Source organism: Plectropomus leopardus, chromosome 3 (assembly GCF_026936395.1).
Source record: "Plectropomus leopardus strain MGB_pleo_1.0 chromosome 3, ASM2693639v1, whole genome shotgun sequence".
NCBI classification, from domain to species: Eukaryota; Metazoa; Chordata; class Actinopteri; order Perciformes; family Serranidae; genus Plectropomus; species Plectropomus leopardus.
In genome coordinates, this window is record NC_142178.1 from 2941193 (window position 1) to 3013281 (window position 72089).

The window sequence follows — 72089 nt, forward strand, 5'->3', positions numbered from 1 at the left end:
ATTTTTCTTTGGTTGCCTTGCATGCTTATTTGGGTTTATTAGTTTTGGTGATTTCACGATTATTTCTGATTATCTTTATTTGTTTTGGGTTATTTGACAGTTTTCTTTTGCTTGCATGTGTTGGGTTTTGTTAATTTATGTGTGGTTCATTAATTTAACCCTGATGTAAAACCTAATTTAGTTATTTGCCTTTCTTTTTGTGTATTTTGTGGGGTTTTGTTTAGGGGTGAGTGCGTGCGTGGTGTGTGTGTATAACGATTTTAATGAACTGTGTTAAGTAAAATAATATATTGTTAAATAAAATTAACTTCATTTTTTTTTACGCTGGACCTGGCCTCAAGCTTTCATCAGTGAATGAACTTGTGTGCTTTAACTACTGTGGAAAGGGTTAGTACAATTCTCCAGGTGAAATGCCTGGGGTGGCGTTGTCGGTAACTGATAATTAATTTGTCAAATACTAATTCCTCCAATAGCGGTTTGGGTGTGGTTGGCCTGATCAAAATTCTTTTTAAGAGAATTATTAAACTTTCTCCATTATTCAACCTGTCACAGTTCCTGCCACTCTGCCAGTACTTTTCCACTCACCCTCTCTACCTGCTAGCCACGCCCACCTCCTCTGCCAGCTCGACTCACTCACCTCTCAGCTGCAGCTCATCAGCAATCAGTTCCATATATAAGCCTCTTCAGCACACACACTCGTCGCCAGATTGTTCGACCGCATTATGCAAGACTTTCCAGCGTTCTTCTGCCTGAACTCACGAAGCCGACTCTGCCTGACCCTGACCTGACCTGTCTCGTCTGATCCCCGGTAAACCTACCTGCCTTCTGTCCCCGACCACGAGTTCTGCTTCAGCGTTTCTGGAAGTGATCTGCTCTACTGGTAACGACTCCTCTGCCTGGCCCCGACGATTCTCCTGCCTGATCCCCGTCGGTACTGCTGCATTCACGGACTGCTCAGCTGGCTACGAAATCTCCACCTGTCCCCGACCACTCTTCCGCTCTCTCCTCGACGGTACCTCGACGGCGTTTGCAGTAAGCTTCGTCTCTTCCCACCGTCCATTCCTCAGAGACTGTGTTTGGGCGCTCCGCTCGAAGAACGAACATTATTCAGTACTGCTTCACTTTGCTTCGTGCTTTGCCTGTGTTTGTTTAAATAAACGTTGTTATCAACTAATCCTGTTTGCCGGTGTACTGCATCTGGGTCCACACCACACCTGTTACGCAACCTAACACCCCCGCCCCCTATGTCGCCACATTTTGGCGTTGTCGGCAGGATCAACTGTTGGAAGGCAGAGACGTGTGGTCCAGTTTCTTTTTTTTTTTTTTCTTTTTTTTTGCGTGTTCCTCTTAATGGTTCGCCAGGGTACATACTTGATGTAGAGGTGTAGAGGTGTGTTGTGAATATTTTTCAGCAGCAAAACAGCAGCTTGGCCTTTCATGGTCTGCAGAGTCCAGTGAGAATCCAGTTTGTTTTTTTGTTTTTGTTTTTTTTGTGTGTCCTGTACCATTCATTGTCAGTCTATTGCCCTAGTTTGACTGCGGCGTTAAGCTATGGAAGGAGAGCTGCAAGAGTTGAGGGAGTTGGTGGCGCAGTTAAGGGCAGACAATGAGAGGCTGCGGCAGGAACAGGCTGCGGCCGTGCCTGGCCCTAGTACCACACCTTCCACTTCTTCTGTGCCACCTATGGCCCCCCTTACTGCTAGTAATCCCATAGCAGACCGGCTGGTTTTTGTGCCAAGGGACAGAAAGTGTCCTATGTTTAGGGGGAAATCCGGTATAGGGTTGACTGAGTGGCTTGAGGAGGTTCAAGCCTGCATGAAGGCGCGTCACTTGTCTGCATCTGATCAGGCATTTTTCTTGTTTGACCATCTTGAGGGTGAGGCTCGAGAAGAGATTAAATATCGCTCTAATGTGGAAAGGGAGGACCCAGCTAAAATCATTTCAGTGTTACAGGAACTGTATGGGTGTTCCCAGTCTTATGTAGCCTTACAGGAGGCATTCTTTTCCCGACGGCAACAAGAAGGGGAGACATTGCATGAGTTCTCCCTTGCGTTAATGGGATTGATGGCGTCGGTGAAGGAACGTGCACCTCGCGGGATGACAAATGCGGATGTTTTGCTGTGTGACCAATTTGTTGAGCATGTTTTGGATGGTGCTTTGCATCGTGAGCTGAAACAGTTAGTGCGGAGGCAGCCTGCTGCTACTTTGCTTGACGTTCGGGGTGAGGCGATCAGGTGGGAACGCGAGGGTTTACCCGGGGGCGGGAGGGGTCGAAGTCATTCTGTCCCTTCCGCTTTTGGTCTCCAGTACGGAGTACAGAGTGGCTCTTGGGGAGCAGCCACCCCACCTCAGGCGCTGGAACTCGCAGAGATGAGAGAGATGCTGAGACTGCAGCAAGAACAGCTGCACCAACTTACTCAGAGCATTTCTGCATTGCAGAACTCTCATCTATGCCGCCCTTCATGTCGTCGTGGTCCCATTATATGCCAGCGCTGCCAGCAGCCAGGTCACTATGCAAGTGAATGTGATGGAGTGCGGGTTCCTTCTCGCGCACAGTCTTCTCTGCCTGCTCGTCAGCATTCCAACAGGCAGTCTCACCAGGCCCAGGAGTCGGAAAACTAGCACCCGCCGGACTGCAGAGCCACAGTTCGGGGGGGGGTAGCTACTGGCTCGGAGGAAGTTCTTGGGTTGATGTCTTGTCCCCATGTGATGGTGAGCATGGGTGGGGCTCAGGTTCCTTGCTTGGTAGACACTGGCTCCATGGTGTCTACAGTCACAGAGAGCTTTTTCCTTCAGCATTTCCAGTCTTGGGGGCATGAGAAGCTCCGATCCTGTAACTGGCTGGAGCTCAGAGCCGCCAATGGGTTGGCCATCCCCTACGTTGGCTACCTGGAGCTAGATGTTGAGCTCTGTGGTACTTCATTGCCGCAGTGTGGTGTCTTGGTGGTCAAGGATCCGCCTGGAGATGTGTCTTCTCAGGTCCCTGGCATCTTGGGGATGAATCTCATTCGCAGATGTTATCGGGTGCTCTTTGGTCAACATGGGCAGGTTTTGTGCTATATTGGAGGCACCACAGTCAGTCACAAAGGCACTGCAGAAGTGCCAGCAGGCCAGCGAGCCAACCTCTCAGTGTGCAGCAGGTCAGGTCAAGGTTCGGGGTAAGAAGACGTGCCGTATCCCTGGTGGTACGATGAAAATCATCGCAGCAACATGCTCAGAGCAGTACTCAGGTATTAGTGTGTTGTTCGAGCCCTCCGAGTCTGGCCTACCTGCTGGATTGCTCGCTTCGCCTGCTTTGGTTCGGGTGGTATGAGGCACCGCGTACGTCCCGATAGTAAATGTTGGCTCCACTAGTGTTTTGTTGTACCCTCGCACCGTTGTGGGCACCTTGGACGAGGTACGGGTTGTCAGCATGCCTGCAGGTGTCATAGGGAGGCCAACTGGTGTCGCTACTATGGCTTCCCAGGCTGCGTTTGAAGTCTTGCCAGATCAGATTGGGACTGTGGACTTGTCAGCCTTGTCGGCCAAAGACCAGAGTAAGGTGCAATCCCTTCTTACACAGTACGCCTCTGTCTTTTCTTCTCACGAGGGAGACTTGGGGTGCACCCACCTGATCAGCCATGACATTCCTCTCTTAGACGATGTGCCTGTTAGGCAATGCTATAGGCGCATCCCACCATCTGAGTATGAGCTGGTTAAGGAGCATATCAACCAACTGCTTGAAGCTCAGGTCATCAGGGAGAGTAGCAGCCCTTATGGTTCCCCGATTGTGCTCGTGAAAAAGAAGGACGGCAGTCTACGCATGTGCGTGGACTACCGGCAGCTTAACAGTAAAACTAGGAAGGATGCCTTTCCCCTTCCACGCATCAAGGAATCTTTGGACGCCCTGACAGGGGCCCGCTGGTTTTCTACCCTTGACTTGGCCAGTGGGTACAACCAAGTCCCGGTCACAGAAGCCGACAGGCCCAAAACCGCCTTTTGCACTCCGTTCGGCCTCTTTGAATGGAACCGTATGCCCTTCGGGCTTTGCAACGCCCCTAGCACTTTTCAGAGGCTGATGCAGCGACGGTGACCAACAATGTCAGTCCTTGCTCCTTTACCTGGATGACATCGTGGTCTTCTCCTCCACCGTGGAACAACACCTGGAGAGGTTAGAGGTCGTGCTCGGGCGGTTGAAGGAGCAAGGCCTTAAGGCCAAGCTCAGCAAATGTGCATTTTTCCAGCGGGAGGTGCGGTACTTGGGCCATGTTGTGTCTGACCAGGGGGTCTCCACGGATCCAAGCAAGGTAGAGGTGGTTGCCAACTGGCAGCCCCCCACCACCATTTCTGAACTGTGCTCCTTTCTTGGGTTCGCCAGCTATTACCGCCGCTTTGTGGAGGGTTTTGCCAAGTTGGCAGCCCCTCTACACCAGCTGGTGGCAGAACTGGCCAATCGGAAGTCTAAAGGGGCAGAGCGAGCAGTAACAGAGAATTGGTCAGAAGAGTGTCACCATAATTTCGAAGCCTTGAAGGCCAAACTCACTACTGCTCCTGTGCTCGCCTACGCCGACTTCTCCTTACCATTCATCTTGGAGATTGATGCCAGCCATGGTGGCCTTGGGGCTGTACTCTCGCAGGAACAGAATGGGAAGGTCAGGCCCATAGCTTATGCTAGCAGAGGGTTGAGGCCCTCAGAGCGTAACATGTCAAACTACAGCTCCATGAAACTGGAGTTCTTGGCTCTCAAGTGGGCTATGTCAGAGAAGTTTCGGGAGTACTTGCTGGGTCACAAATGCATCGTCTACACCAACAATAACCCGCTCAGTCACTTGTCTTCTGCAAAGCTTGGCGCCATCGAGCAGCGTTGGGCAGCCCAACTGGCAGCATTTGAATTTGAGGGGAGGGAAATGTAAGATTAACATTAACATGGGTATTGTTGCGTGTTGCTAACTTTATCCAGTATCCTAAATTAGCATATTAGCCTATTAGCCTCTCTGTTAACGTACCGTGAATCTACTAATTAAGCGGGGAATAATCCGGTAACATGCTTTAATACACCTTCTAATTGCATACATATACGATTATAATATAAATCGGATTTATTTATGTCTTACCCTTTAAAAGGTGGATCCCCATCGGCTGTACAGCATCAACTCTGTTGTGCAGCAAGTGCCTGATGGCTACTTCTGGGAACTATTGAGGGCTTCCATGATCCACCATTGTTGTAAAAAAACACAGTCCATTGGAGCAAACGGAGATGATGATTCAAAGCCCATTCTATTCTGTTTGTTACATGTTGGTACAACTGTTGCTCAGCAAAGATGGGAAATACAATCAAAATGTTTCATTCAAACTCTTTTTTTGCATCTCTGTGGTTTACTCTGCTGTTATTACTCATTTTTTTGTGCTCATGGTTTCAGTAAAATTAACTAAATGATTGAATTCTAGAGTATCTTACTCAAGTTAACCATGTGTGTTGCATGTCCATACTGACAAAAGGTTTAACAATGATGTTTGTATGAGTTATCTAAGCAGTTAAATAACCATATTTCTAGCAGGTAGCTAACTTCTATAAAAATTAGCTCTATGATAACCAGGCCTCTAGTTGAGACAGGCCTTTATTTGTGTGTTTATTTGTGTAGCCACACCAGGCTAGCAAAAGAAACTGGGTGTGTCAATGGTACCAGGCTTAAATATGAATTTTTATGGTAGTATGCAATTGTCCAGGCAGCCATCTCATGGAAATGTTCACTCTGCTGGCTCTTATTGCTGCAGGGACCAAGGAATTTTACTTAAATAAATATGATTTAAAACATGCTGAAACTGTAATCCCAACAGACCAAAGAGCAGTTTCATTTAGAGGATGGTGATGTGAAACACCAATGATGAATTCTTTAATCCCCAATATTGAGCAATAAAGCCTGTTATGTGCTTCTTGTACCATTGTTTTTTTTGTCCAGCCATTGTATTCCAGTATTACTGCCTGCATTCTTTCAGCCACTCGCCCACCATTAACCAGTAAATTATTTGTTGAAAGGCTCACATGCTGCATGAACCACTCAGATGAATAAAACAGAACAGAAATTGTAATTTGGTTTCAGCCTTTATTCTGACAGAAGATCACCCCATGGGGATTTACATTAATCGATTACAAAGTAGGACCTTGCCAAGTGGCAAGAGAGAACAGCCTTCACGAAAGTTCAGTATACAAACAACACTGTTAATGAAAATCAACATGCATAAGTATAAAACCAAATACATATCAGGGGAAACAATAGAGAACCTCACTACCTATTAATATTATAAAACTAACAACTGTCCAGTACTTTCATAGATAATACATGAAAACCCCACATGGAAAATAAAATATTTTACTTTCAAAAGTGATGAAATGCACAGATGATAATATGCATGTATATGCTCCATTATTAAGGCGTCGCCATGCTTCACTATATTGTGGACGGCTTGCTGAAGTTTTCAGGCAGGAGTGTTAATTTTAAATGGCTATGACTTTAACTCAGCAGTATGCAACATGTTTTTCCTGTGATTCAGAGTCACTGTTGACACACATGAACTGCCGCCCAGTGATTTAGCTATGTGTGAAGGTGAAATTTAATGTTCTGCAAAATTGAAGGTGATTTTATTTCACTTGAAACGTTGCTAAGAAAAAGACTTTCGTTTTTTCTTCAAGAGCTCACAACGCATAGTGATTTAGCTTTGATAAAAAATAAAAAGTGTAAATATACAAATCATAATTAGACTGTACAGTATACAAGAGAATAACACAGTTAGAAATCACAATCACCATAAAAAGATGCTTTTTGTCCTGAATGCGTTTTGTTTGGAGAACAGTTTGTTCTGTGCAATCACTCTTTGGAAAGTGACATTCGTACAGTATGCTTTGGATAGAAGCCAGAATCTTGGGTAAAGTTTCGTATACTCAAAGCCAACATTACCACTCCATGAGGTATTCGAACAGTGACGAGAGTATACACCCCTTTTATGTTGACCAGCACATCACCGCTGGCAGCCGAGTGAAACCAGCTTCCAGTGATAGTGACAGCAACAATATGGTAGAGGAAGGCTTTCTAAACTGTCACTCAGTAGCAGGAATCTCTTTGCACATCAGACTACTATGTAGGCTCAGTAAAACAAAACATACATTAAAAAACACAAGGGTCATTGAACAGTCTGCTCTCTAGCAATCATTCAGTGGAGCCAAATCTGTGCTGTTGTGAATCTTAAATGTATATTCTCAGGACCTTAGCTGCAAACACTTCCACCACCTCAGAGGAAAAAATGATCCCACTGTAAACTACAGCTTTGCATACAGTATATAACAAAAACTAAACGATACAGTGCAAGGTCACTGAAAGGCACGTCTCTCACATGGACGGACAGAGAAGAAAGACTTGGAGGAGGAATGGGTGAGGAGGAGGAAAATGAGGGGTAGCATATTTCTCTCCATGCAGTTGTAAAAAAAAAGTGCTACATTCACTTATTCATCATGTGAGTAAATTGCAGGTGAGGGGAATGAGCTTAAATATCTGTGGCATAATGGGAGATCAAGCTCTGCAGTTTTGTCTCTCCCTGCTGCTATTCCAGCCCATTCTCACACCAAAGTCATCAAATACTGCCACTTTTGCAGTGATTTTGGCAGAAGATCCCGACGCCAACTTTTGTGGCTGTATGAAGCTAAGAATGCAGCTGGACAGAACCATTTGCGGTGTTATTATGCACCGCCGCGCAGCCCCATGGCACCACGCCATAGCAGCATGATATGTTGAAGGGATCGTCAGTTGAAAACATGGCCAGACAGAACCTGTTGCATCCACATGATATGCTGCTGGATGTGTCAGGTCGAAATGCTGCTGGTAACAACGTAATATAAGTGTCACAAAGGTCCCTATAATACGTGCTGGGGAGGTGGGGGATGGATCCAACAAACCCTGGATTTTCATGTGGGAGTCCTGTGTTCACTTCCCGTCTGAATTTGTTGTTTTTTTTCTGCATCTTACCACATGCCCTTTTTTCCTTAAACCTAACCGTCCCCACCTTTGTTGCATAATCCTATGCACATGCTTTTGTTGACATTCCGGTGTTGGCAGCAGCATCCCGTAAGGTCAACAGCAGACGCAGAAGGATACTTAGAGTGTAATATGTAGACGCGGCAGTCCACTGCAAAGCGGCATTATGTGACGACTTGAGATGAGAACGTGTTGGCTATATACCACAAGACGGCATATTAAATAGTGATTAGAACAAAACTGTTGAGCATTCAAAAAAACTTAAATAGTGTTTGCGTCAGTTCCACCCAAGTGTTTTTGTTTTCTTTTTTCGATATTGCTTGCATAACAAAGCTGTTAGCATTGCAGTGCAACCCAAGTCAGAGCAGTCGGATGGAGAGGGACACTTAAGTCATCTGTATCGGGTTGATATAAAGAAAAACTTGCTTATGTGTACGGAGTAGTATCTGAGAGATGGAGGTAAATGTTGCCATGTGAAAATTTACATGTAACCATAAATCTTCACATCTTAGATATATTAACACAACTCTGATTGTCTCTTTTTGCACACAGATTAACATTTACAAAATATCAGAATCCTTTTCAGGAGTGTGGACTGCTGCAAGACACAAGTTTCTGAGAATGCACAGCTAAGCACTTCAGATAGTCACATTGATGTCTCGGCAATAGTTGTGCGTTTAAGTGTATAAGTTTTGATGGTAAAAATTGTTGATCAAATATTGACTAGCAAGAAGGGAGTCGCAGGTGCTTCCAAGCCAATCCTAGGACAGCAAATCAACTAGGGAAAGGAAGAGATCCAATCACTTTCGTATAAACTGTTCAGTAATAAAAATGTCTTTCACAAGTGTGCCGTGAAACAGTGCGCAGTGTGCATAAGTTCTTTGGATAGAATTTCTTTGTTCAGGTCTGTCATGCTTCACAGAGCACAGAGGTTACTGAGAGAGAGGCTATATGCACTTGCATCCAGTACAGCGTAGTGAGGACATGTTTTCTGGTGGCCACACCCGGAGCTGATAAATGATTGTGCAGTAAAAGGACAAAGTGGATGGCTTGCTGTATTCCTTTTTTTCTGAGAGTTCTTACGAAAAGCAAAATCTAATAAATTATTACCATTTTGATGTGAGTTGTAAACTGTTTTCTCATCATTCTTTTGGATTCATTGATCCTTTGGGATGATGTCTTGTGTGCGTGTCTTTTGTGTTGCCACAGTGCAATGGTCTTAAGGAGGTGAATTGGGTCTATTGAAAAGGCATCTCTTGGGTGGTATCTCAATTCATCAAAATGTGGTACAAATATATTTATATAAATCTGTACAAATTTACAAATTTGTTTTTGGTGAGAGTTGTCAGTTGAAGAAGAAGTATAAACCATTATAGAGAATGTTTAATTGCAGTTTCTTTTATCCAAATTTAAACTGCTTGCCGGCTGAACTTGTCTCTGGGTTCTTTGTGTGGACTGCTTCCATTTCAGTGATGTATGACCATATGTAATGCATGTAACTATCTCCCCTATATGCTATGCTGGCTAATGGCTGGTTTGCCAGGGAGCCTATCTGTAATGTATTCTCTTAAGAAAAGGTTGAGGCAACTGATGAAGTCGGGTGCCAGAGAGCTCAAATCGCACTCTGCTAATTAATATGTCTTTAGCACAAATACACTGTGATACTGCACAGCATCTGTACAAAATGTCCAGCCTTTGCCGCTGTTCCTGCTTAGCAGACCAACATGTCTGCCTCCACCCGGTGCCCATCTTCTCTCCCTCCTCGGCTCTCTCGCCTCTTCAGCAGCTAGTGGTGTCCAGTAGCTGCTTGGCCGCGGAGGCTTCCTCGTTACCAGAGTTGGTCCTCTTGTTGTCCATGGCTCTGGCTGTTGGTTTCTCCTTACGCTTGATCTTGAACACATCCCACCTCTCGGACAGCAGACCCTTGTTGAAAATGATGGATGTTAGCCAGGAGACGATCAGGATGGATAGGAGCGAGATCACCATAATGGCAGTGCGGAAGGGGAAGAACTGGGTGAGCTTTCCTTCGGCGTCCAGCCGGCAGCCTGGGAAGTGGATGGCGGGTGGTAGGCCGATGAGAGGCTCGCCGCTCAGGACTCGCATAATGATTCCCATTAGGAAGCCCACGATGGCTCCGTACCCGTTAGACACCTTGAAGAAGAGGACGCAAACCAGCTGAGGGAACATGATGGTGTAGGACATGTCCACACCCACAAGCCAGAAGACCAGGACGCTGCTGTCCAAGAAAGTGAGGGCAGTGCCGGCCAGACCCACCACCACCACCGAGATACGGATCACCCACTGCATCTCACGGTCTGACGCCTGAAGGAGGGAAGATAATGACAACCAATGAGTTTGACATTCCACCCTGTTATAGTAAGGATCTAAAGACCATCTCATGGGCCAAGAGATCCCCTCATGAAGACACAGTAGCCATGAGTTATAGCCCTACAAGAGCCCGACAGTTAACTGGCTTATTATATGGAGTATTCCTTGTGGGTGTAATATTAAAATAGTTCATTGTTAAAAGACAGCAATCATCATAAGGAGGCTGCAATGTGACACAGTGAGCACACTGTACAGTGTGTACTGTATGCCCACAAACTATGCCCAGTATTTACAGGACTGTACAGTCAATAGCTACTTTGTTGCTGCCTCCAGCCTATGTTGTGAGTACAGTATGGTGGCAGAGCCTCTGCGCTGTAACTGCATTTCATCAAAGGAGATTCAGTATGGCACACATTAGGGGTTGAATTTAAAAAATGAATAATGATAGGAGCAATTTGAGTTTTGATGTTGAATTTAAGAAAGTTTAACAGAGGACTATCCTGCCTACCAAAGCTAAAACGCAGTATGTGCAAATTTGGTTAAAGACTGGAATCTGACATTTTGACATATTTTTGAAATATTAACATGCCCTACATAAAGATCTCCAACATTTTATAAATTTAATTTATAATACCTCATAAATATCTAAATATCCTAAAAAGTAAGATACCCAGATAAATTAGTCCTGCTAAAAGGTAACTAGCCTAGCTTAGCAGCAGGTTTTTCTTACATCTGTTCATATGTTTTCCCTTGTCGCCATTTCTGTTTTCCTTTTTAAGCTAATGTTTTTTTTTTTCGAAGTTGAGCGTATTATTTATGTTAATGAAGTAGCAACTTTTATTATGTATCTTCTACGGGATGTTTTGCATTGTTCATTTTATCTTTTGATTTTGTGTGTGTTTTTACTTCTCACATATATTAGATAGTGATAATGGTTGGATCAGAATAAAAGGCATCAAATTAAGATTTGATTGAGTGGTTTGGCAAACAGCGCTCAAATTTAAAACCCTTTTTGGTTAAGGACACACCACTGATATCTTGGTCTAAGACTCTCACCTGCTTTCTGATTATGTTCTTGTAGATATTTGAGGAAAACAATGAGGCGGAGGACAGAAGAGCTGAGTCCATGGAGGACATGACAGCAGCAGCTACAGCTCCGATGCCAATGACAGAGATGTAGGTTGGTGTGAGGTACTGCAGTGAGATGGGAAGTATGGAGCCCGCCTGGCCACGCTCATATGGGGTGAGCGGGCCATAGCTGGTTGAGTTCCAGTCTGGGAGGAAGGACAGATGATTATTTCTAAGACGAAAGGGAATGTCTGCAAGACCGATACATGAATCAAAGGAAGAAAAAGGGGTTACTTCTGCTAACAGGACCTTAAATCAGTGAAATGATGAGAAAAGTGTATAAATTCTTATAGTTTGAAATGGAAAAGTCAAAGGCCAATGCAAGGCAAAAGGCTAATGAAAGCTTAGGTACGAATTTTCCAGAGCTTTAAGTTATGTGTACCTGTAGACGCAGCCACAGCTCCAACCAGAATGGAGGGGATACCGAGCACCAGGCAGAAGGCTGAAGAGGCGAAGCAGGTCACTTGAGCCTGGGTGTAAGATGATGCAGACAGGATTCTTTGGTAGAACGCCTGGTAGGCCAAACCTCCCAGAGCCTGGCACAAACACACAGTTCAGACATGATGACAGGAATCAGTTTGTACAGCAGCACAGGACAAGAGTGATCAATCCTCTGATGACTTTGCTGTTGTTATGTATGGCTGTTTGCTCATCTGATGAAAAAAGTCTGCTCAATTGAACTGCTGAGGTCAATTTAAAGTTTTGTATGTACTGCATAAGCTTTGTATTAGATGACATTCAGTGCTCTGTGTGTGTGTGTGTGTGTGCCATCTTTTGCTTCACTCACCAGCAGCATAAAGTCATCAAACCACTTGCCAGCCTCATCGAGCTCCACCGTGCCGACCCAGGGAGCCTGGAAGGTCTGGTTGTAGGCCGTCAGTGAGATGTCCACAGAGTGAGGGTTGGTCAACAGGAAAGGAACACACACCCACTGTATACACAAACACAAGGACACAACTAATGTAATTATGGGCCCAGTGGGGGGAGTTTTCAGTTTGTCACTGCAAAGGAATCTGAAACCAGAGCTGGGGATAAATGGTTTCTGAGTGTTGCACAGCGCTCTTCTGTCACGTCATGGTTAAGCGTACACTGAGCTCTTTGATCCAAAATAATCAGTATTTTGTTGACAAAGTAATCACACCAGGTCTACTTAGTTGCTGGTCAGGAGCTTTTTAATCTCATCACATCATCAGCTTATTTAATTAGATCAGTTTGCATGGAATTTGAGTGGAATTTAAAGTTCAGCTTTTAAGTCAACAAGGGGGATAAGATAAAATATATAAAGTGCAAAAATGGAAGTAAAAAAAGTAAAAAAATTGAACATTGAACATCCAAAATTGCGAAAACTGCTGCTAATGATGATTGTATGAAATGACCAAAAGCTTCATAACGACTTTGGGAATAAGATCCCCATGCTAAAAGTAATTTTTCGCATTTGCATGAAATGCAGCTGGGCATCATCATCTGAGAACGCTACTCAATAGCACTGTTCAAAGTGCTTTTGTACGCTGCTATATGGCCAGATGACTGGATGCAGAAGCATGAAGGCCCCTGTAGAGCATGAAGGTCGCTGTAGAGCATGAAGGTCCCTGTAGAGCATGATGGTCCCTGTATAGGGCAGGGGGACGGGAGAGGTGAAGGGTGGATCCAACAAACCCCCGACTTTCATTTGAATGTGATGGGTTTTTTTCTTCAGCTAATCATGTGCCCTTGTTGCCTCAACCTAACCATCTGTGCCAGCATGTGCTTTCGTTGATGTGCCAGTGTTGGTTGCTATGTGCCTAAACATATCATGATGTCAACAAATGCACATGGTGGGATGACGCTGCATGTTGTTAACAGCATCCTGGAACATCAACAGCAGTAGAAGGAAACCTAGAGTGTAATATGCAGACGCAGAGGTCCACTGCAAAGTGGAAATATGTGACGAATGGGATGAGAACGTGTTGGTTTAAAGGTTTGCCACCAAAGAATGAGTAAGCGGCAGCTAAGAGGTGGAGAGAGACAGCGGGGATTCAAAACGGTTGAGAACAACTGGACTAACATGCTCTCGGCTGGCTGCGGGATTAGCAGTTAGCTTAATTGCTAACTGATTCTGTCTGCCTCTGCTCAGTTTGTTGTCAGATTGTGAGCATGTTAAAGAGCTGTAAAGGTTTGCCTGAGATACAGATTATGGGCTGTAAATTACGCTGTATATTGGTGTTAGAGTCTGCACATTCAAATGCAGACATGCATTATCTATATATTGTCATGATCTATTGTTTTTAAAACCGCCGAGTGGAATGAGTGGCTAAAGGGTTTTAATATTTAGTCACGCAAAAGCACTCTAAAGCATTTGTTTTAGAAGTAGGTAACGCAGTAAGGTAACACATTAGTTAGAGTAGAGTTTGTACAACCTTCATCATATGTCTCAGTTTACTCACATTCAAATAGAACACTGAACAGTGAACAAGTGAACCAGTTTCTGTTTTGGGGTTTTCATGGAGCACGGTTTAGGTAATATATCAACACCAAGTTGTACAACAAAGAGAATGATGTAGCCTCCTAATGCTACAGTCAGTTAGCATAGATGTTAGCAATCAGAAATGCATCACAAAGTCCTGGATCACTGACTAATTATCCTTACCACAACAAAACCCCAAAACATGAACAGAATGAGACTCTGATGAACGATGAAGACTTTGCATTTCTTTCTCCCTACTCTGAGATCGTGAGGCTTTTCATTTTTTGTCATGGACCTGTGACACGTAGCCCAAACACTCACTTTCGCTGATGGATCTTTGTTTTAAAACATAAATACAATTAAAGTTCAAAGTTAAAAGTTAAAATACTTATTTTTTGTCACTCTGTTGAGCTGTCAAGGTTAGCTGACATGTACAGCTAACTTCATAGCATGCTAATGTTATTTTGCTTACCTTCGTAGTTGTCAATGTAGCTTCATATATACAGTTTAAATCCTTTTTCTCTCTTGCTCCTCGGAGCAGAGCTTGAGGCTTGTACGAGCCAATGAACATCATTTACAGTGACTTTTGGCAAAGTTTGTAGGCATCTACATGCCCACATTCGCAAAAGCAGAAAAAGAATCATGCCATCTTGTGCAATGAGCCAAAAAGGTTACCCACCAGACTGACAAAGATGAGGATGAGCTGGATGACGTCTGTGTAGGCCACAGAGTAAAGCCCCCCCAGCAGTGTGTAGATTATGGCCACCACTGAGGAGATGATGATGGAGTAGACGTAGGACAAGTCCAGGATCACGCTCATAGTTCCACCTGGAACAACAGGGCAGAACAATGAGCACTGGAGGACTGACAGAGACACAAATTCTTACAGCAAGTTGTCTAATGTAGTGCTGTTGGTTGCTACAGATGCATGCTTGTTGAATTAAGTGTTTGATTAGGTTCTCAGTCTCTCTTTTGCTTTAAAAGAGTTCCTTCTCACACAGACACACACTCTTCCATCCACTCTTATGTACTTATTTTCAAGATTTATTATGAAGCTAGGCATAAGCATTATCTTGGTACTGTGTCTAAATGCAAAAAAACACAAACAAATTAACTTTTTACCAACAGAATGCAAAACATTACGTTTATAGTCATTTAGGTCATGACTTAAGTTACAATTAAGCGTGGGTGGCTTTGGTTTAAAGCTTTTATAAAGCATCCAAGAGCTTAGATAAAGCAACAAGCCAACATAAAAGTAATGATGATAAAATTATGTCAAACTGCACAGAAACACATAACAGAAGCAGCCTATTGATTGTGACTCCAAATTAAGCCTTTCACCCTCTTGGATGAATTATCACCCAAATACTGATAATTCTTAAACAAAATCAAGCAGAAGGTAAAAAGGAGTGTCTTCAAAAAATGAAAAAAAAGAGTAAATGTGAACAAGTGAACAATAAAGAAAAAAATACATCTTGTTACTCAAACAAGGCAAGCAAAACGTCACTACCTTCACCGTCTCTTCTCCCACATTGCCAGGGTCCCCCCAGCCGCAGCCTGTAGCCACACCACAACAATGCCCTTAAACAGAGAAGTGTCAGATCGGCACCATCGATCGCCACTCACCACCCCGCTGACCCCTCACCCCCCACTTACACCACCCCATCTTTGCACCGTCTTGGCGATGCATGCTTGAACTACTCAGTTTGTCCTTTCACCCCATGTGTTTGACAGTTTTGAAATCTGATCTGATCGGTCATCATGGACACTTTCTATCACCATATTTTTTCCAGCTGCATTATCATATTATCTGAACTACTTTGTCTCTTTACTTTACAGTACGTGATTGCAAGATGAGAAAGTAGGTTGAGAATGTAAGTAGAAAAGTAGATAGAAAGGTTTTTGCCACCTGTTCACACATGCATTTTGTTTGACCCCTAGAGCCCTAAACACAGATACATTTCAAATGCACATACATGAATAAATGGTCAGGAACACACATATATGACCACAATAACAAAGTTGACTTTGCATAATGAGCCCAAAACATCAAGAAGTTACCATGAACTTTTCCTCTCTTTGAATTTAAGTAGTATTTACCAGTTTAATGTGATTTTTTTAAACGTTCAGTTTCTTTGTGCGCTTTGTGTATTGCGTCGTTTTATATGTGCACTGTAAAAAAAGAAACTGCTTGAACTTAAAAATTGTAGTGTCCATGCTGCCTTAAAATTTTGAATTTTAAGTTGACTCAATTTGAGACGACATGTTTAAGCAATTTTGTAATGATTCAAAACAAATGAACTTTACTAGTCAAATACAAGTGAGATTTTAGCACAACTGAATTATAATTCATTTAATTAATATGTGATTTGACTATAAAAGCTGATTTGTTTTTAATCATTGCAGTTTACCTCAACTTGATTTTTTTTAAAATAAGTTAACTTAAAATTTTAAGGCATCCAGGATTTTTTTTTTCTTTTTGAGTTAATACATTATTTTTTTACAGTGTGGTGTAAAAAGAAACTACTTATTCTAACTTAAAAAAAAGCCAGGGTCCAGGCTGCCTTAAAATTTTAGGTTGAGTGAATTTGAGAAGGTAAATTAAGGTTATATTGTTGTGAATCAACTCTTCCTCTTGAATTCAGTCAATGTAAAAAATTTAAGGCAGCCCAGAGACTTTTTTAAACTGAAAACAAATAGATTATTTTTACAGTGTAATAACTGAAATGTATTCGACTCCGGCCACAAATGCTCAGTCAAGATCCCTTCTGTTTGTCTGAAATCAATCTCAACTACTCTATACTTGATCTGTATTTGACTGGATACACCTCTAGATTACATAAGGCACCCAATCCCTGATCTGTTGTGTGCTGAGCTGTGCTGTTCCCCTGCAGGCCAAATTTAGGAAGAGGAAAGGCGGAATGAGATTTAGGGCCTCTGGGATGTCACAGGCAGCACCAGGGATGGACGGAGGGAAAGAGCTGCCTTAATACCGCCCCCCACCCCACCATGTTGTTTTTAGATCCATGTCCCTCTTCCAAAATTCATGCTGTACATGCATGCGCACACACACACACACACCCTTTGCAGCCTCCTGTCTCTGATTCCTCCCCAGCAGAAATTTGACCGTGACTGTGAGCTGTTGATACTGCACAGCTAACTGACAGCACATGGGAGGTGTGTTATAAAAGTTAAATCCTCTCTGGCACTAAACCACCACACACACACACACACACACTCAAGCAGACCATGAAGCTCAGTTTATACTACACATACACACACATAAACAGTTTCCCAGCAACAGCTCTAATGGGTCAAATGCTCAGCGCTCTCTTGTCAAGTGTCAAGTGTTTATGTGTGTGTGTGTACGTGTTATGCCAAGTGCACATTGGGGGTGAGCGCATAACGGGAAACAACGACAGGAGGTTTTACTGAGGAGTGAGGGGTCCCCTGATTCTATATTGGTTTAATGGGTTTGGACAAAAACGTCCCAGGAACATTCCTGCCTCCCTACCAGTCCTTTTGTGGAGCCTCAGCACAGTGGCAGAGCCACCTGGGTGACTCAAACACTGTCAAATGCATTTCACTGTTTCTCTTTTAGTCTTTTGGCATCTTTTAACACACAGACATGAAATAATAATTGAGTATGTAACATTTAGCCTCTGTCAGTCAGTCAGAGCCCTGGCACAAATAATGGAAAAAGGTCTCTCATGACACAACAATCTGGTTTGAATAATTGATCACCTTTCACAATCAACAGGCTGCTCGATGTTTAACCCCCTTTTCAAATAACACTGGAAAAGAAAACAATGTTAAAAACACACACAGGAAAACATTATAAACACCCACCCACACACACACACACACACACACACACACACAAACACTTTCTCTCACGCATATTTACATGCACACTTCTATTCACTATCAAAGCGCATAAACTCACACACACTCTCGCACACATGCACACACATGCTTACATGATCTCTCACAGATTTAAAAAACAACAATTAAAACAACATGCAGTGGCTTCTATAGAAATAACAGTAACATTACATAAACAATGCTTATTTTAACTCAAGGAGCCAATTTAATCCTCAAATGAATCATCTTGTCATCCAAGCATTTTTGATCATAATCCCTATAATATGAATAATCCACTGCTGTGGGTGACGGACTCTCATAATGCTCAGATTAACAATTATGGTTTTATTTCATTTCAGCAAGACAACAACAGCATGAGTTTACAACACCTGAGTGGAAACTGAGTAACAGATATTTAATACGCCTGTGTGCTTGGTATTGTAAATTGCAATGTAGCCCTACAAATAAAGCTTTTTTTCTTGCAGCCAGGCATGGTACAGCTCAGCTTGTTAAGCGCTGTTAAGTTTTCACGTTAGCCACGCCACCTTGTGATACAGTTGCTACGCCTGTCAAGCTTTCCTCACATGGCACATGCAATTTACAGTGTTTAATCAACAGATTTGCAACTTACGATTCGTGATAATTTTTAAAACAATTTGTCCTTGATGTCAGACAGAGGCAGACAAACGCAGACTTCTTTTTTATAGGCGGCAATTCTCTGCTTTGTCATCTAAAAATTACGAATGTCGCGTGAAGATACTAATTTTATCTTATTTTAAACTGAAAGTCTGGAGGGTCTTAATAAATCCAAAAGTACAAATAAATTCATCACTGGCTTCATATATAATATCAAGACTGTGGCTTAAGCAGCATGTTGCAAGTGAACGGTAAGACAGACAACATGGATATAAAAAAGTAGAGTTGTTCACATATTTCAGTCTAGAACTAGTGAGTCCTGATATCATGATTGTCATGATTCTAACAACAGAATATTTATAAAGATGGACGACATGACAGCTCCCCAAAAGTGAAGCCAAAACATCTTCATCACCCCCCTGGGTGCTGGTTGCAGTATAAGTCATAAATAAACCCTCCCCCCTTTATGTTAGCAGATGGGACATGGGCCAAACTAAAAAAAAATTAAACCATACATGGTTATTGCCATTTAAGATAGTTCTTATCACCCTGATGTTTGTTCAAATGTTAGTTTTTAATTTTAAGTTTTAATTTGTTATTTGATGCTATAAAAAAAGGGAATTGATGTAATGACTGACAGCTGTGTGTGCCAATAGCTGTGCTTGAAATCAGTGGTGCTGCTCGCGATTGATCAGGACCAGTGAATGGGCAGGAACACACTATCGCTACTGCAGAGTCTGGCTCCAGGTGACATCACCAGTACAAAATGGCAACATAACACAAGCCGATATTTGGGCGTCATTTTTTGTATTTTCAGTACGTTTTAACTGCGTTACAGGAAGAAAGACTTCTGGCACTAACTGGTTGGTCTACCAAATATAACTCTTTTCTGGGCTAGCATAGCTGAAGTAGATGTGGACTCCCTCTAATCTAATAAAGAGCTTCTTACATTACCATCAACTCTGGTACTGTGGGACCGACTTCCACACAGCGCCAGTTGTAAACTTGGCTTTTTCTAAGGGTAACCTCAAATTAATGTTAGTTACTGATGTGCTCTTGGCTTCAGATGTAATCAGTTGGTAGATGTGATTAGTTGCTGCAGTAATGACATAGTAATATGGTAGTTAGCTGGACATGCTAACAATAGTAGGTCATTGCACACTGTTCAATCAATTTTTTCACTCTTGTGTTTTTGTTTTTGGAAGGCAATAAAAAAGACCCTGTTAACTCTTTATGTACAGAGTACATGTCTTATGCTGCCTTCGTGTGTTCCTCGGAAATGTCATACTTCCCAGTTGTGCAGTAATTATGATTATTACTTGCATTCAAGTGCTCTGTTCAGAAAAAAGCAACATCGACACTATTGGTAAAAAGGTCGTTTTTCGTGGCTGATGTTTTACCAAAAGCAAGTAGCACAGAGCTCTGAAGAACAAAGCACATACAATGTGCATTGGTAGCCTATGTAGTTGACATTTTAATTCATTTATGAGCTTCGATAACGTTATAATTACCTAATATTTGCTTAGCTGGCTAGCTTTATGTTCCTGTTGTCTCCGTAAATAAGGGCTTAAAGTGTGGCAGAGGTGATTGCAATGAAAACTGGCTGCTCACATGCTACAGCTAATAGATGCATATACTAAAATGTGCAACTACTAAAAGTGAATGATAGCTACTAGGAATAAAATAACTAAATATATAATTTTTTACCGTCAATTGTTGATGCTGTTTCCATGCTTTCTGCTATTTCTGCTGCCCTGAAACATCACACAAACATCACAGCTTGGCAAAACGGGCATCATTGAAATTTTTCCAGTTTCCCACTCATGATTCCGACTCTTGAGGGCCATTCTTGTGCTCGTAATTCATAAACACAATATTTTGGAGGAGCATCTGAAGGCAGCATTACTACTACAAACATTGATTAGACATTTGTAGAAACCTAAAGTTTGACGGGTAAGCCGTACCTAATTAGGTTTGCTAAGCTATAATTGGACAATTGCTGTTTGCCTTCTGTAGTTATTTTCACTTATCTCATGTTGTTTTTATGTCTGTTTTTAGCATCATGCATACTTCTTATGTAACTTTATCTCCTGAACTGAAGCATCTAAATATAGCGTGGGTTCCAAATAACAGAAACACCTGACAATAAAATGTAACCCACTGAAATGGCTCAGTGATAAAAAAAAGTTTGTGAAATCGGTTTGAATGTGTACATTTAAAAAGCTATAGTTTGTGGTGGTGATTTTATAATGTTGTTTGGTTTAGTTTGCCAAGCCTAAAAAGATGTTCCTTTTGACTTTTTTTAACCTGCAGCAAGTCGCAAAAAGGCACCAAGCAGCAACACCCAGCTGTGTTTCTACTCTACTGTTGGTGCACATTGTGTACCCAAACCTGTGATGCCTGCATGATTGCATAAGTGTGTGTGCACAGATTCTAGTGCCAGACAGTTTTACAGTGTGAAGAAACTTACCCAGGCTAACGAGTGTGCGTGCAACCCACAGGACATCAGCTACCAGTGCGGGAAAGATCAGCGCACTGGCCATAATGTTCCCATACTTCTGTTGGAATGGGTCCATCATTGTCACATACTTGTTCTCTCTCATGGGCTTGGCAAAGAAAAACCCACCTGGAGCAGGAGGGAAGGGATTAGCATAAAATAATAATCTGTCTCTGGAAATGATGAAGACAAACATAGCTATATTTCTGTCATTTTAAGACCCGAATGCAAGAAAAAGGAAGAAGAGGAAGGGGGTGAGTGGGAGAGTTAAAGAACAAGTGTGTGTGAACAATAGGAGAAACAAGTGTTCCCTCCAGATAACACGATAAACACCTTGGCTTGAACCCATGGGTCCACTTGGACAACAATGGGGGATGTTATATTTCCTGATCAGGGACTTTGGAGTTTCCAGTTCCCATTACTCTCCCACTGCATCAGCCATTGTGACAATGGGGCCAGAGTGCTGATGATTTCACCTGTTGCAAATGTTTACAGAGTTTGTAACTCTGAGTGGGCAATCTTAGTCTCTGGGTGAACTCTCTCTTTGCACCTGTTGCCTCGAGTCACAATCCTGACCTGATTTGTCAGGGTCCTATTTTTAACAAGAGCGACACTTTTATTGGTTCGTGGAGTCAGATGGGAGTTGGGGGTCAGGGAGCTACATTATTGGTCAACAGCAAATCAGCTCCAGCCAGTGAAGTCTGCAAAGTTCATTTTGATATTGGATTTTATTAACCATATGTAGAAACTCTGGGAAACTTAATTCTAGAGGTTTTCTGAATTGGCCGATCGGCTATTTTGATGAATTAGGATAAAAATATTGATATGCTTGTTGCTAAAATACTAATACATCAGATTACATTGTTGCTAAGCTAGTACCAGAGTCATTATCCCATTGACTTTCCATAGGGATGCATTTAATTCTAAATGTTAACAGTAATGATTTTAACACATTCTCATCCCAACTTGTCAAATATCAAATATCACCACTTGGTCAGTGGACTTTCTCATCTACATAAATGTGCAAGCTGTCCTGTGTTTTTTGCTGATGCTCCAGGACAGTGTGTCAGTTTACATCTATTACATACATTGTGTCTTTTTAAAATACACTTTCATTTTTACAGGAATTTTACAGTTCCTGCTCATAGATTCATACTTTTTTTTTTTTAACAAAATAAACTTACACTATCAGTAAAACAGTATTTACATTTATTTCTTTGTGCAACACAAGTATGTGGTTAGAATTAGAGAAAAAATATCATGGTTTGGCTGAAGATTCATACGGGAAGCAAACAGTGGGCTCCTAGGTGATAGTCTGGGGTTTGTTGCACCCGTCCACCGCCTCACCCATCTGCGCCATAGGCACTTTCCAGCTCCATGTATTAGGTTGTCACTGGCAGTGTTTCAAACTGACACTGTCCGGTGGCGTATCATACTTCCGCCACACCTTCTGTATGGCCAAGTGGTATGTGATAAGTTCGTAATGAGAACGGGCTGATCTCCCAAACCTGACCTCACAAACATTGTAACAATGTTACTGGCTTGTGTAGCAAGTTACTGGTGCTAGCCAGTATTCACCTTTGACTGGTCATGTCCAAAGTCCGGGCCTGGGCACAAACTGTGGCCCTCAGACCAACTTTAAATGACTCTCGCTTGTCTTTCAAAATATACTAAATGATTAAAAAAATATTGGTTAATCAAGCAAGATCACTTTTCATTTCTTTTCTTTCACCTCATGATGACAGGACAATCATACAGTTTGTAGACATGCATCAAGTAGGACTTGCGTAGGCAAAACTTATGTGTTTTCATCAATCGACAGAAAAAAAAGCATTCTAATGATCATCTAACGGTAGACGTTTCCTGCTGGGTAGCAGACATGAACACTGCAAAGAAGCATGAAGTTGGCAGTGAGAAGGGATGGAAAGTTTAAATCTGTTTCACCTAAAGAGAAAACAGTTATGTTTATGCCATTTGTATGCGATTAAAAATAAATAATCAAATAAACTTGTGTTATTGCCTTTATTTCTGTTATGGTCTCTCTTTTGTATTGGACACCTCTGCCATTAAGCCTACTTCTGCTGGGCTGCATTAGGTTCATGTCTACCTTCTCATTTGCTCCCATTTAAATACTCAGTCCTGCAACATGAGAATAACATGCACCACTAAATGGATGTCAGCAGCACAGTTGTGTCCAGAAGAAGAAGAGAAGCTGCAAACAGTAGTGGAGATTCAGGTCAAAGAAGTCAGGGTTTATATGTCAGGGCTGAAAGCTCTGGGGTATGTGGGGCTACTCACCCAAGAAGAAGGTCAGGACATATGGCACGGGCATGAGAGCCCACACTGCGCCAAGTGTTGGGTTATAAGTTGCCTCAGCTATACCGAGGATGAAGCCTCCTCCCACCCATGTAGCTGTAGACAGACAAACACACATGTTAAAAGGGGAAAGATGATGCAAGCACCACACAAGCTTGTGTATTCCACTGACTTGGATAATGCATGCATCATGCATAACAAAACAACCACTATATTTTGACACACCATCACGAGATCTCAGTTACAGTATTACTCGTGACTTTTTCAAAACTTATCTAATCTCATAAACACATCAGTTCGGGTTCAGTTTGTACGACTTGTCTAGAACTTAGACTGCACTGACTACTTTTTTTTTGTAAAGCGACCTTGAGTTCAAGAAAGGGGCTATTTAAATCCAATGTATTATTATTATTATTATTATTATTATTATTACTTTACCAGTAAGGGTGAAGATGCCAACTAGCAAGTTGATGTTGCGTCCGGCCAGTAACGTTATCTCCATGCCATCCCCTGAACACTTCTTCTCCTCCCTCTTGGAGCGCATGGAGGCCCAGATGCCTGTGCCCAAGATCAGCAGGTAGAACGCCGCCATCACCACCAGCCCTGGAACATTGAGAGCCATCCTGATCTACTTCTGTGTGCCTTTTCTGTAAAGAGACAGAATGAAGAAACATGACAAGTTGCTAACAGCTACAAAAATAAATGCTGTTTGCAATGCTAATTTAAATCACAGACAAACAACTCAAAATGCACAAACAATACAAAACATTTTCCATTTACTGTTTACTGTAAAAAAGTATTGGAGGGTATGGGGAGCAGGGGGAGGCAAGTTTGCACAAATTGTCATCTAAAATGATTCTTTCAGACAAAAAAAGTACATTCATTGTGTGCAGAAAGCTATAAGCGCAAATGATAAACAACAATGAATAGAGGACAGGAGCTTGTATTCAAATGCAGAGTGGAGGGTGAATGAGGTGGAAGAGCAACTCTGTGTCTTCTCAAAGAAAGACAGTGAACAAAGAAAAGGCTGCAGTGGAAAGGAAAAAAGAAAGGTGCAGGAATGTCGCGAATGACCTAGCTCTGCTTGCTTGGAGGATGGGGGGGCGGGGTTGAGAGGAAGAGCTTAAGTTTGAAAAAAAAGGCAAGGGTATAAGATATAGAAGGGTGAAGAGTCTGAGAGGCGAAAGGGGTCTCACCATAACAGTTGGCTGCACTGACAAAGATGGCGGACAGATGTTGTCCCCCTTCTTCAGTGGCTGGGTGGCCCAAACATCGGGAAATGAACACAACTCAGAGCCAAGTTAGTGTGTACACATGTGTGTCTATGTGTGAGGGTACTGTAACTGTTAGACAAAGCCTTTGCATCTATAAAGAAAATCTGTCATCTTTAACTGCTATCTGGCATGCACTTCTCTGCACATTGGCATGTTGACTGTACTGTCAGTATGTTTACATGACATCAGAAAACGTCTAATTATTGTGTTGGTCTGACAAAAAAACCCCGAACTTTTAAAATGCATGTAAACATGTTAGTTTGACGAAGTTGAATTTCTTGAAGTTGGACCAGCATGCCTCGGTTTGGGGTCGATTTACTCCCGTGTAAATGCCTTAACCACTATGGAACTGGTGTAGGCGTTCTGCGCATGCTTCGTAGTCCCCCATGCTGGGCTTTGACCCGGAAGTCAAACAGCATAAATACGTAGAAAAATGGTGAGGAAAAAAAGAAGAAGGGAGAAAAACAAAATAAGGATGTAGAAGTAAAGTGTACAAAGTGTACCACTCTGAAAGATTATCCTTGTTTTCACCGACATGCAACCTGTTTGCTGCTTGCTAACTTGTTTGATGTGACATCATAGGAGGTCAACAGGGAGAAGGTCTGATAGCAATTAGCTGAAAGGGTGCATATCACCACCTGTCGAAGTCAGACATACTTCTGTCAATAAATGGATTCTCCCCTGGTGCTTGTACACTGGGATAAGGACAGTAGTCCAATTAAATGGCATGATCAAGCTAGAACTGTAGTTTCAATTAACTGTGCATGGAAACCTCCTGAGTATTAACTGTGATAATGCAGTCCAGGAACAGCGAAGGAGTCAGATTATATCTAAAATACACCACAGTAGGGCAGTTTCTTAGAAAACCCTTTCTCTTTATTATAAACAGAAAGTCACATACACAGCCATTATTTTCATGGTGAAAAACAAGACATAGACCCGCCCACTGTAGTGAAAAACATTTGCTATCCAAAAAAGGATTTGGCTGGAATCAGATCTGGAGGAGGAAAAAATGCATACTATATCCACTTGGGATAATAGGGAGAGGGAAAAAAGGAAATACTTGTGAAAGGAATGAAGCGAAAATATGGGTAGGAGGCAGACATATGTGTGTGTGTGTGCGTGTGTGTGTGTTGTATGAGGGCATGGAAGGAATGGATGAGGAGGTGAGGGGATGGCCGGCTCTGCGCCAAAGTCAACACAAGCCTGAAAAGCGTATATTCTCGTGGCCTGTGTGTGTTTCTGTTATACTGTTATACAAATGTGATTCTGATTCAGATTCTGGACCTGGTGTAGATTACAATCAACCCTTTCAAAGTGCAAACAAACAAGAAGTCTGAGACTGCACCCATGCTTACTCCACTAAATGCTTCTACCAGACAGGCTGGGAACATCGAGCCAGCAGTTCTCAGAAAAAGACATTCACTACGCTGTGTGATACACGACTGGCAGTGCAGTTATGTGGGCGGCTTGCCAACCCTCAAATCACTAGTATAACTTTGGAGCAAAACTAATGTTTTGAAATAAGACTTGTAACATTTTTATTGGGCTTTATGCAACCGTATGGTTGGCAGAATTCCCTATGGGCTGCTACTATTATTTTGTCCTCTTGTAAAACAAAGGGAAAAGAAAGACTTGTTGAAGAATGTTGCATCTGAAGAACAGTGCCTAACTGATGAAGTAGGTTTGATCCAAAATCTAAAACAAAAAAATACAAAATAAATAAATGTTGCCAAACACAGAAGAGAAATAGCAGCTACTGTGGTCACTCTCTCCAAATGGATCTATATAGTCCTGGAGGATCCCTCCTCAGAGCATGGTTTGGAACATCTTGCAATAAATAGATCAGATCCTTTATACTGGACAATATGTTTCACAGTTAATATAACTGATGTGTTAGTGTAGTGTTTATTTATTTTTAAACACTATAATGCTTTTTGTAAAATAATGAAAATAACTATAAAAAAAAGATGAAAACATTGTAATCTGTAATCCTGCAATAAAACAACACAACTGCAGAATTGGTGAAAATGCAATAATCAAACAAACATGTCAAAACTCAAACGTGTGCAGGTGTGTTCCTGGAGCTCTACAGCAATGCCAGCATTCATTTTTTAAATGATGCCAGCATTCATTTTTGAATGATTAAGCTCAACTTGCAATTGTTCCGAAATTACTTTTGTGAATTCAATATATTACTCTTGGGACCTATTTGTGACTTGGTCCCTCCTCTGCTTCCTGTTGCTGCTGGAGATAAGGTTGATGAGATCAGCAACTCTAAACCACACATTTAACGTACTATTTGGCTAAAGCTGTGAGCTACAAAAGGCTAAACTGCTCTGCAGCTCTACAGAGGAGGGCAAGAGTTTTCATTTGATGCTATCATTTAATTAATTATGAGGTAAAAAGTAAATTTGTAAAGTGGACTTATTGACTTAAATGAGAGAATTTTATTCTGTAATTGTGCTCCTCCTTAGTATGCCTCACTGTGCGCTCAGTTATTGAGCAGGATTTTCACAGTCCAGACTATTTTAGTGAGCCCCCTCTACTCTTTGTAACAGTATGCTAGATATTTCACAGTGTGGCGAGACGCCTGGAGTTCCTCTATAAGGATGTACTGTATATGCACGCCTATTGACCTACTTTAGAGATGTTCGCAAGTGAACGTTTTAGACCAGAAATTTGTGAACAAATGTTCAACAATGTTCTTCTGAAATCTCCAGTATTAGATCATTACTCTGTGCATGAATTCAACTTGTGCAGTTGGTCACTGAATAGTCTACAGTTCATGGAAAGCTACATGTCCTTAAATGTCTTGAAAGGTTGCCTCTCACTGCCTGCGAATACACTTTGGAGTCAGAGGTTACAAGTCAGGACAACTGTGGCCAGCCACAAACTATAAATCTAGGGACATAATAATCCGTTACCAGGAAAGCAAAAGGGTCTATCACATAGACAGCAGTTGGTGGACGGGGTCTGAAGTAGTGCTTTACTTTCATGTTCCACTGTGCTCACAATCCAATGATGACTTTTTTGATATTAAAGGCAAAAATTCAAATGTTAGCCCATGAAATAACTCCCTGTCAGTGTTTGACAAAGAAGCAAGAGTTGCTCTTAATGGGAGGGTCATTTATTTATATCAGAGACATACACACATTGCCACATTGACATAGACACAACCAACACCTGCATTAATATGAATAAACTGAGAATCTTTGCTCTTGAGGTTACACACAATCATCCCCCACCCCCACCCTTCACACAAAGCACTGCTCAACTAAGTCATTCTTTCAGGAAATGTCACTTACTCAGCACCTGGCAACTTTTCATCACTCATTCTGCAGGCGTTAAGTGTGACAACAATGCAGGCACATTGATATATTGAAAACACGTACAAAGGTAGGGCCAACCTTTCTGAACATACGATACACTTTTGTATTTCATTTGCATCTTGTGCATTTTTTGTAAGACAACAGCAGCTACAATCATTTTCACAACTGATCATGAATTTTTCCGTGTACATTTATACAAGTTGCGGTGGAGAAGGTCTTTGTGGTGCAAAACCGAAAAAAAAAAAAATCCCCGTCAGAAAACCCATTCAACATGCACACCACAAAGTTAAAAAGAAAAATCCCATTCATGTGATAAGTCAACTACATTCCCCCTATGTTTTACATTTTCTTTCATGAGCTTCTTACAGGATGTACATACAATTAGAAGCCTGTATGAAGCCTGTGTGACGAAAAACAAAAGTAACTAAATGTAACTGATGCTTTCTTTGTGTGTTTTTTGTTTTCATTCTGTAAAACAGGCAGTCACATCTAGATGATGATAAACTCAAGGAAATGTATTTTAATATCTATGGGTGCTTTGAGAACTACTTGTGGGGCTAATAAAGGACTCCATCGAGCACCCCTCAAGACTGCCAATAAAAGCCAATCACACTATCAAAAAAGTGCGTCTTGTTTTTGAGTAGTTTAGAATTCTCAACAAGCAAACCTGGGTTATAGGGTTAAAAAAATAAGTCTGTCTCTATTTTAGTGGCATATCGGGGGTTGATTATGCCTTTCCTGTGCATCTGTGACTTAAAACTTGCATTACAACTGCGGGATTTTCACCTCACTTAACCCCTTGAAACTGATTGGCTTCATCTTCTCAAAAATCATGAAAGTGAGACAATGAGCAGCTTCACAAGAAATTTCCCAGATGATCAAGAATAAGTCAAATGTTACAAGCGTCTTTGAGTATTGTGAAAAGCGCTCTATAAATAATATATATTATTAACATTATTATTGGGAAAATTACCCAGAGGGAAAAAAAACTGGTAAAAGAAAGGAAATTGCATGAAAAAAGTCACAAACATGAAAGCTGAATTAATTTAAAAATATATATTTCTAATAGAATAGTTATTTCCTAAAATATTTTTCTCTCCCTCCGTCTCTTTTCTGTCTTTTTTTTTAAACTAATTTTGGCTGTGGCATAATGAAGTGCACCGCATAGTTCTGCTTAGGAATACGGAATTGTTGAGAGAATGTAATGCCAAATGAAAGGGCTGTGTGGCTGCGAGGCAAAGCGGTGAAAATACTCTCAATGCTCTTTTCAGAAGCCTTTTTAAAACATTTTCTTGTCCACCCCCCTGTACAGTAGTGTCATGTTGAACTTTGGGGTGCAAGCCCCTTCTGTTTTTGCAAACCGGGAGCGCGTCGACAGCCATCCTCTGTATATAATACACTGACTATACATGAGTATCTCATGCAGCCCCACTTAAAAAAAATCTATCTAAAAACTTTAAGCAAATCTCTTTCACCTGAGTCTAAAGTATTATTTAGAACATTTTTTCCCCACAGCACAACAGTACTGAAATGAATGTTCATAGTAGTTCTGCTGCAGGTTTGACAGCAGAGGTGATATTTGTCTGGGACTGAACATAACCTTTGTCAGAGCTCGGCTGAGTGAAAGCAGGTACAGGATTGATTTCAGTCTGATTTGAGTATCTTTAGACCTGAGTGCTCTTTCTGTCTAAATATTCCATGTGGTATTCTCTTTCACACAGGTGCAGAAGTGTGTCTTGGCACAGCTACAGCACTCTTTCTACAAATACCACCCCCACATGCACCTCCTCTTCTCCCTGCCTCTCAGTACTTTTCCGTTCCGATCGCCTCTTCTGACAACTGGGTGTTTGCCGCCTCCCTCTTCTCCTCCTCCACCCCCTGCAATTTTGCAATGTGGAGTATGTTTATAGATGTTATCATCTATTATTAGTGGGTAGCACTTAGCTGAATGGCAACTTTCACTACAACTTTACATGTGTTTGTGCACACATGCTATCAGACTCCAGGCGGATGTGAAGCACTAGTGAAACGTGACCTCACTACACTCTGGTGTTTTACAGAAAAAGGAAGAAAGTGAGAGGACCAACAGAGATCGACCTCCCTTCTTCCCTTCCTTTGTTAAAAACCCCTCCCCTTAATATGGTCATTTGACTTTCACGTCCCGTAACAGTTTAGAGATGAGTTCTCCGGGAAAACATCCAAGCTTGATTTAGAACATTTCTGGGAAATCCTCTAATAAGGCTTACCAAGCAGAGCAAGACAACTGCAAAGAAGAGATAGCGGCCACTGTAAACAGCACATTTAATGACTGCTGCTCCGAGGGGTTTGAAAGACACTCAGTAAACAAGAATATTAAATATTAGCTTTAAAAGTGAAAAAATGTCCTATAGATTCAAAGTCTCACTCACTACCTTCAGCATCTGTTCATTTATTGTATGCTGATGTCTCAGTCAGTCAACATTCTGATGATTTTTGATTGATTTTTTCTTTGGAAGTCACAAGTGGTGAAATAGTGCACCTTGAAACGAAGAAAGGCTTTCACTATTTCAGAGCCATCAGGGCGCATCAAAGGTCTGACTGGCAACAAAAGGGTCTGTCAAAAGTACATGTTGGGGGTAACCACAGTGACGGAGCAGAAGCTAGAGCTAATCTCTTAGTTTTAGTAGCTCACTTTGTTAGCTCACTGGGGGCGCTGTGACGAGTGTCAGGGTGAGGGCGGGTCAATCAACTCTCTGGGTTGATGACTTTAATTGAAAATGACAGTGGTGATCGGAGCAGAATTTCTTTTCTCGAGATTGTTTTGCGTAGTCCTGCTATACTGTGTCGTGATTGGCTAGAGCTCGTCAGATGCTGTTATGGTTAGGACGATTAGATCTGGGTTAAGTTTAGTCCTGGCCAATCACAGCACAAGGCGGGACTTAGCAGAACAATCTTGGGAAAAAAATAATTGTAATAAAGGGTGGAGAGAAGGAAATTTGAGGTGACAGTGAGGTAGTCAGATGAAAAGTTTTGTTCCACATAGTGAGGACTGCCAGGAAATTAGCGATTTTTTTTTTTTTTTGGACAACCAGATAATTACAACTTTTCAAAAAAATAAGTCATCTACAATGACACAAAATAAATGACATCAATCACTCACTGCACTCTAAACACTCACGCTGGAACTTCATTTAGTTTAAACTCAAGTCTCAGGATGAATATTACTTTCTAACAAATTAACACATCAAAACAAGTACAATTTTATTCAATCAAAGATAATTTCATTAGTCAAAGTCAATCTGATAGTAGCTATAGTGCAGTATGCCGTATACACTCCAGCGTGAGCATTGTCACAGCCTCCGCTACTTCACAGACCAAGTGCAGTGGAAAGTTACAGCTTATCAAAAGCATTGATAGAGAGGATACAGAAAACAAAGATAGGCAGCTGAAGTCACAGCAGACAAACCACAATATCATTTTTGGCTGCTAAGCAGTGCCACTCAGTGCTATTTCGGGGACTGGCATGCACCCTCACTTAGTGTGTCCTAACTTGACTGAGCTTAAAGTCTTTCTCAAAGATAAATAAACCACACACACACACACACACGCACACGAAAACAATATTGCACTTTTAAGTAAATGATGCAAAGTTAAAAAAAAAACCCATGTACATAAAATAATCTACATGAGGAGAGAAAAATTAACACAGAGGACAAAAGAGAGCATAATTCAATGATTGGATACATACCTTGGGTTAACAGTACGAGTCAGTTCTTAGTGATGATGTGAAGATTATTCTTACACGACAGAGAACAGGTCAGGTAATAACGTTGGAGAATGTTCCCCACAACACTCATCCACAGTGTTGGGGAGTGAAAGAAACTGCCAAAAGATGGACGGCAACACAAACAATTAAGAGGTGCTTTTCAGTCTCTTAAAGTCAAAAAGCCACAAAAGTCTATTTTAAAAAAAAGAGTTTGGGACAAAGTGAAGTGAAGAGGGAGAGGAGTCCAAACTCAGAGCACATGAAACAGGTTCAATGAGGAAGGATGGAACTCTCTAGAATCAGCACTCAGCCTTCCCCTGGTTTTAAACCTCACAGGGTGGGAGGGTCAGAGAGGATACAAAGCAGAGAGAAGCTGCCACTACTGCCACCTGATTGGTGACTGCATCAGTGCTCCCGTCTGCAACCAATTAGCTGAGTTGAGAATGTGGGGCAGACCCGGCCCTCATTTTAGCTTTAGGTCCACATGAGGATGACTTTGACTGCAGGGTGGCACTGGTACCTCAAGCAGCTCATGAGCAGCGTATTAACAACTCCCCCTTTCTCTGTTTGACTCTGTCTCTCTCAATCTCCAGCACCTTACATTTCTTTTCCCCTTTTGACTCTCTTTGATGTCCTCAAATTGTGTCCTTTTGTGCTGCTTCTCTCATCAAACTCTATTCTGTTTTTTCCATCTATTATCGGAAATGACCTCTTTTTCTCTCACCTAGCTGCTGTGTTTCACTGTACTTTACAGCCTGTGTGACAGATACCACCAGGTTCCTCACACACTTGCAACACACAGAGAAAAACAACTCCTTCTCCAGTCTGCCCTCGTTTTTTTTCTTCAGTTTTATTAGAGTGTAGTCTTGTGTGAGTGTGGGCGTGCCTCCTTGCCCAGGACTTACACAAAGCTTTGCTTGTTCTGTCCATATGGTTTAGTGTATCAACCATTTAGTAAATCACATGGGAAGGGGCAAGAGACAGAAAGTGTGTGGCAGCAGTAAAAGAGGAAACAGGCATGAATTTGGTCAAAAATAAAAGTGTTGTGCTCTTGTGTTCAGAGGAGCTCGCTTCTCGAGATATAATGAATTGATCAAAGTCTGCCTTGATTCACAGACTGCCGTCTTTGTTGGATCCAGTCACTCAGCTATTTGTCACACACTGTCTAAAAGCCAAACATTTTCAGACAGTTTTCACATATTCTCACAGCGGTGGGGAAAGACGCAGCCATGCCACATTCAACAAGCCTGACATAAGTGTGAATTCCTGCCTCTTTCTATAGTAACAGAGCAACACACTATGGGCATCATTCAGCTGTCAACCTTCACAATAAACACAGAAAAACGTGTAAACCACCATAACACAAAAAAATAGTTATTTATTAAATTCTACTGGTGCCAATCAAACAAAAACACATTTATACAGGCATTTTTTAAAAGCTGATTAAGAACATGAGATCAAATACCAGCATCCTGTTTTTGTACAGACAATGAAAAGAAAGGCAAAAAGAATCCTGACCAGCTCTTTCTCAATGATTCGTCCTCTCCAGTCTGCCAGCCACTCTCATCCTCCCTCAATTACACACATTTAACAGCTGATCAGCTGTGTAGAGGCGAGGCAACGCTGCCGTCGCCTGTCTTCCTGTACCAAGGAAGCTCAGGAACTCTCCAGTGTGAGACTGTGTGTGTGTTTGTGTGTGTGTGTTTGTGTGAATTCAATTGCTATATGATTAGGCCAACATTTATAATGTGCATGGTCACAGGTGTGATTGTGGATAAACTGGCGTGAAAGATCTTGGGGGGTTAAAGGATCCGGAGGATTCGTGGTGGGATGACTCGGTAGTTTTTCTCAGTGAGGCGGAGATGTGTAACAGTTGGGTGGTTCTATGAATTAGCCATTGATGGTCAGTGTCTTAATGAGAGAAAGGTGACAAATAGAGGAGGTGGGGAGTCTTTTGAAGGTGGAAAATAATTTCTGAAACCTCTTTTACACCAAAATTAAAAATTCTTTGAACGTGTTGCCGCATTTAAGCATTTTGACATCATAGACATCATGATGACTATCGCATATGCTGAAGTAAATATACTATTCCTTATGATGAATGGTGGAATGGTGGCTCCAGTCCATCTGTGTGTGCCTGCGAGCTGTTACAGTTCCAGGATGCACACGTTGTTCAATAGTGCTTTTGAGGGATGCAAAGGAGAGGAAAACTAGTTCTCTTTGGCCACAAATGTTCTGTTCTTTATTTCTTAGATCTTTCTGTAGAAAGCAAAGTGCTTCCTGGATGCTCTGGGTGTTGTGGCAACAAGTTTGACTCATCCTAACCTTCCGTGAATTGGCACCTTAAGACACTGGCTTTGGTCAGATTTGATTTGTGTCTGCTTGAAAACAGCTGCAGGTACAACTCAGCTGTGTCTTACTCAATCTAATTACAGGTAATGGAAAACAAGAGCAACAAGTGAGAATATTCAGCCCGATCTCATTCCGAACTTGTAAAATAGAGCCACTTTTTTGGTGCTTTTGACATAAGTGCACAAAGCCAAAAGGCACCTTTCACATGCACACGAAACACTGTTGGGAGACATCAACTGAGAACATGGCCGTGTTGTTATTACACGCCGGTAGAAGGCCGGGTCCATATGATGTGTGCACAGGCAGTGTCACTTGAGAACATGCCACAGAACGAGGTCAGGTTGAAACATGCTAATGATGTTATATAAGGTGTGCAAGGGCGGTGGGTGGGTCTAACAAACCACTTTCATGCAAGAGTCTGGTTTCCACTTTCTATCTGAATGTGATGGGGTTTTTTTTACACCTTACCATGTGCTTCCTTTGCCTAATCCTAACCATCAGTGCCAGTATGTTGTTGTCATGGACTTCATGGATGCTTATGTTGACATCACGGCAGTGGCATCCTGGAACCAAAAGAGCAGATGCAGAGGGAAACCTGAAATGCAATAGGTAGATGTGAAAGTCTATTGCAAAGTGGCAACATGCGACTATGGATGAGAACATGTTGGAAATGCTGTTAAATAAACTGGGGATTATTTTTATGGATTATTGTTTAATTGTTTATTTCCTGTTATTCAGAATTTAATTTACTATATAATTATATATTTGTGTAATTGTATAATTAGTGGTTCAAGTGATATTTCATTTATAAATAAACTTGATCTTTTGGTTTGTCTGGTTATGAATGTCATATAACAGACAAAAAAGGCAGTAGAAGCCTTTATTTCATGAGACTAGGTCAATTTATTAGGCTAATTGGATATCAGTCTCTGTATTTTGACCACTGGTGCCTTAATTTATGTTCAGTTTAATTCAGTTCAATTCAATTCAATTTTGTTATTTGTCCCAGAGGGCAATCTGTGATGTAGCAAGTGTAAATACATAAAAAAAGTCCAAAACATATAAAGCACAAACAGTATGACACAGATGACATTAATCTACACAGGGTGACTTACACCTGTCCACATTCAAGCTCAGATTAATAAGTGTCCACCGTAACTCCACAGGGCCTATAATACCGTTACTGATAGCTGAAGTTTAATCCAATCAGTCTCTGCTGTTTTTTATATCAAGTTGTGTGATTCTGGCATATCTTTGAGTTATGAATTATAGTTAGAAATGTTCGTATTAATTAATAAACCTTCTACTGTAGCTACAGTAGACACACTGTTGCTAAACATGGAACCATCTGAAAGTAGCTCAAGCACACAGCTGGAAGATTCACTTACAGGTTTTAGCAGGGCTAAAGCAGTGGCGCACCGCTGAAAAGAGACAGGAAAACAAAACGCAGCGAGAAGCTGGCCATGTTAAGTTTAGTCATGGCAACATAGGCCTGTGATTTTTTGGGGTTCAAGAGTGGAGTGAAGTAATAATTAACTGTAGTGTTGGGTGGGAATCAAGGCAAGAAAGAAAAGAGAGAGTGAAATAAGATGGTATAGCATCAGACTTTAAAGGTATTCCAGAGCTTGATTATCCCCTCAAAATTCAAGGAAAATTCAATATTTTATGTAATGATCTTGGTGGACTGGGTTTGGGCTTCGACTCACACAGGGCAGTTCATTTGGACTGTAATTTTTCACCCCATTGAGAACTCTACTGAGCATATGACTGGTTAAATAGCCTTTGATCTGGCCTTGTACTGCATGGATTCTGTGAGTGTTTGTGAACTGATGTTTTGATACAGTTCTGCTTTGCTTTTTCTTAAATTCATGTTTGCCTTTTTTTGGATTCTCTGTTCACTGCAGAGGCATACATGAAGACCAGAGTTTTCTGCATTAATTAAAGATAACGTGTTGAGTAATCAGTGTACAAATGGTCATTGTGCGGGTTAATTCTTTGAAACTTTGGTGGACATCACTTTTCTTGTGCCACATTCAGACACCTTCACAACTATTTAAATCTTGCATCTAAGCAACTTGGTTAGCTTACTTTTGAAAACAACAAAACACTGAAACAACTTTGCAAGAACTGTTCCACAAATTGCATGAAAGTAGTAGCTTTGAAAAATTACAGGGGAAAAAAATAGGGAAAAAAATGTCCAAAAATCCATATTTATATTGATGTATATGTATTTGTATTATGTATTTAAAATTATTTCTAAAAAGTTATTATTTTTAGGCACTCTTTTAGGTCATTTCCTTTTTTTCTTAGTTTTTTATTTATTTATTATTAGTATTACCCAATTATTGTATGTTTATAGTAATAATGCTGTTAAGCAGGGTAGCTTTGCCCTGATATAATCAAAAACACACAGAGCTGTAACCCATTTTGACTCAGGGGGTAAATAGAAACCTTAAATACCCTTAAAAATGCAGGAGTAGCTACTAAGCTGTAATGTTTTTTTTTGTTTCCAGAAGGAGTGGATAAGCAGTCTGAAACATCCTCTGTGGTCCAAAATCTCAGTCCAAATTTCAGCTGTAATTACTCTTCTACCACACAGACAGGCTCTCTCGTTCCAGTTCCTTCATACAGGCCCAAATTTAGCACAGATAATCGAACAAAAATGATTTCAGGGGATGCAATGTATGGACTGCTGATATAACCATATATTTGTTAGTGGATTCATTTGTGCGAAACTTAGTCTACACAAGATATGCACATATTTGATTAGATTTTGTCAAAAATCTTTGTCAAGGGGCGCCCGGTGGCTCGGGTGGTGGAGCAGGCACTCCGTGTGTTGGGGCTGTGTCCTTGCTGCAGCGGCCACGGGTTTGATTCTGGCCTTGGCCCTCTGCTGCATGCCATCCCCTCTCTCTCCCCTTTTTCATGCCTGGGCTGTCCTATCTAATAAAAGCAGAAAGCCCCAAAACTAATACTAATAAAAAAAAAAACCTCAGAAATCAGAATTTTTCTAGCAGAAAACAGCCACTAATAATAACAATCATACATTTTATTTATATAGCGCTTTTTAAAATACTCAAAGACGCTTTACAGGTACAGACAAGCAACACAGTAAAAGGAATAAAACATAAGTTAAAATCATGAATTAAAATCATACATTATAAACAGTTCTGAAGAGGTGGTTTTTGAGAAGGGATTTGACGTTTGACAAGGTAGAGCATTCCCAGATCTGTTTGGGGAGAGAGTTCCAGAGGGAAGGGGCAGCGATAGAGAAGGCTCTGTCACCCCAGGTTTGGTGCTTGGTCCTGCGTGGTGGGGAAAGAAGGTTGGCATCAGAGGAGTGGAGGCTGCGAGAAGAGGTGCGGTGGTGGAGCAGGTCAGAGAGGTAGGAGGGGGCCTGGTTATGGAGAGCTTTGTAGGTGAGCAGAGGGAGAGTTGATGGGCAGAGACGAGCAATGTTTTTGAGGTGAAAAAAAGGCTGTTCTGATGATGGGACTGACATGTTGTTCAAAGGAGAGGTTGCTGTCCAAAATAATTTCAAGGTTGTGGATGTGAGGGGAGGGTAAGGGTTGTCGATGGGAAGGCGGAAGCTGTGAGTGCTTTTAATGTGGGGTTTGGGGTTGATGATAATCGTATCTGATTTATTGCAGTTTAGCTGAAGGAATTTGGCTTGCATTCACGATTTAATTTCAGTGAGGCAGTTGGTCAGAGTAGAGTGGGTTGCAGAAGTGATGGGTTTGGTGGAGATGTAGAGCTGGACGTTGTCAGCATAGCAGTGGAAGTGGAGGCCATGACGTAACATGGCATATGATATTACCAAGGAGGAGCATGTAGAGGATGAACAGCAGGGGACCAAGCACTGAGCCCTGGGGGACGCCTTTTGACAGAAGAGCTGCCATGAGGTCGAGGAGGGGGAGAATATTGAGGTGGCCAGAGTCTGAGGAGAGGAGGAGGTCACTGGAGACTTTAAGGTGGGCCGTTTCAGTGCTGTGTTAAGAGTGGAAACCGGATTGAAACGGTTCAAACAGTTCGTTGGAGATGAGGTGGGTTTTATGTTGGGAAGCAACAACACATTTCAGAATTTTAGACAGAAAGGAGAGATCAGTGATCAGACACAATGCAATTACAAATGGCAAAGGGGGGCATTTGCATATAGACTTAAAGATGACATACAGTTGTCACAATCAGAATGATCAAGTTAGCAAATTAGAATGGGGCAGACAGAGAGGATACACATCTGGCATGTGACAAGATCAATGACCAAACCAGTAGGGGGTCTGACAGTTGCTCCCAGACTCCATTAGCAAGTCTGCACTGGCCAAATGTGTATTCTTCATAGCAGCAAGTCATAAAAGGAAACAATGCCTTTTCTTTGCTACTTAAATTTTAGGGAAAATACCATCTTAGAATTATAAGGTTCTATCTATGCTTTAAAGTTTTGAGGTATTGAGCTTCAAAGGTTTTTTATTCGAAATTGGCAAAATTACCATAAAACTTCAACTAATAGCCTGGGCTATTATTTACGTAAATCACTGTACTCAACAGGCTTATATTTAGGACAGGAGTCTACAAGGGACGGCTTTTAATTCCTTTCCCTCAAAACTGTTGCTCAGCAAAGATGGGAAATACAATCAAATTGTTTATTTAAACCTCTATTTTTGCGTCTCTCGTTTACTCTGATGGTATTACTGTCTTCTTTGGTGCTCATGGTTTCAGTAAAATGAACTGAATGAGTCTTACCAAGCTAATCATGTGTGTTGCATGACCGTATTGCAAAGGTTTAAACATTTATATTTGTATTTCCGATCTAAGCAGGGAACTAATGCTCGGTAGCTTACAACCCGCTTTTATACATCCAGAGAATTCTATAAAATGAACTCCCTGGTAATAAGCCTCAAATTGAAACAGGTCTTTATTGTCAAAATGTGTAGCCACACCAGGCTAGTGAAAGGGCCCCGGTGTCTAATTGGGATGGGGCTTATATTTCAAATTTTACTATATATGAGCAATATAACCTTTTTGTTTTCTAAATCAAAGTCCAAAAATGCATATAAATAATTTTAAAAAAACACTTGTTACTAAGTTGTCACAAAATAAGAATATATGAATAACGGCCGGGAATAATATCTTGACAAACATGTCAGATAGAACCTTAGAGGTGACAAAAAGACGTTTGTATAAGCCTCTGCATCTTTGACCTCTTTTGTCACATTTTTAAAATTTTTTTTAAATTAATCTGGATTTTATGCAGATTTTAACTGTGTAAACAAACTAAACTAACTTAAATAAACTAAACCTGAATAAACTAATCCACCCTCAAAGCACCTGAACAACTCTTCAGTGCCTCTGATCGGGGCTGTTAATATGTTCAACATATTAACTGTTCAACATATTAACTGGTAAAGAAGATACAATTTCACCTCCCTGTCCCTTGTATGGGCTGAAAGACTAAAGACATTTAACTGTATAACTCTTGACCTGAAAGACTCCCAGGTTCGTGAAAACGAAGGAAGGATTTGGTCTGAGAGAAGACCCACTGTGGTCCCCAAGAGGCAGCAAGCAACTAGGATGCACCAACAGGGCAGTTAGTTCACACACTCTCTTAGCTGAGGTCAGCACAAGCAGCAAAGCTTTGATAGACAGTGCCTTCAGAGAGGACCCCTCCAGAAGGCTGAATGGATCCTTTACCAAAGTCACGAGCGGGAATACCAGCTGTGGGGGGGTGGCACTTGTTACTGGGCCTTGTCTCCGGGGCCCCTGCAAAAATTGCTTCGCAAGAGAGTGGGTTAAGACCAGTCTATTGCCAAAATCCTCACGGAAGGAAGGATGGCTGCTGCATACATTTCAATAGTGGAATGAGACAGCCCCTCTATCCATTATACACTGCAAAAAGGAAAGAACAGACCCAACTGCACAGACAGAGGATCATTGTAACTGCATCTACTTTGCCTTTGAACAGGCAGTGAAGGATCCTGTTTTTGCCACCTGGATGGTCTGCACATTTCGGGTCCTCTCACAGAATCTGTGATGGTATGGGGGTGTGTTAGTTCCCATGGCATTATCGGTAACTTGTGACAGCACCATGAATGCTGAAAGGTACATACAGGTTTTAGAGCAACATATGCTGCCATTCAGACGACATATTTTTTAGGGACGTCCCTGCTTATTCCAGCAAGACAATGAGACACATTATGCACATGTTGCAACAGCGTGACTTTGTAGGAAAAGAGTTACCTCTTATTAATTTTTTTTTTCTGTACTATTGCTTTCTTCTTGTTGCTATAACAACTGAATTTGATCTCAGGGAATCATAAAGGGTTTATTTTATTACCTGCCTGAACGGTGATCAGCCAGTAGTCAAAAACTAATTTCTGAAATAAATACTACTGTGTAATAGAAACCCATTGTCTTATTATGCAGGCATCAACAGACGTGTTAATGAGACAGACAGTCAAATAATGAGCTAAAATGTAGAATGCAAGCATGTAGTAAAGGAGTTAATCTCTGTCTGGAAGGCCTAACTTTTGTTGACTCAGTTTTATGGCAAAACCTGCACCATGAAGACACAGCAAGTCCACAGAAAGGTCATTTGAAAGCGCAAGTCGGAATAGGGTTACAAAAACATTTTCAAATCACTTAAGGAGTTCAGAGAAAGATGGGGAGCAGTCAGTTCCAGTGAAACTCTCTGAAGCTTGTAAGCAGGGGTATGCATTTGAAGATTAGTTATGAAGGCCACCAAGAGACTCATAATATCCCTGAAGTAGTTTCAAGTTTAAGAGGCTCCGATTGGAGAGGCCATGCATGCAACAACAGTTGCTCTATCAGTTGCAACTTGATGAGAGAGTGGTAAAGAGAAAAGTGCTTTTAAAACAAACTTACAATATGTTTGCCAACCCTGTGGTCTGGTAGGACCAAAAGACCAGCAGCTTTTTGTCCATATGACTAAATGCCATGTTAATAATCAAGCAGTAAATTGGCTGCTGCTCTTGTTCCCTTTATTAGTAAATGTACATGAGCTACATGAGTTGCATGAGCTTAAACACACTGAAACAAAATGTTTTTCCATTGTATGATGCCTCACACAGTCTAATGTCACAGTAGGTAACACAGAAAATGAACCTTTTTTTCATGTATTCTGAGGTTATTTCCAGGTGCTTATCAAAAAAGAAATATCAGGAAAAGATGCAGGAAGATGTGTGTACAAAACAGATTGGCACAATGAAAATACAGTCATCCATATTACAAAGTGGTACATAGAGAGTATATAATAATAGAGTAATAATAATAGCAGTATATGGTGGTTTATTATATGAATATGTTAATATAAAAGTATATGTATGTATATGCACAAAATAGTCCAGTTTTTGTCCTTATTTATAAAAAGACAATATTCCTGCTAAGCTGTTTACATGGCTATTAAATGAATCTTCCACAAACATTCCTGTTCATAAGCAGCCATAAATACTCTGATTAACTTACCCTCACATGTTTATCATGTCAAAATTGGGAAAAGTAGAATAGCTCGTGCTACCATCATTTTGCCTTTTGCATAAGAACAGAATTTTTTTCAGTTTCCTGCCAGTGACTCTTCAAAAGGTTGGTCTTGCGACATTTTTGGTAAATGGCCTAATACTGAATAATAACATCAAATGCAGAATATTGTCATCTTGAGAATAATAAGGGGATATTAGTGTGCATGTAAATGTAGCCAATGAGCCCAAACATAAAGCCCTCTATTATGGTCAATGATCCACAGAGATCCAAAATCTAGGTCCCAGGTTTTTTTGCTAATTAGGAACTATGTGGTGCAGCTGTGATGTTCTCCTCACCTGCTGGTGATCCGCCTGGCTGGAAGGTTATAGGGAGGTTGACTTTTCTTTCCTCAGTTGGTTGTGTGTCTCCAGAGAGTCAACACATTCAGTTGGCTGTCTGTGTTTTTTTTTTGTTTATGAGTGGAAAAATCTGAGTTGAGTGTGTTGAAGTGTGGTTCTTCTTTTGGCTATTCATTTTGTTTCCCTCTATTCAGCCACTCCCACCATACTTTCATTTTGGGACCAATTTGTTTTGCTTGTTTATAATTTTGATAGAATCAGTAGGTGGCTGTGGAGACTTTCCTTCCCATGCCACCTTTTAGAAACCAAAGATTTTTCTTTCACTCATGTACATGTGGAGTGTTTTGTTTCTCAAACTGCGACTGATGCAATAGTATTTAGCTTTGGGGTGCTAATTATGTTACCCTAACCTCGAATGAAACGGTTAAATACAGTATAGGTATACTTTAACATGGCCATCTCTGTGTTTTCCAATAACATGGCACTAGCACTGTACTTGGCAATACTAAGAAATCATCAGACATTTAATCTCCATGGTAGTAAAACCTAAAACCACAACAAAAACACAATGAGTGCTCTTCTCAATGCCAGTTGCCAGAGATGTTTGCTACTTCCATTACAGCTGGCATCATATGACGAGCGATACTAGCACTGGGGGCATCTTTGTGATGGCAGTTACAGGGGAAAACTAAGCTCAGAGCTATTATGTTTTTGGGAATAGTCAAGTCAAGTGCAACTCACTGTGATCATCTGAGTGTGCTTGTTGTGTGACTATGTAAAGTGTCCACATTCTCCTCCTGCAGTGATAGAGTCACTTTGTGTCTGACGTACATTAACTATCAGCATTGTCTTTGACCTTGGGAGATTCACACTGACACGACTAAACAACTGGCCGCAGTATCCAGCATCTGTATGAAAATCACTGCAGGAGAGTAAACATATCAGCAATCCACTAAATGTCATCCCTAACATAGTGCTATCTGGGTCGCTCAGCTCTTGTTGATCCATGAAGGCACACATCTCCACCACATTTCCATGAGTAAGTCACAGTCGTGTCAGCAAGTTAGAAATTAATGAGGCCAAGACATTGACTATCCGCACTAAACAAGATCTGAAAACAGAGCCAGTTTCACTTTATGGCCAACATGTTGAAACTGTGTCAAACTTTAAATATCTTGGTACAGTTCTGGACTCTCAGGTCAATTTCTGTGGAGCATATTTTCAAGAGACGCTCACAGCGACTCCATCAGGAAACCTGAAAATTAGTAGCCTGGGTGTTTGTCTGCAGGTTTTTAGAATTTGTGTATAAAAACAATGATTAAGAGTGTTTTAACCTTTCATCTTCCTGCCTGGTATGGTCACTGAAACTGCACAGGTAAGAATAAACTTTCTAGAATTACACTGATGGCAAGTAAAAAAAAAAAAAAAAAACAGCAAACCACAAAAGTCCCCTAGCCACCTTTTTGCAGAGAGAACGAGGGAAAAAGCGAGGAGTATCTTAGCAGATAGCTTCCAACATCTCTTCAGCCAGTTTGAGCTCCTGAGTTCTGGATTTCAGTTTTGCTAAATATGGCCTTTTCAAATTGCCTGAAATTCCACCTCATATGAGTGAAAAAATGTTTTTGTGATACATTTTTCTTCAAAATTGTTATTCGCAGTTTCAGGGTTAATGGAAACCCACACAGTGACATGAACTGGTTTAATTTGTTAAGTGTTCCAAATGACCTGTTTATGTTTTAATAACTGTCAGTCAGTCAGTCATTTTCTGTAACTGCTTGTCCTCGTAAGGGTCGCGGGGGAGGCTGGAGCCAATCCCAGCTGTCATCGGGCGGAAGGGGGGGTACACCCCGGATAGGTTGCCAGACTATCGCAGAGCCGACACATATAGACAGACAACCTCTCACGCTCACAGTCACACCTAAGGACAATTTAGAGTCACCAGTCAACCTGACCTGCGTGTCTTTGGACTGTGGGAGGAAGCCGGAGACCCCGGAGAGAACCCACGCAGACACGGGGAGAACATGCAAACTCCGCACAGAAGGGCCCCCACCCAACTCCTTGTGTGCTATTTATTGTGCTGTTATCTGTGTTTGGTGGGGCAAAGACAAACTTCCACCTTAGATCTATTCTATGCTTACCAATGTTCTTGTTTTTACTGTAGACAGCTGAAGCAATCTCTATTATTTCTGGCCTGCTGTCAGGAGAGGGTCAAAGGGCACAGATGACCCCAGCCCAAGGTCCCAGGGGTGTCCCATGCAAAGGTCTGTGCACCACTGGTGGAGCTTGAGTGGGTGTAGATGAGGGACCCAATATGGAAAATGTTTTTCCCCTTGTCTATAACTCCTAATGGCTGGCCTGGATTATCTCATGTGCTGCAGTACAAAGTCCTAGTCAGCCGAATAGCTATAGGGAGTAATTTGCTTATTTCATCTCGTCTCCTGGGGACCTCACAACTGTTCTGTCTTCTCTAAAACCTGTAAACTGTACTTCACAAGTCCAAACAACTTTCCAGTACACACACACACACACACACACACACACACAGAGGATATTATGGAGTGCCTCTCATTTTACAACATGTGGTCAGAGTAGAAGCGAGCCTACTATAGCTGGCTCGCAGCTCGCTTTCACCCCTGCAGCCGCCAGCTCTGGCTCTGTGTGGGATTCTGGGACTCAGTCATTGGGAGCTGGCATGTAGAGCTTTGGCACTATGTGCACTAAGTTGAACAACAGATCACCACACAGTGCTAGCATTTAAAAATTCTGCTGCCAATGCCAGTGCTCTGAGAGCTGACTAGAACTTTTCCTGAGATTTAAACAAAAAGGAACAACCAGTACCAACAGCACAGCTGACCACTGCCAGGCAGTGTAATTATATGTCATTTGCGACATGAGGCTGGCATAGCAGCTTATGGTAGCCTGACAACAAGGCTAAGTAGGCCAAACAACAAGAGCATAGATTATGAGAGTCTGAACAAAAAGCTCATGTCGCATAATAACAAACAGGAATGTACGGATGATGACTTCAGTCTCACTTCATTTTTAGGCTTTTTAGTGTCCAGATAATCTGTGCTCCTGATGACTTTAATGTGTTTGCATGAAACACCAGTATAATCAGCAGCATATTAACTCAATGCTGATACGTCATCATGTATATGCAGTGGTGGAGGACAAATGCGGTTCCTTTACTTAAGCACAAGGATATAGACACCACTCAAAACTCTGTTACAAGTAAAAGTCTTGCATTGAAAATGTTACTTCAGTAACAGTAAGTATAATCAGTAAAAAAAATAAATGTACTTAAAGTATTAAATGTAAAAGTACCCAATGCAAATCTAAAAAAACAACTTTTTTTTTTTCTAAAACTCACAATTATTGAAAAAATAGACTTAAGTTTTTATCAAAACAGTTGACGGTTAATCTTCTTTTAATCGGCCAATTGATTAATCAACTAATCAGTGGCTGGTCTATTTTAATGGACCATATAAACCAGAAGCACACAATGTTAGTCCATTAACAATGCAGAAAAATCTATAAATAAATAAATAAATTTAAAAAAAAAAACACACTCACAAAAATCTTAATTATTAAAAAAATAGAAAAAGACTTCAGTTTTTATCAACATAGTTTAATATTTTGTCAATTGGCTTAATCAACTAATCATTTTCACTGTACGTATATAAACTGTTTGGTCATTTAATTTATAATAAAACAAATGCTATATAAAATCTCATGTTTGTTTTTTTTTTTTCAAAAATCTTAATTTGTAATGCAACTACTAACTAGAGCTCTCTCAGATAAATATAATGAGGTAAAAAAATAAATAAAGTGGCATGATAAGAAAATACTCTCATAAAGTACAAATACCTCAAATTTGTACCTGAGTACAGTACTTGAGTAAATGTACTTAGTTACAGTCCACCATTGCATATATATATAACTTAAAACAGATTAGTGCAGGCAAAAAGCCAAAACACACTTATTCTTGACTCTCTTATAATCTACTTTTCTCAGAGATGCTTTCAGTGTTGCAGCTTCCAGTTCAGCTGTGGTCTGATTGGACAAGCTTTGAAATGGTCTGTAGCAACAAACTTAAAGTTCAAGTTTAAATCTGGATGCAGAACGTTGCAGCAAGGTGTGCAATCTAAGCTGTGGGTAACACGCAAGAAAGCTCGGCAGCACAGATCAGCAGCATGTCTTTCACCGTTGACAATGTCAATGTCTCAACCAGGTGCAGAGCAAACCTGCTGCTGCTGGTGTGTTGACAGGTTGGCTGAGAATGTTTTGATTTGATATCGCTGGAATCTCTTTCCAGTTAGACACTAATGCATGAAAGTGACATAATCAAATGACAGCATCTCTTAGTTTTTAAAATCTTCCTAAAAATTGCTTGTAGTTTGATTGCTGTGTATTGCAACATTACATGTGTTGTAGCCCACAGAACATGTTACAATAGTGTGTTAGCACATGTTTGTTATGTAAGCATGAGCATTTTCCTTTCAAAAGGCAAGCTTAAAGAGTTTATGTCACCAGGAAGATACAGGTTACAGGTAGAACCTTGCACTGTTGAGGCTGTTTTAAGGGACCACATGAACCAGAAGCACACAATAGGCGGGTTTCCATTACAGATTTGCACAAAACTAAAGCGATATTTTCGAAATGTCGATAAAACACAATTGCGAGATGACTGTGTTTCTATTGAGTGATGTTCTGTGTCTTCTCCTCTTGCGATAACATTCCAAGGAGCATGGTGATGGATGTTCAAAACATTAGCAGTTTTATTTGTATTGCAGCCACCACACTAATGTCACTAGTTACAATCCAAGGCCACGTAGGCGTGTTATGTGTTATAACGTGTTATATGCCCCTTATATGTAGGAGTAGACATGTATGAGGGATTTCTGGGAGGTGATAGTCCACGATTTCACAGAGGAATTGTGGATTCAAAACTTCTGAATGATACAACAACATTAATAACAACAACAACAATATAATAATAACAATAACAATAACAATAACAATAATAATAATAGAAAAAATAATAATACCAATATTAGTGATAATAACAACAATAGTACCCATCATCATCATCAACATCATCAGCGTCATCATCATCATCATTACAAACATTGTTCTAATCCTCATAAACTTTATTCATCTTGTTTTAGGGTTTGGATAGTGATTAACAATATTGTTCTCAACAGTCATAGTACATTTGATGCTATTATAATGAATCAAGTCAAGTCAATTTTATTTATAAAGCCCATTATCACAAAACACGGTTTGCCTCAGAGGGCTTTACAGCATACGACATCCCTCTGACCTAAGACCCTCACATCGCCTAAGGAAAAACTCAGATACAGCCACCCTCCACTGCAGCCCATAGTACATGGTCATGAAGTCAGAGGAATGTGGGTCAACAAGCAAGCTTAGATCAGCCAGATTGTTTACAGCGTAAATATTCAGTACTCTCACGGAACAGCTGATGAAGTCGATATGCAGTGTATTAACCACTGATGCATCTCATTTCCCATAATTCCGGTGTTCTTTGAAGAGCCAGTGCCATTCTTTTTTCTTTTTTCTTTTTTTTTTAATGCCTTTCAGAGATTTCTTTGGGGAATTGGTCTTAAGACCAACATTATACCCACTGGCTCCCTCATTTTGCTTTGGACCAGGACTTCCTGCTGGTTCCAATTCATCAATAAATGGCCTCGGCTTCTTGTTGCTTTTGCTGCCCAGGTGACGGATGCGATGGAACGTGATGTTTTCAGCCAATTCAGATGGAAGTAGGACACACGCATTTAACCACACCCATGGCAATATCTTGTAAACCACTCAAGCAAAAATAAATTTACTTTTGTCCAGCCTTCCCAACAACAAAGTTAGACAAAGATTGGCCACCACACCTAACATGAATGATAATCTGAAAAGACACACATGCCAGGGCAGGTTTTTCAAAAATAAAATTGTCCCAGCACATTATTAAATATACTGTGGATCTGACACCTCATGTAGTTCATAGTTATGAATCCATATCAAATATGATGTACTTAACAGCGCTGCAGCAGTAACAGGTCCTCACTCAGCCACAGTTCTCAGCAAATATTTGTATCATTTGCACAAATTTAAATGCTGGACCATTTGTGTTTATCTGCCCAAATCAGCTGATGTACCACCTCGGAAAAACGTTAGCTGCTAGCTAGCCAAAGACGCATCAACTGAGTTTGTGCTAATGTGTCTGTGTTTTTTTTGGTGATACTTTTGTTTGTTATTTACGTCCACTATCTCTTCTTTTTCCTCTCATCTCTTCATATTTCCAAAGCAGATTAGTAAAGCAACTGGATACACACAAAGTTTTGAGCTCATGTCAAATTTCTTTAAAACTCGCTTGGTGCATTTTTGCATCAATTTACGCTTCCCCAGGCAAATTTGCATTTAAATTAAGAGTGGTCAAAATTTGGCACTATGTCAATATATATACATACAACTGTTATTGTTATCTACAAGCAATTGACAATATGATTAGAGTATGGAGGTATTTGGTCAGAAATATTGGGATATTTTCTCTGCATATCACCCAGTACTACTAAAATTTTCTTTCCATTGACTGTGAATGCAATAGCACTGTTTAGTAAGTGTGCTATGCATTCTGTGTAAATATACTGTAAGAAGACAAGTAAAAAGAACATGAGGAAAAATGGAAGAAACCTAATGTCGAAAAAAAAACCCAAAAGAATCCTCTCTCTTTAAAGCAAAAGATGACTCACCGGTTCGTGGTTGTATGCCTCTGAGAACCAGTGAACTTCCATGTCTGTCCAGACTCACATGTGGCCATGACGGTTTAACATGCTTCAAATATGGATGCTGCTGCAAAGAAGCTACACATTCTAAAACATGAATGCTTTACATGCAAAAGATCTCTACAATCGGCACAGTTTTAAGATTAGTGTCACTAATTCAAATTCTGACCAAATGTCTCCCCTTCTGTTCCTGAGATATGACGCTGAGTTATGGCCAGAAAAGAGTTTTTGCCAAATATTATGATGTCACAGTGAAGTGGACAGTTGACTTTTTTGATATAAAATCTCATCACTTAATCATTATATCATTTTAGACATTTGTGTGAAGCATATAAATTCTGGGGTTATGGCCCAAAACATTTTTTTTTTTTGAGGTCACAGTAACCTTCGACCTTTCACCACGAAATTCTAATCCATTCTAGTGTCCAAGAGGATGTTTGTTCTAAATTTGAGGGAAATTCCCTCAAGGCGTTCACCAGCACGAAGGCATGAAAGAGAAATTTATTCAGTTTTCACATGAGAAGAATGGATCAACAACAAGTTACACAAAATCATGTTTTTATCTGCAACACAGTTTTCTCCTAAAAAAATGTGTACAGTTCAAAAATGAACATGTGATCAGCGCCCTGCTGTTTGTTTAACCCTTAGGGACCCTTTGTGCATTTTACGTGCTTTTCATTTTTCATTTTTTGATCATTTTGGCTATGTTCATGCACATGGCATACATTTTGGCAAGATTATGTATTTTTGTTTAATCTGAATTTCCAGCTCAGCTGCTACAATAAGTCTAAAACATACAGTGGAAACTAAATTGTTACATTCAAACTGTTAAAGTCAAAAAAATGCCCCACGGAAACCCATTCAAACTGACATTTTTGATCCCACAGCCATCAAAGCATAAAAATATGCTTTGATGGCTTATAAAACTTATATGCATGCATCTGGGTGTCATTCTGGGCTTTTGACTTCGAATTTGTCATCTTTACTATTTTCCACCAGATGAAGTCATTTTTACCAAATTTGTCATATGGAGAAAATACATGCTATTTTCATTAGGTGCACTGTCACAATCAGTGTTGGTGGAAATCATTGACATATCTCAGACTGTGATAAAATAAATAAATAAATAAAATAAAAAAATCGAATTATTATGTTCTATCTCTCTTCAAGTGTAAAAATTCTGAAGAAACCAAAAAAATAATAGTATTGCAAAATAGAATTTTTAAAGCTTTATACTGAAAAGCGCATTTTGTGCGCAAAGCAATATGATTGTACCCTGAGGGTTAAAAAGGTGGGGTGGGTCTATCTGGGTTTCATTTCAGTAAGACAAACACATACATCGCTGACACTGTTTTCCAATTCAAATGATAATTGTGACCTAATATGACACACACACACACACACACACACACACACACACACACACCTGTGCATTGCTCGGAGGACTGAAATAGGTACATGGAAATACACACAGCCCATGGAACACACACACACACGCACACACAGACACACACACACACATATAACATCTCTCTTACATTCTCATTTTAAGTCTTTTCTTAACTGTCACTCTGTGTTTTCTGGCTGACAAAAGCTGTTTGTTTCTCTCAGGCTGGTGGACATCTGACATTTGAAGCTTTAGGACACAGTGTGCTCGAACAGCTAATTGGTTTCAAAACCATCATCAAAACCTGAGCTGTTTTAATGACAGGGAGGAGGCTCCTGATTCCAGTAAAACGTGTTGCGACAGGGTTGGCAGGGTGGTACTGATGCTCATGTGGACAGGAACTAGACTGTGACCAGATAAGATAGAGCAGCTATTATCTATGTAAACATGTATTCCTTTTGTGCCCACACTGCACAAAGGAAAAGCAGGCACGCATATTTGCTCTTGAGCTGAATACACTAACTAACACCTTTTTTTTGATAAACTGCTAATGAGCAGCCCATGAAAGAGTCGATGACTTACGGTGAAAAAAATGTTTCAGTCTGTGCTGCTTGCCAAGTTATGGCTCATCAGAGGCAGTGAGCCAAATAGGTGAAGCAATGCTTACATCACCAGCTTTAAGGTAAGCCGGGTAATGGTAACAATGAGACTTTTGATCGTATTTCCATTTAAACTTATGACACAAGGGATAACATAACTTCATATAGTCAGCAGCAGCGGCATCTCTGTCAGTAGTGAACACACATGGAACCAGCTGGCTCACTCTGCCATATCTAGAGAGAGAGAGAGAGAGAGAGAGAGAGGGAGAGGGAGAGAGAGAGAGAGAGTGCTCGGTGTGCAGTGTATTTCCATGACGTCTCTGGTGTGTGAGTGTGCAGTGTTTCCTCTGCTACATAGGAGAACTGCTGATCAGAAATGGTTGGCTTTTTGCATTATGAAAGCCTATATAGGATAGAGAGAGACAGAGAGAGAGAGAGAGAGAGAGAGAGAGAGAGAGAGAGAGAGAGAGAGAGGGAGAGAGAGAGAGAGAGAGAGAGAGAGAGAGAGAGAGAGAGAGAGAGAGAGAGAGAGAGAGAGAGAGAGAGAGAGAGAGAGAGGGAGAGAGAGAGAGAGAGAGAGGAAGAGAGAGGGAGAGAGAGAGAGAGTGCTGGTGTGCAGTGTATTTCCATGACGTCTCTGGTGTGTGAGTGTGCAGTTTCCTCTGTTACATAGGAGAACTGCTGATCAGAAATGGTTGGCTTTTTGCATTATGAAAGCCTATATAGCCTATATTTTCTTTTTTGTTTTTATTTGTTTCAGTGTAATCATACAGACATATCTATATTTCGACAACCTCAAGAGGCCTGTGACAAAAGCATTTTTTTTATAATAGCTAAAATAGACACTTAACATTTCCTTTTTTCTTTTTTTTTTAAATACACTGCAGAGAGTTAAACATGAACCAAGATAAGGTAAAATAAAAATGAAATAAAATAAAATAAAATAAAATGCTTGTAGCAGTCTAATAGAGTCAATAAACAAAAAGTTAAAGAATGTTTCCTCAAGTTACCATTTCAACACAATCAGGTCTCAGAGGCCTGACATATCAAACCCACTTCTCCCATAGCCGTAGAAAGCAAAAATACACTTACCTCATTAGCGTGGGGGATGGCAGCATGTATGTCCTCATGCTTATCACAGTGACCAGCCTGATGTTATTTTTTCTTAATCTTCAGAAAATTATGTAATTATCTCACAAAATAACATTTTCCCAAGATGACAAGATAAATGAATCCATTATCACGAGAAAACCAGCTTTGTTTTCCCGAGATCATGAGAAAAATAAGTCATTATCACAAGGAAACAGGCGTCATAATCTCCAGATAAATCCATAACTAAATTGTGATCTCGATAACACAACCAGAAATATGTAGAAGAGAAAATAAAATGTATAGAAAGATGTATTTTAGGGCCTCCATACTAATTTAAGTGAAATCGTTATAAATGACCAATTAGTTAGAGAGTGAGTGTCATACACTTTTGCCTAGTAATCAGTAATTCAGAGCCAGCTTATCCGGAATATATGTGTAATGTGAAGATACATGTATTTGTTTAAACATGTATATGTACTTGTACATTCAAGTGTGAACGCACAACCTCCCAGTTTTGCCACATTATTTTGGACAAACCACAAATTTAAGAGATTTCCTCTGTGTCATCAAACTCCAAGGGGATGCAAGCAATAGTCTACTTTGCAACTTACACGGGAGCGATAATGTCAAATCATCTGTGTGCCGTGACAGTGTGGCCATAAAATTAAGCAATAATATGAAATCTTCCTCTACACGTAAAGAGTGCCGATAAAGAGGAAGCACTTCACTTAAATGCCATTGTGGTGACAAACTGCGATTTGTTTAAACACGCTATGTGGCATGATTTTCACACACAATGCCCTGTGAGAATGTTTTCACGGACATAGTAGCAGAATTTTAAAGATAAAAATCAACGAACATCGAACACCTTATAAGAAACCATTTCTAAAACTGCAACCAAATGGGGCTCAAGTGTCCATGACACCTGGTTTAAACAAAAAAAACCAAAACAAACTTCCTCTGCACAGTCATCACCAAAAATACCCCAGCATTTGATCTAATCTGCTCTTGATCTCTTTTCTGAATAAGAGACAAAGGAAGTGCATAATTTGGTTGAATGAGTAAATAACCTCTTTCAGCAACACATAGCAGTTATGACTATTTTGTAAATATCATCCCTTTTATTCACCTATTGTCTCATTTCTTTGAAGCACTAGCACAGATTTCAGTTCCAGAGCCCTTTAAAACCCGCAGTGACATCATTTCTTGTGCTGCTTTCAGACAAAAAAGTACTTAAACCTTTGAAGCCAAAGCAAATTGCTGCAATTACTTTCAAAGCATAGATGATAAGGCACTGAGAAACTTGTGAAAAAATGTTTCACAAATCGCAAGAAAAAGGTGGATTAAAAAATGTATTTTCAAAAAGCCATGGAAAAATAAAATATCAAGGAAAAAAAAGTATTGTGATATTTTTCCAATTACATCTGTGCTGAACTGTTTTAATGACTGTAAATATTAATTAAAAAAGTAAATATTAACCATTTGAAAATCTTAGAAAATTGGCTTGATTTCTCTCAAAAACGTGGATACATAGCAATGAGCAACAAAAGAAGAAATGTCCCCAAAATTAGCAAGAAATTAGTAAAAAGTACAAGAAATTTTCCTGAAAATAAAAAGAACTAAAAAAACAAAGAAAAGACCTAATTATGATCACTATGAATATGATTCGTCTTTCAATTTGCGATTTGTGAAACATTTCTTACCATGTTGCTTATTTCCTTTTTACCATGTTTTTTAATTCAAAGGTTTAAAAACCTGTGAAAGGCATCTGAGAGCAGCACAAGAGAAGTGAAGTTGCTCCAGGCTTTAAAGGGTTAAACAATATGTTCATTCAAAATCCTCTTTAGTAAAAGTAAGAAGTATTATCAGTATACCTTAGTTAAAGTATCATGAGTAAATTAACTTTGTTTTGCAGTAAAATGCCCCATGTGACTGCTATAATATTAATTCATTTTTCAGATTTTTGAGTCATCTCTTCTTTCATTGCAATTTTAAAAGACAGAAAGGCTGTTTGCTCTGCTTTCAAAGGGTTAAAGGAAAAACTTTAATCATGTAAGTTCATGTTACTAAAGGAGGCAGTTTCTAGAAGACAGAAGCAGCTCATACTACACCAAATCTGTAATGACACACTTAACGCCAATTAAATAATTCAAGGTGGGATATAGATTACTGCAACTCATTAAACTTGTCACGAACCAGGTAGCTTGAAGCGAAAGTTTGGCTCAAACGCTGGCGCACGGTACACAGCAGATAGAGTTAAAAGAGAGTTTACAAGGACGCAGTCTTTCAGCAGCTGTCAGCACACAGGCAGGTTGGATCAGGCAAACATACACAGTAGAAGTGGAAGACAGGCAGAATGTTGGCAACAGGGGGGCCTTCCAGAGCCAGGGCTCAGGCCGAGAATAAAGACAGACTGACTGGAGCAGAGAGAGGGGTGGGTATGATAGATGCTGAGTGGGGCTCATCAAGGCTTCAGGAAAAAAAAACAACATAGATGACAGGAACATGTTCGAACAGTGAAACAGGGAAGCGGTTTGTTACAGAGAGACACGCTCGGACTCTAACACATTTAGAGGACAGGAAAGATTAAGGAAAAAAACTTTAGGAACAGGAAGACAGAGAAATAGCCTCTGGTGGGGAAACAGGAACTGGGTCAGCCAAAGACACGGACAAACATGTGGCGAGAAGCAGAAACAGAGACAAGGAGAAAAGTTTCAACTCAAAGAACATAAGGCTTAAAGATCGGATGTGACAGATGAAGGAATCTTGCCTGTTGGGTAACTCAGGAATGTATAACAGAGATAGAGGAAAACAAACTCACTAAGAGAGAGGGAGAGAGCTAAGCAGCTGAAAATACAGTAAAGGGAGGGGCTGGGCTGACCAACAGTATGGGAGGCAACAAACAAACAAGAGAGGAAACAGGACTCTTTGCTGATACACTGAAACATAATAAACAGATCAAATTTTCAATGCAATCAGTTTTGGCTGCCTGGGGAGCAGACCTGCTTAAATAATATTCATTGTATAATATTCATATCAACCACAGCCCACAACCAATATCATACTGGTCTTAACTAAAAAACTACAGCATATCAACAGAGAATATAAATTGTGATGCAACCATAGACTGTATATAAAGATGGACGACACGAAAGCTCCCCCAAAGTGTGGCTTTTCAATCTGGATTGTCCCCTGGTGTCTGGCTGCAGTATGGGTTATAAAGCCCAGTCACCATTCAAGCCAAGTGAATGGACATAGGCCAAACTAAAAACTCAAAGTACATGCCAAATACAAGTTTCTGTCACTGAAGATAGTTCTTATCACCCTGATGTTTGTTCAAGTGACTCTTTTTATGATAAGTTTGGTTTTAATGAGTTATTAAATTATACAAAAGGAAGAGTTTCCACCATGATCAACAGCTATGACAGCCAATGCGCTCGCATTCACTGCAGCTGCTTGCGATTGATTGGCTGGTGGTTTTGGTGGGAACTCCCCCACCAGGGGTATCACTACAGTGCAGGATCTCTCAATCTCATGTGATGTGTTGTGAACATTGTGGGATGATGCTGCACATGATTACGTTTAGGGAACACAAGCACATGGCAACCAACCAGGGCGTCAACAAACGTGCGTGCTGGCATGGATAGTTGGGATTATGGGAAGGAGGCAAATGGTTAGGTGTAGAAAAAAACATCACAATCGGACAGGAAGTCAATAACGTAATCCTGCATGAAATCCAGGGTTCATTGGACCCATCAACTACTCACCCACGAATGCCCTATAGGCACCCTCGCACTCCTTATGTTAAGTTGTTACTGGCACCATCAACCAAACGCTGCTCTGAAACTATGACCAAAAAAGGCAATGAGAAACTTGGCAATAAATGTTTCACAGATTAGTAGATATAGAAAATGATTTTGAAAAATGTCTAGAAAAAAAAAAGCAAAAAAGCTAGGGAACAACTATATTTATAATTATCATAATTACATATTTAAAATTATGTTACAAAATTATTAGGATTTTAAGCACAAGGTTATTTCCTTGATTTCTTTTTTTTAAGGCAATTTCAAATTTTTGGTTCATGTCTTCTTGTTGCTCATTGCCTTCTTTCCATGTTTTCTGGAGGGAATCAAGCCAATCTGACTGGTTTTAAAGGGTTAAGACATTAGAAAGTAGACCATTTTGAAATGCTATGCGATAAACACTTCGGTGACTTAAGACATGACATAAGACAAACTGACTTGAAGGATGAAGGTGTATCTAATGTTGTATATCTCAAATGAATAGCAGCTGTTTTAAACAGGTCAATCTGCACTTTGTGTTAGATCCATTTCTGTTGCGTAAGAGCCCCCGTAACGTCACAACACCATTCTCATCACAAAGAACTATGTATGTCTGGTATTCTCGTCAAAATTCATGACGCAGACCTATAAACTTCCTGTTCTAAAATAGATCGACCCATTTCTTAACTCAGCAGCCTTTTTAGGCCCTTTACAACCCATCCATCTGTGTCAGAGCCATATGGTGACAACCTCCTGCTGACAAAAGGTCAACTCTTGACATGTCATTGAATCAGCAACTGTCTCTTCGCAGCTTAGATCACATATTCAGCATATTCAGCTAAGCCAAAGGACCTCAAGTCATTAGTACTGCAGTTGCATAGTTATAATCTACATACTGAGTTGTTTTGCAAAACGAATCTGCTCTGTTAAAAATCACAGAGCCAACTGGAGCACAAGACCAGCCGTTGAAGATGATCTACCCTCCAAAGATTGTGTTACAGTAATGTAGGAGCAAATTTAGCTCACTGGCATGATTTGTTGGGGGCTAAGAAAATTATTACATAATTTTAAGCAGAGCATAGGGTAAATGCCTTTCTTATTATTATGACTCTATAGTAATAATAATAATCAAAGTAGACAGTTTGTGCTTAAAAAATGTGTTAATACAAACACACACACACACACACACACACACACACACACAAAAATCACCTCAATTTTATGCACATTTGTTACTAACAGAAATACAATGACTGAACACCAGGCAGGTTTCCATTTACCTTTAAAATGCACAACTTGAAATTGTGAACATAAAATACATCCAATGGAAACACATCAATTTAGTAAAACTCCCATTAATAGCAAAAAAGTTTTTACGCTCATGAGATTGTTTTTCAGGTAATTCAAAACACCATATTTTTCAAAACTGCAATGGAAACACTTTTTTTTTTTTTGTTTTACACATGGTGCTATGGCTATGTGCTTGTCAGTAGGAACTGGCTCCCTCAGCAGGAGGTGTTATTGCATCACATAACTCTTCAAAAGTTGATCGGATCATCTGCAAGTTTTGAAATCTTGGACTATCACCTCTCAGAAATCCCTCATACATGGCCGCTGCTATGTATAAGGGGCTTGCCTTTGCATTTCGGCTCCATAACACGCCTACGTGACCTTGGATTGGAAATAAAGACGGCTAGTGTGGTGGCTGCAATAGAAATAAAACCGCTAATGTATTGAACATCCATCACCATGATTCTTGGAATGTTATTGTGAGAGGAGAAGTCGCAGTACATCACTCAGTGGAAACACAGTCATCTCAGGATTGTTTTTTAGCTACATTTTGAGAATAATGCTTAAGTTTTGTGCAAATGGAAACCCGCCTACTAAGACAATAAGAAAGGCAGGAGATAACACATGGAAATTGTGTGAACAAAGAGACAATCGAACTGATTATCAAAGCATGAATATGGACACAAACACCTTATTGCAGTGATCATCCAATGTCAAATAGCTTGATAAAACTCGGAACTTCAACAGAGTAGATTTATTCAAGAAATATCCCAGAATCCCCTCTATATATAGAGTGTGTGTACACATACAGGTAATTTAACTTCCTTTGCATTGCTTTCAATGTACTTGCAAATAAAATCTTGAAATAATAGCTGGGAACAAGGACAACAAAGATGGACGAATAAAGGCGTATCACAGACAGGACTATTATGTACACAAGTGTGTGAATTAATTGGTATTTATTTAAATATTATACTGTATGAATAAAAAGCACCAGTGACCAGAAATAAAAAATAAAAATGAAATGTTTATATGCTGTTCAAGTGTTCTGTAAGTTGTAGCCTATAAAACTTCCACAAAGAAATAAAGGCTGAATAGGTAAACATGGACTAGATTAATATGTATAGTATCTGCATATGTGTATATGCTATGTATGCGGTATTCAGGAGTTATACTGAAGTGACAAATGATATGTGCAGTACAGAAGAAATATCTTAAAGCACCATGGTCGTAAGCTCCACGGAGTGCCGGCCAATACTTGCTTATTTCAATAAAGATGCATTGAGTTGGTTGGATGGAAAATCCTGTGGTGCTCCATGTCAACTGGAACTCAACAAACTGCTCGACTGATCATGTTATAGTGTCCAAAAACTTGTCAGGCTGCATCCAATAATTTTTGAAACTCACAATCATCAAGCACTGCTGCTCATGCAGTGATAGGCTAAGTGTACAAGGGTGAGGCCCGATTCACGTTGCATATCGAAGCAGTGCGTGAGCGTCGCCGTACTTGTTGATTCTTTTTTCAGTGTCCATGTAAACAAGTTAGAGAAGCCACACTGCCAGCATATAGTGTATACCTCATACACTTGCTACTGCATAACGTGCACTACTTTTATTGCAATTGTAATGATAACAGCTCTTTATTTATTGCAGCTTTTTTTATTGCATCTTTTAAATTTTTATTTCTTGTCTTTTAGGTCATTGTTGTTATGTATATTTTTTTACCTTACTGCTTGCATGTCAAATCGGGGTCTTTGAATGACTTTCAGTAAGAGGCACTGGTTCTACAATTGAATTTTCCAAAATTTCTAATGCTTTGAAGAGCACAAATAAAATGATTTTAATCTCCATCTTATTTGGATACAGGTCACTTATTAACTGTTGAAAATATGAAACCTTTATTTATTTTTGAGTTATCAACAGTTTTTTCAAATGATCTCTCTTTCATGTAATTGGGTTCTGGAACATTATGATGGAACAACTAAATGTTTTTTATTATTAGAAGCTTAAATTAAAGGCAATTTTAACTTACAGTTTCTGTAAATAAACATACTTATCAAGATTATTTTAAAATTCATGCCACTGTTTTTTTTTTTAAAGGACTGGTTATGATCCAGTCTGCAGCACTGGCTGTAAGGCAACTCCATAATTGTTCTCGTCATACTCAGCATCACTCCCTGCTTCTTCATTGAGATTCTGCGTAACAGGATCCACAGGTGACACAGTAACATTACGCTTTACTTTGAATATGTCCCACCTCTCAGGCAACAGGTCATGATTGAATATGAACAAAGCCAGCCAGGACAAAACTAAGATGGTGACCAAAGTGCAGAGCATGGAGACTGTCCTGATAGGGGACTTTTGGACGTAGACACCATCTTCCAATGTGCAACCAGGAAGATGAAGAACAACAGGTAGACCTAAAATGTTCTCTCCCAACAAAACCCTCACAGTCAGCCCTACGATGTAACCTACCATGGCACCATAACCATTTGTCACTTCAAAGAAGAGCACGGCGACCAGATGGGGGAACATAAGGGTGTAGGAGGCGTCTGCTCCGAGAATCCAGAGCACCAGGGGGCTGTTGGTGTAGAATGATATGGATGTCCCAACCACACCCACCACCACCACTGTGATTCGAATCACCCATTGAATTTCATTGTCTGATGCCTGGGGGACATGGAATCATACAAGAGGATGCTTCATTATTAATTCAAATATCTTTCCAGATTTGACAGAATTGATTCAATTTGTATTACAGTTTAAATTTGCAACAATTGTTCCTCCTAACCCTTTAGAGAAACATTGTGCCACTGGGCCACCACTATCAACATTTTGCACTCCTTACCTGTTCACGCAGGATGTTCTTGTAGATGTTTGAGGTGAAAACAGAAGTTGCGGACAGCAGGCCAGAGTCTGCGGATGACATGACAGCAGCGGCCACAGCTCCGATTGCAACGATTGAGATGTAAGACGGAGTGAGGTTTTGTAGGGTCAGGGGAAGGACCAAACTATATTCACCACGGATATATGGAGATGGAGAGCCATACAGCGTCAGGTTCCAGTCTGGATGTGAAAAATAAGAAAAATAAATACTATATTATAATACTATAATAATAATTTCCCAACCAGAATACTGGACCCATGCAGGTTGGATACAGAAACTTTGACTCTATTGTGCATTTAAAAGGCTGGAAAATGAAACCAAGTTCTAAAAGCTGCGGTTCCTCAAATGACGACTTGAAACTTGTTCCATAAAGGATTAATCTCTGCAGACCACCATGTTTACATCCTGGTTATTCAACATTCATGACAACTATACAGGTGGTTAATTTTTATATAACTAATCCATTAAAATACTTTTACAAGTTATGCATATTTAATGGCATGGCCACTTTGAGTGAATTGCTACCTGCAAGGTGTCACCACAGTCTATGACTTAAATAAACTCCACATAACCCCCCAGCTCCAACGTCTTGTCTAAATATGGTCACTTCAGGTCACCCACAGCTCAAAAGATCCGAGAGAGACCAACGGGTGATGTCACGATGGCTATATCCATTATTTTTATACAGTCTATGGCTTTGTCACATTATCTCTTCATAATGTACAGAGGCCATATGTAGGCTTAAGTAAGCAACCAGCCAAGAAGCACTGATCTCTCTGTCACATTACAAAATAACTTAAAATTAATAATTTGGCCAACATGTACACCACTCCTATCTACAATGTAAGAATATGTATTAAATGTCTGTCATCTCAAACCTAAATCCCACCTGTGGAGGCGGCGACAGCCCCAATTAGGGTAGGGGGGATTCCAAGTATGATGATGACAAGAGCAGCAGCATAGCAGGTTATCTGGGCTGTTCGTGATGAGTTGGCAGACAGCGTCCTCTGGTGGAAGCTCTGAAATGAAACACTACCAAGACCCTGAAAATAAAGAGCACACGGAAGACAGAAAGATGCATGTTGAGGGCAAGAAAAGATGAGGAGGATAAGCAAAAAATTTAATATTTTGATACACAAGTACAATCCTTTTGTACTGTCCAAAAGCCAGGGCAACACCCCCTGTTCCATCACAGGAAGGGACGGACTGAGAATGAAAAACAGGCCAGGACTTGTTTGGCTCAGACTGGCCCAGCAGTCCCAGTAATGAGTATAAATATGATAAATTAGTATATTATGACATAAAATACAATGTATAATATAGTTGTTATTCATTATACTGTAACGTGAGCAGTTAATTAGATAGTACAAGCACATTGGTGGGTGTCCTATACCGCATGCGAGAAAGTTCCATAGCTGTCATGAGATGCTGAGCAAATGTTTTACCAGGTTAACACAAAAAATGAAGATCAAGATTATTTGAATTCCAATTGTAGGAGAATGGTAAATTTCCTTATTTGCCTCATTTGAGCCCTTCACAAGTTGGAATAAGCACAGTGCACCTGACATATGTGAAGAAGAAGACCGTAGAGGACCCAACAGCACTTCTACGCCATTGTCTTAGACAAACAGGATTTCTCATTCACATGGCACAGAAAAATGCAGGGAACTGGAGTGTATGTAAAGGCTTTTATGGTGCTTTGGCTGTCCCACATGTAGCTGTGCTCTAAGCTTAAGGATAATAGCAGGAAATTAGGATACTGATTAAGTTTGATCTTACAATCATTAAGAAGTCATCAATCCACTTCCCGATTTTGTCCTGCTCCAAAGTACCGACCCAAGGTTTTTGGAAAGAATGGTTGAAAGCTGTCTGAGCAATGTTTGTAGATATGGGGTTGAGCAGCAGGAAGGGGATACAGAACCACTGGAAATAGATATTGAGATCATCAGACTGAAGACCATTGCACAACAAATACATTATTTTTTCTTATGCTATCAAGATGAACGTTATATACATATTGGGTGTTGGAGCGTTATACTTGATGGCACAAACCAGCTGAAACTGTATCTTTAAAATGAATATGTGCTACTGTGTAAAGCACTGTAACTCACCAAACAGATGAAAACTAGACAGAGCTGGATTACATCAGTGTATGCCACTGAATAAAGGCCTCCTAACAATGTGTAGATAATGGCCACAGCTGATGAGATCCACACAGAATAGGCATAGGGTAGGTCCAGAATCACACTCATAGTTGCTCCTGTTAGACAAACCCCAAAAAACAGATTAAGTGCCTCCACTAACTGAACATTTCTGCTATTATTTGTTTGGTATATCTGTTTACCTAAGCCAAGCAGAGTGCATGCCACCCACAGCAAATCCATCAGCAGAGAAGGCAGCACCAGAGCTCCACTCAGTACTTTGCCATATTTTATCTGGAATGGGTCCATCATGGTGACATACTTCTTATTCCTCATTGGCTTGGCAAAGAAAAGCCCACCTTTTGCAGTGGATGAGATATTAAGCATTATATTATATTTACTATCTGAATATTTCATTCAAACCTCTTCTTTGTGTGATTATTGGATGCTAAGGGCACTGTGTAATAGAAGCTGAGAAGCTGCGGGTATCAGTACATCAGTCCCTGAAACAAATTCCTAAATGGCTACATGTTGTGCATTTACTGTGGCTGTTTAATAAAATGTCCATGAAACAGATGAAATGAGCCAGACAAACAATACGTTTATGTACAATATTTTCAAGATCAGTACAGCCTTCTGCCTCTATGGTGTTTGATTTGTCTTACCTATTAAGAAGGAAACTGCGTAATGTATAGGCATTAGAGCCCATATTAAGCCCATTTTAGGAGAGTACACCGCCTCAGCAATACCCAGGATAAAACCACCTCCGACCCACGTAGCTGCAGAGGAATGACACATACACACTTTAAATAGAATATTTTGTAATAATATACTGTATGTGCACAGTTGCAAGTGTGAGTATATGGCAGCAAGACTAGAGGAGAGAAAAGAAACTGAAAGCGCAGGTCGAATTGGGGGAGGAGAGCTGACCCGACTTGGACTGCAGGAATTGTCTGATGCCATCTGCAGCAACATGCCCAAGCAACCAGATAGAAAATTCATAATAATAATTAGAATAATACATTGGAATTATATAGCGCCTTTCACAAATTCAAGGTCACTTTACACACAAAAAGGGGGGTTTGGCTAGGAATAGGCAGAAAAGAGATGGGTTTTGAGGCGGGACTGAAATATGGTGAGGGACTCGGAGTCACGGATCTCTTGGGGGAGAGAGTTCCAGACCCTTGGAGCTGCCCTGGAGAAGGCTCTGTCCCCATAATAGCTAGTGATTTTAATTAACTCATCCTTCAACTCCAGAGATGTAGCAGGATCATGGACAAATTTTACTTTTAATTTTTAAATTTTACTCACTTTTTAAACTATAAACTATTACTTTATAAATCTACCTTGTACCTTCAATTAAGTAAGCACTTGTAAGAGTATTTATACATTGCGGTATAACTACATGACGTAAGTAAAAGATCTGAGTACTTCTTCCACCAGACGACTGGAATTTTTTTTTTCTATAACAACACATCACATATTTTTAAATCTCCAGTAAGCTTTAGCACTGACTTAGGGCCCTACAGAATCTGAGCTATAGCTTTTATAAATTCCTAATTCCGCAAATCTGTCCTTGATTCTGTTATCCCAGAAACAATAGGGCCCTACCAATGCTGCAGTCTATCTGTGCTTTGTCACAACTTTTCTAGAGAAACCTTAATTGCTATTTGCTGTTTAGCAAATAGCAATTAATTCTACACTGCTTCACATCACACAACCAGCTACAATGAAAATAGTGTGCTGGGCATGTTTCATCTTGTATAATGAAAACAGAACCCATATGGTGGTTAAAACTTTGTTAAGAAATTTGATAAATGGATAGTTTTGTTGTTCTTTCAGAGATTAACTTTTATTTCTACTCAAACTTCTACTCAAAAATTATTAATTACCTGGAATTACCTGGAAAGATGCTGTAACATTGAAGACATGCTGTAACATTGAGATAACTGGATTCAAAACAACTGCAACCAGGGTCACTCCTAGCATGTTTGCACAACAAGATAGCAAATAACCAATTCAAACACCTGATACCAACTAAATGAGTTTCTAAACTCCACAAAACAGTTTACCAGTCATGGTAAAAATCCCAACCAGCAAGCTGATATTTCTGTCTCCGAGGAGCACCACTTCAGTCCTGGCTCCATGGCTTTTCCTCTCAGCCTTCTTGGACTTTTGGGCAGCCCACACCCCTGTTCCCAAAATCAGGATATAGAACAGCACCGCTGCAATCACACCGGGGATGTTCAGAGCCATTGTGGTCAACCACTATAGAGCACACTGACAAGCAGGAACTTGGATGGATAATAGATACAGATAATGTACATGAACGAGGAGTGAGCAAGAACAAAGGTCACACTTTTGGAGTTCATCTGAGGTGGCCATGTTGTTGATGCACTGATTGAAGGTTCAACATTTCAAGAAAAGAGACAAAGTTCATTTGACCAAAACCAATATTTACTCTAAAGTGGTTAACAAACATTATTTAGAAGTCCCGGCCTTTGGAAACATGCCCCCAATTAAACCTCTGACAACACACAGTTGACTCTTGGCAGTTTTTGCTCATTTTTACTGCTTTACTGTTGCTTATTTGGCAAGTGATTAAAATTACCTTTAAGACCTTGTATTGATTCTACTACAACTCCTATTCACTGAGCTTTACACCACCTTCACCTCTAAAGTCCTTTCACTGCTATTGCTACACTGTGGATCATACTAAAAATGGTACTTGAAATAATACAATATGATGACAGCTATACACAGGGTCTGCCTCTCTTGGCTAAATTGTCTCTCTGCGTAAACTTTATTTTTACTCCTCTTTGTCCAGACCCCATCCAGAAGCCTTGATTTTAAAGCCACCTGACTAAAGGACAGTGACACAGTGTGTTTGCATAGTGTCTGTCTGCATGCTTGCGATGGATGTTGAGGCTTACATAACACACAAATCAGGGGTGAGGAACCACCTTCTAGCAGAGAAACACATTAAATTCACATCCTTTGTATTGAGATAGCAATTGTAGATTTAAAGGTGGATATTTCAAAATCCTAACATATAAAAAACAAAACAGAACATGGCTGGATACTGTCAGTATAGGTAAGTGAGACTTACAACTCATGTGCAATCCAGTCTTCCTGTATTTGGAAGGTTTTTTTTAGAGGCTTATCATCTTAGAAGCTCACCTTTGTCATTTTCCTCTGACCTCTCACTTCCCTCTACCTGCCTCCTCCCTTCTCTCTTCCTCTTTTATCCCTATTATGAGCGGTCCATGCTTCCTCTCTGTTTACCAGAGTAAATGAAAACAGTAATTATATGAATGATCAAAATTACCTAATAATTCACTGTGGTCCAACAAACAGATAAAGGCCATCCTCAAATACAAGTTAGGGGGATAAACTCTTGATTCCTGTGATATTATGTGCTTGCCAAGGCTCTCACGCAATCTGTTTTGCATTTGTTGGGACTCGAATGGGGGTCACGAATTGTTATAAAAATAAAAATGGCTATCAGAAATTATTAATAATCATTAAAAAGAATTATTAATAATGTTGATTAATGTGACTTAATTTACATTAAATCACCTATGGGGCACCATTCCCAAAAAGGGGAAAATGATATCATTATGATGATCACTGAAATCAGTCTCATAAAATACACTAAACTATCAATTTGGTACTCTGATTGACAATTAAGTTGATAACTATAACCAAAATTACCATATTTATAAGAAAGGTCAGAGGAGTTTGGAGTTCTTTACAAAGCAGAGGTTGATTTGTCATTCACTCTTGTGCAATATTAAGTAGATATCAAGTATGTTTCAAAAAGCACATTTATTCAAAAAGAAAGCAAAACAAAACAAAATAAAACATATGCTGTATATGTGTGTGTGTGTTGCTTAGCCTGTACTTATGTCTAAATGCTATGCCACTCTATGGATGGAGGAAAAAGTTGCTTTGTTTGCTGCTTGTCTGCCAGCGGTTGTCCCTTGAGGATGAACCTGGCTTAGAAGAAAAAGGAAGTTCCAGTTCAGTACGTGCTGTGGTTTTCCAAAGATACAGAAGGAGGCCTGCTGGTCCTTGTGCCTTTACAGTGATAGCAGTTCAGTGTGAAATCGATTTTGTTGACGAGGCACACCTGTTTCCACTCAGCTCATCACCCAGCCTGAATAAGCCTTTCCACTACTCCACCAGATAATTCTGTATAGTTCAGTAGTGCTCTCTGTACTTTCAGTGTTCCTTCAGTGTTTTTTTTTTTTTTTTTGAGTGGCTTAAAGTTGCCAGTTTCTCAAGCACTCGTGATTTTTTATACTTACCGGAGTTTTTTTTTTTCTGTGTGCTCAGGTACTCCTGTGTGCCTCGCTGTTTCACCAGCCTTAGTGCCTTCAGTGTCTGAGTTTGTTCATGTGCTCAGCCCTTGCCGGAGATTGTTCTACAAGTCAGCCAGCTTCCTGCCTCCACTGCCTGCTCCTTTGTTTTTCTTGTGTAAAATAAACTCTTTTTATACATACCTGTGTCAGTCTCCGCTTTGGGGTCCAAACAGTCTGTTACTCGGTCGGTGTAGTGCCGGCGTAGTGTGTCCATGCTCTGTCATTAATTGCTGTTTTATTCAGCTTTAAAGCATTAATTTACAATACTCTTCCTAGTGCCTTGTTGCTTTATGTAAGCTTTTTTTTCCTGGTGTAAGTTTCTTTGTATTCAAATCGATTTTTAACTACACGACTGATATTGTGAGTCCTCGGCTGCCGCTAGCCTAGCCTGGTTTGTTTTTAGCCGGGTAGCTTGGCGAGCCAGTATAGCTTTACCATGGATTTTAGACTTTCTGGACTTAAATAATGCCACTTTTGCCTGATAAGGAGCTATGGAGGAAGGACTCTCTACTGTTTAGCATCATGAGCGTGGCCATTGAGCAGTCCAAAAGGATGGCTGATTTCAGTGCTAACCTCCAGGACACTTTTCTGTTGGAACCTTCCACCTGTCCACAGCTCTCCTTCTGCTCAACGCCAAACCATCTATCGTCTTGGGTGGAGGTGGTAGCCCGCAGCCGAAAGAGTCAATCAGGCAGGACTGGCTCACCACCACCCCCGTTAGTCTCTCCAACCACTATGCAATCCTGCCAGACGACACTTCAATCCATCCAGCTGATGCTCTCATGACTCTGATTAGTACTGATCTGGACCCTTCTTTGAAAGCTGTGCTCAGGTTCACTGCAGCTCAATCCTCCCTGAATACGGTGCTTGGTGTTGCTGGAGCTCCTTCGCCACTTGTGGCCAACGGTGCCACTGGTAGCTACTCCACTATGAAGCCAAAACAATGGCCATTGTCCTCCTCTTAGGACTTCTCTCTTGCCTTGGGCTGGCGGATGATGTCTCTGCCCTGCCACCGCTGTCACATGCCTGGACATCCCATCCACAGCCAATGGCCCCAGCACACGGTGTGAACACTGACTCTGCAGCCTGCAGCCGTGAGAACCTGTATGCAAAAATCAGGAATATACAATTCTTCAATGCGGTCACTCACTGCTTTCCTGGTGCTGCTGTTTTGCCCATTCCCATCCTCGATCAAGATAGTAATTGTTCATGTAGGTTCAAACGACACAGCTCGTCAGTATACTGAGCTGACCAAAAACTTCAATTCATTCTTCAATGACCTTTTCAGCTTTTAAGCACAGGAAAGTGTTATTTAATTTCGGGTTCAATTCCCACTCTGGCCTGCGGGGCTAGAATTCTTAGTCTCCACACCTGCCTCCAGTCCACTTGTAGAGCTCACAAAATAGGGTTCATTAACAACTTCAACCTGTTCAGGAATTGTTTCCCCCATTTTAAACCTGAGTCCACCCGAACAGACGTGGTAGCAGAATGCTGGCGGACAATTGCAGCATACTGTACAGTGCTATCCACATGAGTGACTGTGTACATGACACACCCCATCTTCGGATACTTCTTTGCCGCATATGACGTCATCACAGGAAACGGCCCTGCCCGCCAGCTCCCCCTATCGGCCCCATCTGTCATTACCACTCTTAACAGTCAGTCTCCCCATACAGACTATTATTACAGACAGGCCATACTGTCCACAGCGCACATATAAAGGTGGTGTCTGCACTGAAAACTTCCGGCAGCTGCCCATTTCTCTGTCTGTCCCTCTACTTCACCCTCCCCAGTCAGAATGTCCCTGATCAATGCCGGTCTATTGGAAATAAGTAAGTTATCCTAAATGACTTTTTCAGAAGTGAAAGTTTGGACTTATTGTTTTTGACTGAAACATGGCAGCAGAATATGGATTTTTCCCATTTGATTGAGCTTTGACCTGTACTGTTCTTTCATCAGTACTCCTAACAGGTCGTGGTGGTGGTCTTACAGTAGTTTTTAGAAACAAGTTTACATGCCAGCTGGTAAGCACAGAGCCTTTTTGTTCTTTTGAGTTGCAGCTGTTCAGAACTGGAAAAAGGAATCCTATTTACTGTATCTTAATTTGCGGTAGACCTGGCACATTAGCTCCTTTTTATCAGATTTTACAGATTTTTTATCATCTATCATAAAGTTGGACAAGGTCTTAATGGTTGGGGATTTTAATATTCATATCGATGACACAAGGTGTAATTTTGTTTCAGAATTTCTTTATCTCACTGAGGCCTATGATTTCAAACAACATGTATCTGGCCCCACACACACTTGTGGGCACACCTTGGATCTTGTTTTTACACATGGCTTAGAAATTGAATATCTCGTTTTTAAGGACTTATGTGTTAGTGACCACAAATGCATTTTATTTGACATTTGCTCCACTTTAGAATCTCAGCCTTCATCGTCCTTCCATTTGAGATGCTCCCATTTCATTAATGAGGCTGTAGCTGCCAATTTATCAATGCTGTTTGACCATTATATTGTTTCAAATTACAGCAATGTAAATGTAGACACCGCAATCCAGTCTTTTTATAATCACTGTGCCCTGGTGCTGTATAAAGTGCCCCCCCGAAACTTAACTTTATTTCATTTTATTTTATTTTTATTTATTTATTTATTTATTTATTTATTTATTTATTTTTTAAAATTCTCTAATTACTTATTTATTTATTTATTTTTTCTTTTCCTCTTTTTTACTTACTCATTTTCTTCCTGCTTCCACCATTAATACTGTTGTTAATACTTGCAGCTGTCATTATTGTAGTTAGCATTGTTGTCATCGTTTTCATTGTCGTTGTTGTTGTTGTTGTTGCTATTGTTTTTGTTGTCTCTTGTGTCTTCCCCTCCCCTCTGTGTCCCCCAACCTCTCTCTTTTTTCTCTCCCTATCCACTCAAACGTTGTGCTGTCCGGTAGCCTTGCCAATAAATCTCAGTGCAGACTGCAACAGGAAGAAGTATATCAGACTCCTCCTTTGCAGAGCAAATCTGTTATGGCACCTCAAGGCATCCAGACCTCCCATACTGCATGCCTAAGCTGCTGAACAGGACAGGTTAAAAAAAAAAAAAAAATGAAACTTAACTTTATATATGTTTCCTCTAGGCAACATTATTAGAAAACACTTTCCATTGTTATGCTGACAATACGCAAAGATATCTATCTATGAAACCAGATGAAACTGATCAGCCATTTAGATTTCAAACATGTCCTAAGGACTTAAAAGCCTGGATAAGCTGTAATTTCTTGACGTTAAATTCAGACAAAACTGAAGTTATTGTTCTTGGCCCCAAACGCCTCAGAAACTCCCTTTCTAACGATGTGATTTCTCTAGATGGCATTACCTTGGCCTCTAGCACAACTGTAAGGAACCTCAGTTTTATGTGATCAAGATTTATCTTTTGCCTCCCATATAAAACAAACTTCAAGGACGGCTTTCTTTCACTTGTGTAACATTAGAAAAATTAGACATATCCTGTCTCAAACAGATGCTGACAAAGTAGTGCATGCACTTGTCACCTCTAGGCTGGATTACTGTAACTCCCTATTATTCGGTTGCCCCAACAAATCTCTTAGGTCTCTCCAACTGGTGCAGAACGCTGCTGCACGTGTTCGGTAAACCAAGAGAAGGGACCATATTTCTCCTGTTTGAGCCTCTTTGCACTGGCTCCCTGTGAAATCCAGGATTGAATTTAAAATCCTCCTCCTTAGTTACAAAGCTCTAAATGATCAGGCTCCATCCTATCTGTCGCAGCTCATAGTTCCTTACAACCCTCAAGATCACTGCGCTCTGAAAACGTAGGGTTACTTGTGGTTCCCAAAGTTTCCAAAGGTAGGATAGTGATACTTTCAACAATTGGTGACCCTTTTTGAGGCCCAACATTTGCACTGGTTAAAATTGTATACAGGACAACTACTTGAATTGCAGAGTAAAGTTTAGGTTTAAATCAGAATGAATTGCACTGATAAATGCAGGGATTTAAATTCTGCTGCACTGCTTTGACAGAGACGCTTTTCCCTGTCTCTAGTCTTTGTCGTGCACAAAAAATGCAAAGATACTGTATTTCTCTGGGGGGTCTATAATAAATTAAAGATATAATAATAAATGAATTAAAGGACACATATTTGAAAGCAATATGATGAAAGCCTCACTGCACTGTATTTTATAATATTTTATAATATTTTAGTAGCTGGAATCATCACAAATTGCCAGAATTTTGTTTTTCTTTACATAAGATAATTTTTGCATAAAACTTCACCAGAATGCATGAAATAAAGTGATTGAAATTTCTTGAAGGGGGACCCTCAGACTATACACTAATATGTGTTCCTACTAATGTTGAAATGAAACCTATGCACATGCTTACAATCATTAAGAAATAATCAGCCCACTTCCAGATTTTGTACATCCACAGAGTGCCAACCCAAGGGTCTTGGAACATGTAGTTGAGAGCAGTCTGAGTGTGATGGGTGGAGCTAGTGAACGTATGTTCGCTCCACCTTTATAATCACTCAGATTTAAAACAGGTGATGCATGTTGACTTCCTGGTTAGTAGCCCCATTCAAGAGCTTTGTCCAGCTCTGTGGCAGTTTTGCCTCAACCGTCCCTACTGTAGTATTGCTGTGGAGGGAGATTCTTGCGTCTAAAGAAAAAAAAGTTATCCGTTTGTCATCCCTCTGTAGTTATTTCTGGGTTTTTTTACACAGTGCTTGAGCAATGTTTCCCTTGGCATCTCTGTAGGTGCTGTCAGCAGTCAGATAGCAGCTAGCTGCAGGTAGCATTAGCTCTCCCCTGTCATTGTTACTTGTATGCATGTGTGTATTTCTGCAAACCATACTATTGCGTTGTGCACCGCAGCTTGTAAACCTAGAGGTATGCAACCCTTGATGTTTTTTTGTTGCTTTGTCTGTTTTTTTTAATGTATATTGTAACTAACAGTGCATGCCTCTGGCAAAAAGAGTGGAAAGATGCTAACCTCCTGGCTGACCTACTTTTGCTGTAATTAACTGAAGGTAATACCTTTATACATCCTACTTGTGGTTGGTTTTTTTTGCAAATATTTTAAATTTTGGTAATATTGTTAATATTATGTTCTTTTGCCCCTATTAGGAGGAGCATTGTTGCCACTGCTATTTTTGTCCTCATTTGTTTCATCCTTATTTGTTTTGTCCTTATGTGTAGAGGTCATTTTTGACTAAGTTGAGTATCAGTTTACTATAAAGGAGGGCATTTGTTTATTTGGCTGCAAACCAACTTGTCTTTATGGGTATAAGATTGTCTCTTTTACATTTTTTGGGAGGCCTTTCTGGCTGCATTGTATAAATTTTTGTTATTTTGCTTGCCAAGTAACAGGCTGCTGGGTGGCTATATTTCTACAGGTGGTCGGTCGCTGGGCAGAGGTTTCACTTTTCTTGGGCCTTCTATTGCATGCCATTCTGCTATATACTTCTAACCCAATGACAAAAATTGGTCATTTTTAGTTAGATGTGTGTGTGTGCGTGTGGATAGGCAGTATTGTTAGACTGTGGTATTTCCTAAACCTGCATGTGTTTTGTTTGCTTTGCAGTGAGTGTAAGCTACAGTGTGTGTGTGGTGTGTGCGTGCGGTCCACACAATACTGGTGGTGGTGGTGGAGTACGGTGGACTCTTCCATTCACCTTCCTCCCACTTCCTGTGGGCTTCCCTGACTCCCTCCCCCTGTACTGATGAGGTCAATTTAGTGACATGTATTCATATTTTTAATAACATGTATATGTAATTAACAGGTATCTATTTTAACTTGAACCAGTGACACTTCTAACCAGATCATAATCCAAGCTTTTAAATTTTAAATGAAATATATTTTCTGGAAACTCATGTCTCCGCTCCCATTTTGTTACTAAAGAACCTGTATACTAGTGAGGTTGTGTATTCTCTGGGTGAAATTCCCAGGGTGTTACTGCCGGGTTTACGTGGTCTGGGG

The 72089-nt window shown here is 40.4% G+C and overlaps 2 protein-coding genes across 2 annotated transcripts; both read right to left on the reverse strand.

The window, feature by feature from the left end:
- Positions 1 to 6069: 6069 nt before the first annotated feature.
- Positions 6070 to 31882, reverse strand: LOC121941953 (high affinity choline transporter 1-like). The gene is made up of 9 exons (XM_042484990.2): positions 31552 to 31882; positions 23657 to 23865; positions 23201 to 23314; positions 20876 to 21031; positions 14585 to 14733; positions 12250 to 12393; positions 11845 to 11998; positions 11391 to 11608; positions 6070 to 10328 (listed from the first exon to the last, which is right to left on the reverse strand). The coding sequence occupies exons 2-9, from the start codon at positions 23838 to 23840 to the stop codon at positions 9786 to 9788; spliced, it is 1662 nt and encodes a 553-aa protein (XP_042340924.1). The 5' UTR covers positions 23841 to 23865; positions 31552 to 31882; the 3' UTR covers positions 6070 to 9785.
- Positions 31883 to 57442: 25560 nt separating this feature from the next.
- LOC121941952 (high-affinity choline transporter 1-like) lies at positions 57443 to 64034 on the reverse strand. The gene is made up of 8 exons (XM_042484989.2): positions 63804 to 64034; positions 62397 to 62510; positions 61935 to 62090; positions 61702 to 61850; positions 61370 to 61513; positions 60480 to 60633; positions 59552 to 59769; positions 57443 to 59373 (listed from the first exon to the last, which is right to left on the reverse strand). The coding sequence occupies exons 1-8, from the start codon at positions 63985 to 63987 to the stop codon at positions 58810 to 58812; spliced, it is 1683 nt and encodes a 560-aa protein (XP_042340923.2). The 5' UTR covers positions 63988 to 64034; the 3' UTR covers positions 57443 to 58809.
- Positions 64035 to 72089: the final 8055 nt, after the last annotated feature.

Excerpts from the sequence above, each read along its gene's own strand:
- LOC121941953 (XM_042484990.2), bottom strand. The coding sequence starts at position 23,840 with ATGGCTCTCAATGTTCCAGGGCTGGTGGTGATGGCGGCGTTCTACCTG. Across the intron at positions 11,999-12,249 it reads TTGATGACTTTATGCTGCTG|GCTCTGGGAGGTTTGGCCTA; the intron begins GTGAGTGAAGCA and ends TGTTTGTGCCAG. Across the intron at positions 10,329-11,390 it reads AGAACATAATCAGAAAGCAG|GCGTCAGACCGTGAGATGCA; the intron begins GTGAGAGTCTTA and ends TCCCTCCTTCAG.
- LOC121941952 (XM_042484989.2), bottom strand. The coding sequence starts at position 63,987 with ATGGCTCTGAACATCCCCGGTGTGATTGCAGCGGTGCTGTTCTATATC. Across the intron at positions 62,091-62,396 it reads CGCAGTTTCCTTCTTAATAG|GTGGGCTTTTCTTTGCCAAG; the intron begins GTAAGACAAATC and ends CCACTGCAAAAG. Across the intron at positions 60,634-61,369 it reads TTGATGACTTCTTAATGATT|GGTCTTGGTAGTGTTTCATT; the intron begins GTAAGATCAAAC and ends CTTTATTTTCAG.